At 40.6% G+C, this 69,464-nt stretch overlaps 3 protein-coding genes across 4 annotated transcripts in view; 1 reads left to right on the top strand and 2 right to left on the bottom strand.

Moving 5' to 3' along the window:
• Positions 1–41,851: 41,851 nt before the first annotated feature.
• On the top strand, positions 41,852–46,768 carry tac1 (tachykinin precursor 1). Of its 2 annotated transcripts, XM_076754436.1 has the most exons (5): positions 41,852–42,427; positions 44,020–44,122; positions 44,204–44,227; positions 46,035–46,091; positions 46,199–46,768. In XM_076754436.1, the coding sequence occupies exons 1-5, from the start codon at positions 42,311–42,313 to the stop codon at positions 46,243–46,245; spliced, it is 348 nt and encodes a 115-aa protein (XP_076610551.1). In that variant the 5' UTR covers positions 41,852–42,310; the 3' UTR covers positions 46,246–46,768. The 2 variants fall into 2 exon arrangements, with proteins under 2 accessions (XP_076610551.1, XP_076610552.1); XM_076754437.1 differs by lacking the exon at positions 44,204–44,227 and having other exon boundaries at positions 42,023–42,427.
• A 126-nt stretch (positions 46,769–46,894) lies between these two features.
• On the bottom strand, positions 46,895–58,686 carry asns (asparagine synthetase). The gene is made up of 12 exons (XM_076754435.1): positions 58,600–58,686; positions 56,834–57,098; positions 54,695–54,932; positions 54,400–54,585; positions 54,210–54,311; positions 53,745–53,872; positions 53,523–53,649; positions 52,349–52,455; positions 51,462–51,562; positions 50,528–50,609; positions 50,261–50,416; positions 46,895–49,368 (listed from the first exon to the last, which is right to left on the bottom strand). The coding sequence occupies exons 2-12, from the start codon at positions 57,080–57,082 to the stop codon at positions 49,159–49,161; spliced, it is 1,686 nt and encodes a 561-aa protein (XP_076610550.1). The 5' UTR covers positions 57,083–57,098; positions 58,600–58,686; the 3' UTR covers positions 46,895–49,158.
• A 4,692-nt stretch (positions 58,687–63,378) lies between these two features.
• Positions 63,379–69,464, bottom strand: part of anln (anillin, actin binding protein) — a 17,532-nt gene continuing 11,446 nt past the window's right edge. Inside the window, exons 15-23 of the mRNA XM_076753796.1 lie at positions 69,349–69,397; positions 68,858–68,911; positions 68,445–68,477; positions 68,306–68,324; positions 68,044–68,156; positions 67,326–67,412; positions 67,124–67,231; positions 65,550–65,722; positions 63,379–65,443 (exon numbers count right to left, since the gene is read on the bottom strand). Coding sequence (XP_076609911.1) covers positions 65,329–65,443; positions 65,550–65,722; positions 67,124–67,231; positions 67,326–67,412; positions 68,044–68,156; positions 68,306–68,324; positions 68,445–68,477; positions 68,858–68,911; positions 69,349–69,397 — 751 coding nt within the window. The 3' untranslated portion in view covers positions 63,379–65,328. The remainder of the gene's footprint in view (positions 65,444–65,549; positions 65,723–67,123; positions 67,232–67,325; positions 67,413–68,043; positions 68,157–68,305; positions 68,325–68,444; positions 68,478–68,857; positions 68,912–69,348; positions 69,398–69,464) is intronic.

Consider the following 69,464-nt stretch of genomic DNA (forward strand, 5'->3'; position numbering starts at 1 on the left):
CTGCTCATTGACATGAACACAACACCCTAGTAAGGAGATTAAGATTCAGAGTAATTAATTTTCATATTCAACATGAGGATAACCTTTAGATTATTAGGAAGAAGAATGGCCCCAGTGAGCCCAGGTGGGTTCCACTCCAGCTTCCCAGAGGTGAGCTTCCACTTCCACGCTCCCCTCTGAGGAAATTTTGGAAGAGAAAAGCATGGTTCGACTCTTCGTTCCGTTTACCATGTCACCTGTGTGTTTCAGGTCAATACACGGTGAAAATCACACATAAGACCTCCTCAAGCTAAACTTTACGTGGCGCAAGTGTGATGATTTCTGTCAGTGTGTTTGAACATTCAGTATGGAGTTTGAAATGTGTGATTGCAAAGTTACATATGACGGTACTCTCAGAACATAGCATCCATTTCATCATGGGTTAAAGATAGCATTTACACTCCCACTGGTTTCTATTCCTATTATTAACATGATTGTGTTTTTCAGTATTGTGAATTATTTTGTTCATTGCAGACATGTACTTATACTGCTTTTAATATGTTAATTCCAAATTTTGAATTTGAAGCGAACTGGTTAACATTCCCTCAGTGACGTATCAATGTTTTGGAATGAGAACCACTGAAAGTAGTTATATGTGAAATGTATGTGGATGCATGTTGCTCTGTGAATAACATGAAGTGTAACTTCAAGTAGATTTAATTGCACTATGTGATAGTAGCCATGGAGCCAGTACAGATGCTGGAGAGGTGTAATTGAACAAGTAGTAATGCAAAATGCAATGTGGTAATGGTTCAAAGAGGAGAAACCATACAATTGTACTTTATTGAAACAAAGTGAACCAAAACATTGGACATTGAAACAAAGAGACTCCAGTGCACTGGGGATGGTTTAGACAGTTTATTTCATTTTTCAAATTTTGTAATAAAGTAGAGGAAATTTCAGAAGAGAAAAGTATGGTTCGAGTCTTCATTCCTTCTAACATCTCATCCGTATTGTTCTTCAGATGGGCTGAAAGACACTGAACCTGATCCTGTTTGTCACTGCGGTCCAAACCTTCAGCCCATAACACGTTATAGTTATAGTGTGTCACACCAAACATCAAGTGAATTTGTCACATGGTGCAAAGCAAATAACAACATGTGGTGACTTTAAAATGTTCAACTTGAGCAAAAAAAACCCACACTTATCATGGGGCTTTGCAGAGTGTTGTTTGGGGAGGACCGGGTGCAGCAGAGGGACAGAGCTGCTGCTCACTTAGAGGCTGCCTCCCTTTCCCTTCTCTCCAGTCACACTTCTGTTTTCCCAGGCCCTTCAGGCCCATCCCAGTCTGCTAGCCTTCACCAAGCTAACTACCAGCCAGTTGGGCTCTGGTTAGTGAACCTGCAGCCTTGCTGTCCTAAGCCAACCTTCCCAGACTGCAAACAGCCAACCAGATTCTCCCCAGCTGGCCTGCTAGCCTTCGGTCAGCTCCAGTTACTGAGTTGGCGATTCAAATTGGCTTGCTATCAAAACAGCTCCCACAAGAAACCGAGGCTCTGGAAGACCTTGAGGCTCCATGCCATCTGTTGGTTCTCCATCGGCAGCCCAGCCGAGACCTGCTTCTGGTTCTCCAGTGGTGGCCTGGTCGGGCCACTAACTGCGAACCAGAAGTATGTCTCAGCCTTCTTTTTTCCTGAGCTGTATTTGTGCAGCTCTTTTCCACAGAACTTTCAAATTGTTTTCAAAGAAAAGTGTCCAGGGGCTTCCAGTGGACATTGTGGTGTCTTACATACTTTACTGGGACCGGATTCCACACAGACTCACGTCAGTGCACTGCTTTTTAATACAACTACTCCTACTCCAAAATAAATACATGAATTATTTGTCTCAATTTGACCCTTACATTACTTATTTGGCACAGAGTTGAATAAGGTTCTGTGCTCAGAGTTAAAAGATTCCGAAATCTCTGTCTGTCACTTCTTATTTATTCGAATGAGCAAATGTAGAAAGCCAGTCTCTGATTTGTCACATGCTTGTGGCAAACATTCAGGTTCCCTGTGACAAAGTCCGGCCTGCTAAAACCTTCTGATGACAAATACCAGAGTGATTCACAACTTGTGTCCTTGGGAATCCGCAGCAAGCACACAACCTGAACAGAAAGCCATGGGTCATTCCAACAGATGAACTTTTGTCAATGGTTTATCCAAACACTTTGCAACCGAAAAGTTCCAGACAGAATAGCAATATCAAATTTATTTCTACAGCACATTTCCAACACAGGGGCAATTCAGTGTGCTCCATATCAAAAAAGCAAAAGAACACCCATATATAAAATGCCATTAAAGGAAAGTCCAAAGTACATAAAATGGTAATTAAAAAGAGAATTAAAATAAAATATAAAGAAAAAATACAAATTATGTGGAATAGATAAAACCATAGCGGAGGTAACCTTGATTGTGTTTGTCTTTTCTGGAGCACTGAAAAGAGAACCAAAAAGCAAAATTAGAATACAGTGAGAATGAAGTGTAAGCTTTAGAGCTCAATCATATACAGGCACATAAACATAGACCTGAATATTCAAGGATAATATTCACAACTTGAGGTTTCATCACTCTACATAACAAATGGTTTCTTTCTTTCATATGTTTATAAATGTTCACTATTTTCCCCACATTTATTATTTAGTATTTATTATGATAAAACAATATTACATTTCCTGTTCTGATTAAAACTGTAAGAATTGTACATGTTTGGATAACTGCTAGGGCAGTGCTGTAGGTTGGTATTGTGTGTATTCTATAGTTACACACAAATATGGGTATTGTTTATATTGCCTATTATTTTATATTGCTTTGTCCATATATTCTCATATCTGACTGTTGTTGAGCAAAACAAATGAAGGAATTTAGTTTTTCTCCACCAGAATTATAGTCCTGGCATTGTGACAAAGGTTTTGAACCAGCATTCAAAACCCTCTGGGTCTCTTCATTATTGAATACACTCAACATTTACAGATATTATTTACAGACAAATAGCTTTACTTATATAACGCACTTTACAAGAAAGGCCAGAGCAGACTTTATCTGCTCAGGAGACTGAGGTCGTTTGGAGTGCAGGGGGCACTCCTGAAGACCTTATATGACACTGTGGTGGCATCAGCCATCTTTTATGGAGTGGTCTGCTGGGGGAGCAGCATCTCCACGGCTGACAGGAAGAGACTTGACAAACTGATCAGGAAGGCCAGCTCTGTCCTGGGATGCCCCCCTCGACTCAGTGGAGGTGGTAGGAGAGAGGAGGATGATGGCTAAGCTGTCATCCATGATCGAGAACGACTCCCACCCCCTGCAGGACACTTTAACAGCACTGGAGAGCTGCTTCAGCGACAGACTGCTTCACCCAAAGTGTGTGAAGGAACGCCATCGCAGGTCCTTCCTTCCTGCAGCAGTCAGACTTTACAACCAGCCGTGCTCCCATAGACCACACACTCACCAAGACTTTCAATATGACTGCACTATAATACACATCAACTGTGTTCACTCATACTGTGAAAATATTTAGATCAGGTGAATTTCAACTTAAGGTGCAATATATCAACCTTTCAGGTGTATTATTACTCCTGTGTGCAATATCAATACTCCAGTCAGGAGTACTATCATCCAGTATGCAATATCAGTACCTATTGTTCATATTTCATTATTCCTTGTTTATATTGTTTATATTGCTTGTTTGATATTTAATGTCCTTTTTACTGATGCCCTCTATGTTTGCTATCCACTTTGCTGCTGTAATACCTGAAATTTCTTCACTGTGGGACAAATAAAGGTATATCTTATCTTATCTTATCTTATCTTATCTTATCTTATCTTATCTTATCTTAATCATGTCATGACAAACTGGGAAAACCAGTAGGAAGTGCTGACATGGGGCTTGAACATAGTATCTCATTTATGTATGTCGACTGTAAAGTATTTTTTGAAGCAGTGACTTTCAGTGAATTAAAGGCATACTTCCATGTTAGACTTTCAATGAAAAAGAGACAAAAACAAGTTGGGGTAAAATGACATTAAAGCTAGAGTTTGTGAAGTTGGAGACCCCAAGAGTAAGATGTTCGAAGTATACAATCAAACATCGATTGAATTGAAATTTTGAGTACAGGAGCTTCTTTTGTGTCACAAATGAAATCACCACAGACTCAGTGAATCCACTGATGTCATCTGTGACGTTGATGGTGGTGTCTTGGAACGTGCTCTAGAATGTGTCACCTAGTGTATATTGTAGGGCGGCCTCTGATTGGCCTGATAATTTCTCGTGCCACTGGGGGCAAGCACTGTAGTTTGTTTACATACTTTGACGTCAGAAGGATGGCTGCATGGTCGCTCTTCCTGAACACAGGTAGTGATTCCACTATGTAGCCATTTTTGAATGATGTGTAGCAGTAACCCATTGTGTTTACTCCCCTTGTGGTGCAGTCAATATATTGGTGGAAGTCAAGCATAACCTTTTTAAGACTGAAGTCTGTGATTGAAGTCTCCAGCAACAATGAGCACTTTGTCAGGATAAGGGGTCTGTGAGCAGTTCAAGTCTTTGCAAAAATTTTACACACCAGTGGAAGGATGTAGACTGCTGTGATAATGATCAATGTCATGTGTACACAATATTAATATATTAATTTGAGTATCATCAGCAGTAACAGTGGAAATGAATTTCGTGCCTGTATATGATCAAAGAGGTGAAATATATAGAGAGAACAGCAGAACACCAAGAACTGAGCCATGAGGTACTCCACATTCCACTTAAGAAAATTTCAACTTAGTATTTGAATGCTGGAAACTAGAAAGGGTTGTCTTTCAGTCACTGCTACAGTCTTCTATAGGGCCTGTTGCTGCAGTGAAAGGGGCCAGGACCTCAGGAGATCCCTCAGAGCACAGTTAAACTTGATGAACCTATGAGGTGAGTGGTAAACACATTAGTGCCAACAAGGACAGGCTGGTGATACTTCAAATTTAATAAGAAAGAGATCTGACATTACAGATGTAACACAAGACAGAGAGTCAGAGCAGAGACCCCTATCCTGTATGATGCAGTCAAGTCAAGGGTGTTATCACGGGAGCAGTAGCTCCATGCACAAACTGAATGAAACCAAATTGCCAGAAAGGCTTTACTTAAATGATCAAAGACCTTATTGAGGTGAATTTAATTCAAGCCATCACATAAAGCAATCTATCCAGACTATGCTGGGGAATTTAACAGTAAGGCTAGACAGATTATTCTTTACCTGTCCACTAGATGCCCCAAGATCCTACCACTCCCATTTGCCCTGCAACCACCTCATTCCCCTCACCTGAGCTTCCCCAGTCATCTCCCCAGCTTTGTATGGTTTCTTTTATTTGTTGAAGTTGCTATGTGCCTCATGCCTTTGAATTCCAGACATTGTATTTTTATCTATTTTGACCTGTTGCCTGTTCTTCAACTCCCTGCCTACCTGCATTAGCCTTCCTGGTGTTGACCCATGCCTGCCTCATGATTGTGAAAGCCCATTTATACTGTCTCTGTTATAATAAATCACTGTACTCTCTTTGTCAGCCTACATTGTCTGCATTTGTGTCCTCTCCCAATTAGCCCACACTCATCAGCCTTGGCAGTCACTGAATCAAAACTCTGAGGATTTTTGCATTCATTGTATAACGTAAACCACAGCTTGTTACCATTAATAGGCTAAAGATCAATATAAGTTACTGTATTTTGAACTGGTGAACCATCAGAACAGACTTGTCTGTACCTCCTCCCAGTGAGCATTTAAAGAGAGGTGATGCAGGGCATCTTCTGTAATGCTATTAAGAACCTTTTAGGTGAGGCTGAACTTTCTAAATTGAAGAGACTTCACTTCTTTCAGCAGTACGAGTAAAAAGTTGCTGTCAGCTCTCATTTCATCTGTCTTTGACTGATCTGACCCACCTCCACTTTTCAATCAGCCCCAGATTGTGATCCACCACCAAGTCAAATCTGTTGAGCTCCTCAGGTATCCTGCAGGTCATATCCATTCAGGGCTTCAGACACAATCTTCCTTACTCCACCAGTGATATCTCTATGCAGCTTCCCCCCACTTTCAAGGGCTGATAACCCACACTAACCTCACTTAATTCACAATGGGGTCTAAACTGTAAGCCATTCATTTAACTAGGATCTTTGAACTGAAATAGTAGCAGGGACACTTCTATATTGTTTAATGTTACCCTGTGTTAGCGGTAAATGTTTGCCAGCAGTTTGTTGCTAGTTTGTATTGTAAAATTTGCAAAACTGCTCAGGTTTCATTGACCAAAAAATCACTTGTAAGGAGGAATCATTAAGGGGTGGGGGACAGACAAGTGTCAGATAACCTGATTTTTAGTGACCAGGATGAGTCAAGCTCCCAAAACACTGGATCATACATTTCCCATAATGCAACTAAGAGAGTGATTGTAGATTAACTTGACAAACCCTGGCAAAGAGCCAAAAATCCACATTTCATCAATATTCTTAGTTCACCAGTTCTACACAATTAGATTATTCTTCAGCTCAATGCTCTCTGCTCTGACCCATCATCAAACTGCTCGGCTCCCAGGTTGGCCTTTCCCTGGAGCCGACAGCAGCGCGCTGGTTGCACTACAGGAGGTAACTCAAGAGTTGTCGAAGAACCACTAAGTTTGTCTATTAGATGCAAGAGGCATCATTTTGGTCTACTTTCATTAGCCAACTGTATTAAGTCCCAGAAGAGGAGTTTTTTGTTGAGATAAGGACTCATTCATTTGTAGTTGAACTGTGGGTTTTGTAGCAAGCACTGACTGCCTCTTTGGTGGAGGTCTGAGAGCATTTTCTAGTTAAATATCTAAATAAAATTAATGTTTTTATATGAAAGTCCGGCCCCCACAGTGTTTTTATTTTTAGCTCTACTATTACTAAGGTTCTAGAAAAGGTGAAATGTTCAGCATTTTGTCTTTCTCTCTTATCACCCAACACACCTCCAGTAATATGGTGTGTAATGATCTTTTTGTCTGATTTTTCACAAATACCTACTGCTAATATCCCAGGGAAGGAAACTGATAGAAAACATCATACTGTAAACTAGAAGAGTGCACTCAGTACAGCGCTGATCTGCCAGGTGTGTCTGAGGGCATGTGGATGAAGCAGTTGTTGATAACACGCAGCCCCCAGCAGCCAGTTCAGAGGAGTCAGTGTCAGTATAAAACAGAGCAGTCAAAACCAGTTTTTCAAAAACTGTGAATCACAGGAGCCATCAGACATACTTGAGTAGAATCATGAATGTAGACAAAAAATATCATGCTGGTGGGTCCAGTAGTATGCGATATAAGCTCACAGACAGATACACACACACACACACACACACACGCACATGCACAGCCAAATGCTTACACCTGGAGATGAAAATCCATTACTCCCCTCATCAATGGACAATGACAGACAAAACAGCATGCAAGCGCTTTGAAGACTAATTGTACCACCTAATGTAGACTGAAGTTGAGTCAAAGGTCAGGTCTCAGTAGGACCTCAGCCCATCAAAAAGGTTTCCCCTGGTATCTGAGCAGCCACTGAAAACCCATGGAGACTAATTAACTCATAGACACCAGGCAGCTTTCTGATCCCTCAGTAGTTTGACAAATGTCATGGGAGTACCCAATTCAGCAGGACCTTCCACCTGATCGGTCCTCCAACCACAGGAAAAAGTGAAATAGCAGTCACGTGATGATGGATCCTGAATAAAGTATACTGTCTGATAAATAGTACATAAGCTGTCACAATCGCATAAATACATTCAGTCCATGTCCATCACAGCATTGTCATTCACATGCTCAGAACCAGCTCGAAATTGGTGTCCAGAAATAACCAACATTTCATGTGCACAGTGAGGCTCACTGTGGCATTATTCTGTATCATCAGTGAAGCGACGGCTTGTCTTTCAATCTATCTGACTTATGATGAGCTCAGAGAATGGGGGGGGGGGGGCACAGACTCCAGACACGAGCAGCACCCACTCATCGTTGGCAAGAAATTGATTGGCAAAAGCATTCCTGATGGCTTTCAGTCAAGTTGACAGGCAGCATGTCAAACGACAGCTTGTTACTCGACAACACAAAGCTCCATTGAGAGTGGAGGATTTGATTGAAAAATTAAACCTGAGTGAATGAAAATGTGACGAGAGAATGAAGTGGGACCGTCGGCTGTTTGAGAGCCACAGAGCCTGCTGTCAGCAACGATGAGGCTAGAACTTCTCCACCAAGTCATAACTGTTGGACAATCTTTAATTTCTCATTCGTACATGTTAAAAATAAGAACATTTGTAATATTTCTAGAATGTTTTTAGCCTTTCAACTATCTTAGGACTGGTAAATACATCTATCTTTTGAAAACACATGATCATAAAAGAAACATTTAGTAGAAGAAATAACAGATTCCTCTTATTGCAGATGAAAAGTATATGATTAAGGTCTGATATCTGTCTCTACCAACATGTCAACCATTCATATGTTCCAGCAAGACAAACTTTATTTTAAACACACGAAGAAGTAACATTTGTTATGCTATTAAACTTACTTAACAGACTGCAGTCTGCTGCAGTCCCAGCTGATAAGATACGTTGTGTGTTATTTCTGTGTTATTTTAGGTTTGTCACAATTGTTTCCCTTTAAGGATGAACATAATGTATTTTGGTGAGTTACATTGAACGTAAACATATCTTAAAATCAAAGTTTTTTTTAGTTCTAGTTTGCACATTACCTACCTTACAATTGAAAATAATTTCAAAGTCTGATATCTTTAATTATCCAAGGTGGAATAAGTACAGTCATCAAAATGTTTCCTCACTTTTGTTCTCGATGTTTAATTTGGAACAAAAGCTATTACAGGATTCAAAGCAGAGTCTCCCTGCTGATCCCCTGTGTCCCATATTTCAGCAGAGTTAACACATTCAGACCTGTGACAGGAAGGAGTCCTCCTTGCCATCACAATGATAATTGCTCAACTCCCACAGGCGCCGTGGTTTCACACAATGGATTAGCACAAGAAGCAGGATGAGATCAATGCAAAGGTCAGATTCAATCCTCTATCCCACAAGACACCAACAAAGACCTGAAATCTAGATAAAAGGCCCTGAGTAACTGCTTCAGCTCTCACATGAAGAGCTGTAAATGTGAATCTTTAACGTCAGTGATATGTGTGTGTAGCTGTTTGACGAGAGGTTAGATGGGAAGATGTGGCTGCTTATGCTGATCTACAGCCCCAGCGATACAACACAAACTAAATTGTGTGAGGGAGTGTGTTCATGAAAGCAAAAAGCACACTGAGGACAGCAGTGGACAGGAAAAAAAATCAAACCATGTCACACCTGCTATTTAATGGAAAAGGCTGGTTTACTATATTGTCATCTCATCTCACATAAAAAAGGCAACATTTACATGATCTGTTTTGAAACATATCAGAATAGAAGAAAAACAATAAATATGAAAATCATTGTATTAAAATGCTCTTTCATATCCAGTTAACAACTGATGACAAGTCATAGTTGCCGGTTATCACAGGAACACAACACTGTTTTCCGGCTCGGGAGTTTTTCAGGACGTTAGCCGTCAGAAAAACAGTGACCATCAGAGCAGTGATGGAAGGATCTGACACAGTAAACAGAGCTCAAAGAAATGTCGATGCGTCTTAGCCTCAGCCCTCAGCACGGTCTGATAGTACCAAATCCGTGCCCACCAACCAAACTAAAACCAGTCTAAACACAACTCAGCTGATGGCTTAACGGACAGGTTTTAGCCGCTTGTGGAAGACGGATATCCATCATTGTCCAATAGCCCATTCACTATGGTATTGCGTATTCCCAACATCACAGGCACTGTTTACACCTGACAGCGACATGCAGGTACACCCCGGTTGCACCCAAGATGCATCAAGGACACACTGAGATCCCACCCCCTCCGAACGTGGTCTGACAAGTATATGGCCACATTCTTTTGGCAGTGTGTTTGCGAACGTGTGCTGGGCCACACAGGAGGAGTTTTGCATTCACAGCCTGTGGTCTCAAACGTGGTTGATGAAAACAGACTGAACATTTCCAGATGGGTGGTGGAGATAGACACAGAGATTAGCTGGTGACAGAATATTGGACGTAATCAATTCTCAGTGGATGTTTCCCAGAATTGATTTTCAGTGAGCTAGCTGAGCAGGCAAGATTATTGTCCAGGTTTGCAAGACTACCATTAATGGTCACGCACATGTTAATTATTTTGCCCAAAGTTTATGTATTTTTAGGAGAGGTCATGAAAATTGATTGTATGTCTCATTAATTTGGCAACCACATCACCTTCAACATTAAGCAATTGAAGATTGTTAAGGCTAATGATGCTAGCTCATCAGTTTAGCTATTGCAGGCTTAGGCCTCCAGTGTGCTTGAAACAAACCAGTTTATACTGTATGTTCGTAATAGTTTGTTGTCCAAATACATCCACATGTAAATGTGCTTACACATGTCCTGAATGGCCACACCAAAAGGCATACTGAAAGACTGGTGTAGCCTCCTCCTGGTTGCATCAGACTGCTTTCCTGATCTTTTCTCCCAGAACTGTGTGTTTTGTGGTGTGTTTTTGCTGTCTCAACACAATGAATCACACAAACTGTGATAACAGCACACACTTTCCAAACGTGTCCTTGAAGACATTCATGGCATTGAGCTTGCTGGAACACAAAAGAGTGAAAGAAGTAATTGTGTGAATAATAAAAATGGAGAGCTGGAGAGACATTCAAGTTTTGCTTACTTTCACTCTCCACACACCTGGTCCATCGCTGTGTATGTGCACATGATTGTCAGGTTGTATCTTTTGGAGCATCACAAAAATTGTAAGAGACAACTCTGCCAATGCTGATGTTGGAAAGTTTCCCATGCTCTGACTCTCCTCCTAACAGTAGAGGTCCACTGAAAGCAAGAAGATCACTTCACAAGGCATTGTGGGATTCCAGATGATGTGGGACTGACCAGTGATGAGAGAAAAGGGAGGGGATGAATATTTAAAAATCGGAGGTATGCAGTATTGCAGAAAAACTGACAAGAAAAAAAAAAAAAACACAAGCTGTGGGACATAAAGTTTAGTCCATCGCTGCTGTTGTGATGGCTACAACTCAAAAAGACTCAAATGAAAGGATCACACAAAAACACTGAATTGAGGTCCAAAAAGTTCCAAAGTTTATTTGATGGCTCCGGGTCAGAAACAAACCAGCAGAGTTGAGAACCCCGCAGGACAAACAAAACAGACAAAGAGCTAGCAAATAAGCTGAGTTCAAAGTGTCCTGCATGGGGTGGGACATGTTCTTGTCAGTGAACACGTAGGTACTTGTAAGATTCCACCATCCCAGTGTCCATTTCCTGGATGTGCACTGGTGTAGGAGGAGAGTGTTTGTCCACCACCAGCTCTCTGGTTTTCCCTGCATTGAAATGGAAGTGGTTCCACTGAAACACAGAGTTGTACTAGACAACATTATAGGAGATCTGCAGCCTTGGCAGCTCATTAAAAACAAAAACAAAAAAATAAATGAACATGAACTAGTTCATTTTTTGGGACCGTGAACTTGGTTCAAAACTGAACTTGGAGCTGGCTCCTCTGAAATCTCTAAAACTCCAGTTTTAAAGAACATATGATATGAGACAACTAGACTTAGGGGACCACTCCTCTAATTTTCACTTGCAGTATAAGTGATTTAAGGGCCATTTGCTTGCACAGAGCTCTTTTAGAAAGCTTCGTTGTGGCATAACCTCATTTGCATTAATTTCTAAATCTCTAAATCAGGAGACAGAAATTCTGTCTTCTACAACTGAACGGCTGTGAATCAAGAGACTGGGACACAAAGTGTGCCTGTGGAAGAGCGCAAATCTGCACTTTGCTATTCTGGGCAACCATTGTGTATTCCCACTGTGTTCCCAGTAACTCTGTCTCAGATGATTAAAATCTGCCTGCACATGCATTAAGAGATGTCTTGGAATGGATTTTATTTGTTTTCTGGTTCATTCCAGCCTCTTGACAGACTGAGCGGAGCTATGAGCTCTTGAAGGATGGATGAGGAGTATTTCCAACATCAGAGCAGGGGATCAGGGTACGCCAGTGTGGTGCTCACAGCATCTTTCAGTGGCTCAGTTCCTTTTTAGCATGCTGTGCAGCAGGGGAGCAGGGAGACTAAATGCACGCTTTGACATAGACGACACAGAAAAGAAAAACTTTCTAAGCATTCGCCCACTCAGTGCCATGTAGTTGTAATTAATCTGTCACCTTCTCAGTGTGAAACAGTGTGACTAAACAACAGAGTGAGCATCCTGTGAATCAAGGAGTCTTGAAACTTAAGATGTCCTCAGACCTTATAGTGTCTGAAGTAATGATGCCAAACAAGGATGTTTTTGGATGATGCTGAAAAGAATGCCTGAAATTTAATAGTTTATATTCACTATTTGTTTGCTGGGGTGATGACGCTGTGTTGTACTCATACATGGTTCAGGGTGTACTCTGCTAGTGATGTTGTTGTTGTACATTACTTATGTCCTCTTACATTTTCAAATGCAAATGTTGACATAGGGCATATGCCTGGGTCGGAGATTTGAGAAAGAAAAAATTCACTCACTGCCACATTCCATTCCATCTCGTTTTTTCATCACACTTCTGTTGAGGCACCGAGCACACTGACTCTCCTCTTAAAGGTGGAGTTAAAACACTGCAGTCTGTTGATTGGTCAGAGAGAAGTGAAGCAGCCACAGTCATCCTGTCATCTGTGCTCAGATGCACAATTTTGCACACTCTCCTGTTTTGTTTTGTTTTTTTCAGAAGTCTTTTGTCTTGCTGCCTGCTCTCTTTTTTCAACCAAGCTTGTCTCCTTGGTGTAATAAAGAACCACATAGCGAAGAAGAAGAAACATCTGGTGTCTTCCATTCTGTTCTTGTTGTTAGAGCTCAGTGCTTAATGTGTGTGGTTGAGCAAGCGAGAAAGGAAGCGGCAGAAAAGTGAAGAATGTGAGAGAGCAGAGGAAAAGGTTAACAGCAAGTTGGAAATCTGGCAGTAAATGTACACAACAGGTTAGAGTGTGTCAAGACCAAGAAAGGTCTCATCTGCTGGAAAGGTGAAGAGGGTCAGCCCTGAAGCCCCAGTAACAAGCTGCCGACATGTAAGAGTACTACCTGTGCTGGAAATGCAGAACAATTCCAGGGTTTAGGTACAGAATGGGTGAGGTGTGAGTTTCAAGGGTACTGTTCCGAATGTTTTTGATGGAAATGAAGTTATAATTATCACATTGTCAATATAAAATATGGATTTGAACAGCTTTAACATGCACATGGCTTGAGCAATTAAATCTAATAACACTAAATCTAAGAAAAATCTAATAATAATGCTCAGGTAGGAGCAATGATCTGGGGCCTCATTTATAAAACTTGCTTACGCACAAAACGGGGCTTGAAAGTTGCGTACGCAACTTCCTACGCAAAGGTTGTGATTTATAAAAATAAACTTAGCGTGAGAATGTGCGCACCGGTACGCCAACTTTGATGCTTGCGTACGAACATTTTGGAGACGGGGAAACTGGCGGTGCAGATGGTGAGGTGGTGAATTGAAGCCAGATTGATCTCATACATTTAATGTCATCACATATCAGACTCATAAACACCCAAGTCTGCAGTGTTATAGATGTGTTCCTTTAATGAGCCGTTAGGCCTACTACTGTATGCACAATGTTCATATATCATACTTCCATCTTCAAATGATACAGAGTGGTGGATGGCACTGATGGATTAGTAGTAATTCTGACAAGGTGTGTAACAATCATTCAATTTGCTGAGTAAGTATATAAATAGTGCGGTGACACTCGTGCGTAATGCTGCACAATGGATGCGCTGGCACTGCCAGAAGATCACGCAAATGGTAGGATCAGGATGGAGAGAAGTTTTAGGGACCACGGAGATTCCCTGGCCCATGATGATGACTGGCTAATAAGCCGATTTAGATTCCCTAGAGCGGTGCTCTTGGATCTATGTGCTGAACTGGGCCCAGTGTTAGATAGACCCACCCGCCGGAACCGCGCCATCCCGGTGCATATCCAGGTGCTGACCACTCTGGGGTTTCTGGCGACTGGCTCCTTTCAGTGGGAATTAGCCGACAGGTAAGTGTTTGATATGATTAATATTATATAATGTTACATTGTCTGTCTAAAGCCCCTTTTGGGTATAATTCAGTTAAATTATGTCCTTAGGTCTGGGATATCGCAGCCATCCCTCAGCGCCATAATGCCAGCCGTTTTGGATGGCATTATAAAAATGACCAGTCGATAAATCAGGTTTTTTTGTGGGTGAACAGGCCAACATTAAAAGCCAATTTGCAGTAATGTCCGGTTTCCCAAATATAATCGACGCAATTGACTGCACTCACATTGCTATAAGGGCTCAGAGTGAAAATGAATTTGCTTATGTGAATCGAAAAAATGTGCATTCACTCAATGTACAAATTATTTGTACCTCGGACATGATCTTGACGAATGTAGTGGCACGGTGGCCTGGGTCAACACATGACTCATTCATCCTGACGCACAGTAGTGTAGGGATCTGTAATTTCTGCCACAGATCGCTCTGTGGCACTGGAACTATTCACTGCGGTGACGACGTGCCGCCACTCATTTCTTTTTTTTTTTTTTAATTGTATTCGTGACGCCACTACTGTGACCACCAAACAAAATATCCTTTCTGGCCTCCACCTCACCCACAAGCACCTCGATTTCAGTCTCCGTAAAATTTCTTTTTCTTTTCTCTGCCATGATCGAACGTAAAATGCCATTGATCAGCAGGCATATTTATTTGCAAAGCCATTCATGAGGTACTTTGCATTGACCATTCATGGTAAAATGTGGGTGTGTCGGGGGCGGGATGTGAGGTGAATCCACCTGCGCAATCTTCCAGGTGGAGTGTGAATTATAAAGGGAAAATTGCGTGCAGGTGTGAGTACGCACGATTTTATAAATCCGAATATTTTTTGGCGTACGCCATTTTCAGCTTTTGGGCGTACGCACACTTTTAGTATGGATTCTACGCAATGTTTTATAAATGAGGCCCCTGGTCCATATCAGTGAAACTTTAACTGTATTTGTAAAATACACTCTGTTAATTGAAATGAAGAAAAACAAATGCCTTGTGAGATGAACTATGACAGAAGATATAAAACAACTTAAATAGTATAAAGCGGAAGCTCTTCTGCACAGCAAAGTTCACTCAATCTTTAGTGACAAACATTTTGCACATTTTTTATGTGCAGCACCTTCTCAGGGGATGTATCACCGATGGACGGTGTTTGAACCTTCTGCCATCTAGCTGTTGTAAAAAGCTTTCCTCCAAGCAGTCAAGATTTCACTTGACCTGGAATGGTATCAAATCTTAATAGAACTGTGCTCTGCTTGCAACCAGCAGTTTTCTGAGTATTGGATGCTGTGTTGGATCACTGCTTAACAGACTTACACACACCTCGATCCTCTGGTGAAAAACCCTAAAACGTTCATATGCTTTCAACCAGTGGACCTTGTGACACCGGTTTGTTTACATTTGCTCGATTAATGCAGCTAGTTGCCCTTCATGATCCAGCTTTTTGTGGTGTTCTTCTGTGAAGTGTTTGCATTATTTTGCCTACTTCCTATATATCAAGTATGTTTCAACCCATACTCACAGTCTTATCAGCCCAGCCATAAAGAAGTATCACAGGGATCTTTCACCTTTATAAACATCAATGAGCAAGCAACCAAGCGAAACATCATCAACCGGTTTGGATAGGGACATAAATGGTGTCACTTTTCTGTTTTTGAGAGGAACAGAAAAGTGACAGTCTCTGACCATGTATTTCATTTGATATTCTCTCATCGCAACTTTTATGGGTCTTCTTGGACCGCTGGAAGCACTTAGTTAAGGTGTGAGGAAAATCATGGTCTTTATTGGTCTAACATTGAAAAGGTGCTTACTGACCCGTGTGAGATCTGACTTCTTCAAAATTTCTCAAAAGCCATGATCTTTTCCTGCCCTTGAGCAAAGTGTTTCACTTGCCCAAATCTAATAGCACACTGGAGGAAAGGAGCGCCGTCACCTCTGATGTCAAATTCTTGAACTTTCATGCAGCAACCTTCCTCCTTCTGCTTTTAGACGTTATGCCTGGTTTGGGTTAAAAGCATTTCCAGTCAACAAAATCTATGCAGCAATTACATTTCCTCTAAAACATATTGGAAAAGCTTATCGGCCATATGAGAATGTATTTTGAGAGAGTAGGAGAGGCTTATCTATCTGCAGTTCAACCCATCTGCACAGACGAACAAGAATTTTACTGCAGCTATTCATTGTCCCCAGAGGATGACTCCTAATGATTTTGGTGACCCCCTGACCTCTTTTAATGGTTACATTGGTATGAAATTGAACACATTCCTGCTCTGCTATGATAATCTCTTTTAAATGTGGACACAGCAGAAGCTTCAGATCTAAAATGCACTGGGATTTAAGTAGGAGGGAAAGGGGCAGAATAGAGTCAGGATTTTCTTTTTTTAATGTGACTGTCATAGGTAATAAGGTAATGTCATATCTAAGCATCTACTAAAGGCTTGAACAACATGGAGGATAGAAGTTATTGAAAAATGATAATCAAACAAAGCCTAGACTCCCATCAGTGTTACTATAAGTGGTGACTATGTAACTTTTACCAAACAATGGCCATTATGGCAATTACACGATGATGACACATTGAATTTTGTTTCATTTCCCAGGATTCACTTGAACCAGTTGCTTTAAAGAAAGAAACGGCTGAGAAGAAGCCAGGAAGTTTTCTGGTGAGGCACGCTGTGTTGACTTCTTGTTTTAATTTTGCGATCAGAGATCAGAGGTGTTTTTAAACAATGTTTTTGGGTATTACAAGAGGAGAGACTTCAAGGTTGAGGGGACTAGCTGGTTGGATTTTAAAATGCAAGTCAGGTTGACTTCCATATGGCACACAATTACCTCAGCCAATTTTTAATATGCAGCAATTGACAAACCAGCGCTTCATCATTTGTTGGCCAGACCTTATGTCAAGTGTGATAGGTGGTATGACTTATGTGAACTCTAAGCCCACTTACTCTCATCGCCTTTACAGCTTAATTCTTACTGCTGAAAAGGTTTAAGCTTTTTAGGACAATTAGACACACATTAGCTGTGATAATGTCTGATGAGCTGTTCAGTTTTGGCCTTTTTTTTCTCTCTGAATATTCTCAGTGGATTACTGTCATACACCTACAGATCTTAATGATGCTTTGCTTTTGTTAAGTTTGAGATTTTACAACTGATAATTACTTGAAAAAGCACTTGTAAAATCTATCAGGAATAGTTTTTAAAAGTTGCTTTTTCATATTTAGAAGTAATCGAGTCAGCTGTCAAGAAGAAGTGAATGTAAAAGGACAAACTTACATTTTTAATCAGATCAGGTGTCTTCAGGTTTAAAGTCTTCATAGAATTGTCCACCAGAGACAGTTCAAACTTGACAAGCACTCTTATCCTTTGCTTTTTGATAAGTGCACTGTGAATTAGAAGTGAAGTGTGATGTAATGGGTACACTCTGTCCTCACAAGCTGCTTAATCCATCACTATGTTTTAATGTGGAGTTCTTTTTGGACATGCAACTTCTGTCCTATGAAAGTGTTGTTCAGGGGTGCAAACTTGTCACCTGTAGGCAAAAATCCAAAGGATGTTATTGGTGTGGTTCAAGTAGATCTGATGGGCTTTTGAAATCGGTGGCCAGGGTGTTTCTGGATCTGCGAGGACAGAGTGACAAGGAATAAAATGAGAACAATGCATTTGTGTTCATTTTATGTTAGTTAAACAGGTAGTTGGGACTACTTAGAGCAATTTCAGTGTGTGTGTCTCTCTCAATTCAGTTCAAAAGGGCTTGATTGGCATGGGAAACATATATTTACATTGCTAATGCAAGTGCAAAATAAAACCAAAAAATGAACACGAACAGAAGGATTGTGTGTGTGTGAGGGTGATTGGTGTGTGGAGTTTTGAGAGTCCCCCGATGTGGATTGATTCACAAATCCATTTTTCTAGATTATCTGTAGCCAGTCCACTGGCTCCTTCAATTCAATGTTATTCCCTGTTCTATAACAGTGTTTGGTTTTGACATTTCCTTCATTAGAACATCCAACAGCAGCACAAAAGTCTGACATTTTCCAGTCTGAACAAGTCAGAACACTAAATTTAACCAAAATTTGAAAAATAGTGTCTGATTATTCATTTGTTAGACAAAGGATAGCTCAAATACTTCATATTACTGTGGTCTAAACAAATTTCATGATTGATAAAAGAAAGTAGTTCATCATTTCAAGTATCAACTGCATAAAATGTGCTTGTATTCCAAAGTGTTTTGGGTTTCTAAGCATCAGGCAGAGCACGGAGTAATGGGCAGAGTCCTGACATCACATCTGAATTACTCCATAAATGCTTCCAGTACATCAGCAGATACAATGGCAATGACTCCCACCATTCTGATCCTCGCACTAGTGGGCGATTGCTGACACAGTGGCATAGAAAATGGAGTAGAATGGAAGATGTCTCTACTTCATTAAGAACTAGAAGCTTTTCTTCTGGCAAGTGGGCCTCTCACACCCTCTCATTTAAACAGCCCAGTATTGTGAGTGCGTGGCCATGGCTGCGTTCCTTCCATCAGCGCGACCTTGAAGCACGCTCCACGTCCACAATTTCAGTGTCAATCCTACACACTTGCTGAATAGAACCCCTCCACACTGGCTCTCTGAAAAGGCCACGCAGCCTTGATCTTTGTGTTTGCAAATTGAAAAAACTTGTTAAATCAGGAACAAAAAAACATTCATCCATTTCTCAGGGTTGGTGACATGTTTTCAAACAGAAATGAAATTCTGCTTAGCAAAAATGCTGAAATAAGGTTTGAGAATGTAACGAAAGGAACAAAAAAGTACCATGAACCTGAAAATATCCTAGCTCATGGTCAAACACAAACCTTATGTTATGGATTTTTTTTTTCAGTGGTAGCTGTACAAATCATAAAAAATACTCAGTGCCTGAAGATCATCAACCAGAGCTGTGGCTCATGGGACTGATCAGTCCGCCGAGAGTGTCAGCTCAGTCAAAATCAGCATGATTGATGGCTCTTGCTCCAAGACGGCCAAGACTGGACATTTATATTTGTGCAAAACATGATAAGACAGCCACATGAAAGTCTGTCAGTTTTTCAATTTGGACACGTGAACTCCTAATAAGTGCTTGAATTTTTTGGCCATCATCGCTAAAAAGGCACAGGCTTTGATGGATCAAATGGATTAAATGTTGTAAAGTAAAAATGCCTGAAGAGTAAATGAACCTTCCATCAGGGGGCCCAGTAGATTTATGATGCACAGCCTGATATCCACTGCAGGGCCTAATGATAGTTCACAACAACATTAACATGAATACTTTGCCTTCATAGGAATAATAAACCAACCGAAAGACCTGTAGAAAGTCTGGGATCTTGTGTTGCTTGTACTTCACACGTTAATGAATTACATTATCACGACATGTAAAAACAGAAATCACTTCTTCCTGGTGTGGAGAGTTATGAGTATCTTGTTGTATTTTTTCACCGCCCAGTATGTCTAGAAATTCCATCCACTCTGGATGATTCCCCACCTCACGATTTATGTCCTGTGGCAATGTTTGGTGCCAGCGCAGGAAGCCACAGACCTACATTTAATGTCCTTCTTCTCTGTAACCACAGTGTTTCTCCAAGTGCTGCAGTTGCCTAACCTTAAACAATATCTCCTAACATTAAACATCCTGTAGTCGACATGAACAGATGTAGAAAAGGAGGATTTGAGAACTTTAACACATGGGCATTATCGAATGTAATCCAGAATTTTGCAGAAACATAGAATGTCAATTTTTTTGTCCGACGTTGGGGTTGCGAGGGGACTGTGTTCAAGCTAAAATGGGTTGTTAAGTTGCTCTTTGAGAGAGAAGCATGTTACCAGGCTGAAAAAGTGTTTATCTACTCTCCCAGAAATCCAGATCTTCATTTTCTCTATGGATTCAAATTTCTCCATGATGCAGTGTTGTGACTCAAAAATCTTATTCATTGCAGAAAGCAGCATTGGAGGGTTAAAAAAGCCCCCAAAATATTCTACTATCAAACCTCAAAACATTGTTTAAAAAAAAAAAAAAAACTACCCAGATGCCAATTATGGCTTGAGTAAAAGTTTTGAATGAAAACGTTTGTTACCACAGAAAAGGCCTCTTAAAGCGACGCCATCTTGCCTCCTCCTCTCACATTTTCCAGATTGTTCATAGACCTTTTTCATTTCATTTTGACTTGTCATAGCAGGAAAAGATGGGTGAAACTAATGTCGTTAAAGATGGCTCATTTCCATTGACTGCCCCACTGAGCCATGATCGTGAGCCAGCATACACAATAGGAGAATCCTGGAAGGAGCTCACCTAAATGGACTGCAGTTATTATAAATTACAGCTGTGCTGTGCTATGATCACAATTTGTTTCTGCTCCTGCTTGCCTGCTGCCCCTTTCACCGACTGCGTACACGTTGCTGACTTTGTTTCTGAAAAATAGCTTCGTCTGTCCTGTTATGGGTCCACACAGCACTGAGCAGATCCATGGTCATCTTTTAATTACTCAGCCAAACTAGTAGATGGACATTTGATCCTAGACTACTTTGTTACACATGCTGTTCCTACAGGTTAAGAAGAAACCTCCATCATATAGTCAGTGGTGCAAGTAGTACTCAGATATTTTACCTTAGTAAAAGTAATAATACCACAGTGTGAACACCTGCAAAAGTTTCAACATCAAAATATATGTAATGCACAAACAGTGCTCAGAATGCAGAATGGCCCATTTCAGAGTAATGTGGATTATTTTATACACTTCTAATTGTTGATGAATTAATATGCACCTCATTTTAATGTTGCAGTTGGTAAATGTGGGCCTTATTTTTTAGCATATACTGATGGGTACCTTGTGGATTTCAAGTTTTACCTTTATCCATAATAATACCTCATAACTGATTTTTTTTAATCACTATATTTTGTATTGTTAATCTGAATCTGCAAGGTAACTAGTAAAATATTTCCCTCTGAATTGGGGTAGCACCATAAATTAGCGTACGACAGAAAAAACACTTTTTTTGTTTAATTGGCCCAGGTTATACATATCAAAGTTCCACAAATAAAATCTATTTTCCTCCATTGTACTCGGTTGGTGGCACAGTCTCAGAGGAGCATATTTTAAGCCTCAGCACTCGATAGCACTCCCAGTAAAGGCGGAATGTGTTTGATCGTGGTATGGGTGAGCCAACCCTTTAGGTAAAACATTTTCATTCAGACTTACACTTTGAAAAATGGATTTCAGTAGATTAAATTACATCAGTCCATAATGATCTTTGACAGGAGAGTGGGTCATTGCAGCAGCAAAAGATTAAGTGGATTAAAAAAGAAAAAAAAAAAAAAGCATTTTTTGTAATGAATGGAAAGATGTCACTCTGCTTTGATAAGCATTCACCAAAAGAGGAGTTCGTTTATGCAGACGAAGAGACTCCATTTAAGTTCAACATGTCAGTCACAAATACTGACTGTTTTGAATATCAGTGAAAGTTTAATACTCACTTTCTCAATTCCCATATTTTTTAGGCTTTTTTAGAGCTTTACTGCTGGATCATGTTCCAGTTTGATGCATGCTGATGTCTGAGACTTCGTAATATTCCTTTAAATGTTTACAAAAGGGCCAAATATAGCAGGGGACTCCTGTGTGATTTCTTTTCATAGCAATTATCCTGTTGCGGAAAGAGTGCAGCTCTTAACAGCTGCTTTACTGTCAGTACACAATGCATCCTCTCTATAAGGGCTTTAATTGTGACAAATTTAGTGGAGCTCAGCAGCAGAAATTACAGCATCTACACTGAATATAAATCTCCAAGACAAGAACACAATGGGTCAAATGATCTGTTTTTCTTTATAATAGCTGTGAAAACGTGTTCAATTACCAAATCGGTCTCATACGTGTTCTCATGACATACAAAAAACTAAATGCATGTAAGCAGCTTCACAGTATGTGATTTGAAAGTAAAGCTTGATGGACTGGATAAAAGCAGCTCCTTTGTCCAAAATTACAGCAGATACTGAGGTGCACTTCAGAGACCAGTGAGTCACTGGGCTTGTGTGCAGAGGGATGAGGAAGCACAGCGTGCATTAAGTAATGAATGCTCGCGCTCGCTCACCCAAACGGCTGGGATTATGGGATCCCACATCGCTGTCATGATTAACATGGTTAGCATTCATTTACGATATAGCGTGAAGGGTTTAAATGTAAAAGGTATTCAAAGATAAGAGGGATCTAGGTTAATGGAAGATGGACCACAGCCTGGGTTAGAGGTGGTGAGGCTTATCGTCTATGTGACTGACACACTCAAATAGCATTTAAGTAACATTTATAATATACTGTTTACAACGTTCAGTGAAGATATCTGTCGAAAACATCTTTGGTACACTTGGAACCAGGCTATAGGCCAGCGGTTCCCAACTGGTGTGAGGATTCCTATTTTTCCTTCATCTTTGAGTCACGGCCCACATAGAGACTTAACGCCCCTTCAATTTAATTTCCATATTCTGCCCTCTAAAACTGTGTTTAAAACAGTTGCTTTCCTGACAATGATAAAGAAAAAAATGTCATTTTCAAGTGTGAAGTGCAAGACAATACAATCAAGTGCAATATATCCTGTGACATGCATGAGTTTAGTGTTGTGGAGCACGTCAGCAGCACCTTCTCTGTTACTGGCAGGGGTGACTTTATTACCCGCCCAACTGTCTCAGGACCCCTGAGCCTCAGGGCCTCCAGGTTCAGTGTCATTCTGTTGGAATTTGATTACCAGTAGGAGCCCACAAGTAGTTTTTGCCGTGGTATTGGGTTAATCCAGCCCTGCTGGTAGTAACAAAATCTAAAATAAATTCAATGTGTTTGCCACTGACATTAACCTTTGTGGCAGTGTTCTCCGCCCGCATGCAGTATCTACTCTTCATCACATTTATGCTCTTTTTTTAAAAAAAGAATGCCAAATTGAGAGTAGATCATGCAGAGAAACAGCTGTAACACTTTCTCTGCATGACTTGTAGGAGGATGATATTTAAGGAGCTCCTCATATCCCAGTCTCTCCAGAACATGCTGAAAAATGATTAAGAACAGCAATGATTCGGGGAGACACTAAAGCCTTTCATTAGTGAAGCAGAAGCGGCAGCATCCAGATCAGCATTTGTTTGGCATGATACTAACCTGCTGGTGTCATGAATATTCATGTGATGTGACTGATTTAGACCTCCCAAAGGTCACAAGATCAATGATATTTCCAGAGGTACCATCACACTGGATGTTAACTACTTTTTTCTATCCCACTCTTTCTTTGATTTTCCTCTCTCAACAGAGGAAATATTTCACATGCTGAATCTAAGCTTACTGGTTTTCTAAATAGAAGCATGAGCACTTACAATGACACAGTAAATTATTTTCCTGACACCCCGTACATGAGTGGTGGTTGGTTAATGTATTAAATGGATGAAAAGATGAAGGCAACACAAGCAGCTTTTAGTGTCAGTTCTTGATTCAATCATGATTAATGTGGTGCAGGCGACTGGTCTTGCATGTTTAAAAGATGCAGGAGCTGATTCTAATTAATAGACACTGTTATTATTCAGTTTGGTTTTGAAACTGTGGCTGATATCTGAAAAGAGAGTGAAGCTGTCTCTAAACCGTAAAGAGCCTGAGTGGATGTCAGCTAAACCTACGTCTCATCTAAACAGGTATTTTTGTTTGTCCTCTTTCTGGTGTTTGCTGCTGAGATACAGCAAATGGAACTTAAAGTTTAATCTAATGGCCATCATAATGAGCCGCCAAATGATAAATACATAATTGAACAAGGACAGTAATTTCCGTTGTTAAGTGATAAACTTTTATTCCTCATTCTAGTCATAAGTCTGCATTGCCTCTCACCCCCTGCCCCCCTTCATCTCTCATAGATATCATTTTGCAGGGTCCACACTAAACTATAAACTCAGGCAGCTGTATTTGGTTAGTAGACCTGTGCTGCTACCTTCTGCTCCCAGTCCTCATCCAACCAGGAAATGAACTTCTTACAATATGTCAACATACAGGAGGAAATGCCCCAGGAGCCAACAGCAGATCAGACTGTATGTCTGGGCATAAACAGCGACACTTGTTTACACCCTTGACAGTCAATTTACCTACTGAAAAACCATTTCCTACTGATACTGTTACACTGGTAACTCAGGCCTGAGGTCATGTTTTTAAACACATGATTATTCTAAATTACATGAGCGCTCTCCAGAAACTCTGCAGCTGTCCAGAGAACTGACTGGACGTGCACACCCTGAATAGTTGTCCAAAAACACATACAACTAGTCCATTTAATCCTGTAAATAAAATAATAATTCCTACAAATGAAACTGATGAAAATATTCAAACTGATTGGCATCAGCTGCTTCATTCATGCTGATAAATTCATGAGCTGTGACATTTGCTCATGCTGCTCCCTGAACTACCCCAGCCTCCTTCTCGCCTGCTTAACTTTCGTCTTTACTAACACCTGATGGGTGATCCTATAAGCATTTGCTACAAAAGGGACAATTTCTTGATTTAAGTGTCTCCAGTCGCTAATTATCTGACTACAACAGTGTGAAGTGTGAAAAATAAATGTGAAAAAAAATATTGAGAAAAGTGCAGAGATAAGCCTCAGACTACAGCCTGTTGAATGGCACCTCTGGAAATTACAGTAGTGCTGTGACCTTTAGCAAGATGGTATTTTTCTTCGAATGCGAACATGAGGCCTTGACAGGAAAAAAATTGCAAATGGAATTATTCTAGAGCCAGAGACTGGCAGCGCCTTTAATCAGGTATTGACAGAAATCTTTTCACTATTTAACTCAAATACTCCAGTGGGGAAACATGTCCTGTGCACTTAAAGAAAAGGGTAAGCTAAAAGATACTACATAAAAAAAGAAAAGGCTAGCATAGTACTTGTAATGTTGGGTGGGTGGGTGTCCTTGAAGAGCAAGGGCAGCATGGCTTAATCTCATTTCTGATGCATACTATGCGCGTAATTCTAATTAAGTGCAGCCTAGTCATTTGTAATTTGTTCATGATTAATTGAGAAATCTGAAAAGAGCTTTCACATCAGGAGTGTAACATCATTTTTACTCTTGTGTTCCTCGACTTAAAGCTGAAAGCCTCATTGATATTCATATATTAACAATGGGTCAAACAACCATGTGAAAGGGTCACTTGCAGTAACAAACCCACCAAAAATCATTACACTCTCCGACTAGCGTCTGTCAGTTCATTGCTGTTGTTTTCCACCCACAACTTCACTGTTGGTTCAGTCTCACGGCTCTCATCCACCTGGTTTCCAGCTGCAACAGACAGCTGCTTTGTGTAACAAAGCTCTGATAATCCCACTGTACACTACCAGCCAGCGCCAAACAAGACAGTTAGCAGCTAGCTGGTGAACACAGTGGAGCACTTAGCAACATAAGAAACTGACATTTTGTTCAGGAATTGATGGAGACCAAAAGCAAGCTAAAGGATTTAATTGGACTTACTGTACACACTTAGATCACTGACTTCAAAACAATGTAAATCTCACTTTGTATCTGCTGTATTTATACACAAGATATGTTTTGCACATTCGCTCTTAACAAATTTAAAGGTGATAATATGTTAGTGTTATGTTTACAGCTTGTTTCCACAGATGTAGGTCCACATGTATGGAGGTCCAGTGTTCACATGTGGGCTACTTCTGTGCACCACTCTGCAGCTCACCCACACAGTCCTGATGAAGCAGATAAGCTGAGTGTTTTTGCCTCCAAACCGGTGACAGCCGTGGCCGGGGGCAGTATGTTTTCCAGCTGTCCATCTGTCCATCTCATTCTCATGAACTCGACATTTCAAGAACACCCTGAGGGAATTTCTTCAAATTTGGCAGAAACATTCACTTGGACTCAAGAATGATCTGATTAGGATTTGGTGGTCAAAGTTCAAAAGTCACTGTGGCCTCACAAAACAAGCTTTTGGCCATAGCTCGAGAATTCATATGCTAATAATGACAAAATGTCAAATGTGAGACTGTGACCATGTTTCACATTTGGTCAGATGCTGAATTGGTGGCTCTAATCTTGGGTGTTCACCTTCAAACTGTGCTGATTGTTTAGATCTTCTTTGCTGCTGAGTTGAAGATGTGTGTGAAGCATCCACATTTTAGAATTTGTAGCTTCCTTGCAGCAGCATCTATATTTGAAGCATTGTAGTCAAACACAAGCTCATTGGTTCTGCTGATATTGAGCTTCGGGTGATTGTTGTTGCTCCATGTGATGAAGCTCTCTATCAGTCCTCTGGACTCCTCTGGAAAAACAGTCTCTAAATGAAGACAGCATGTTGCTCACTGGAAAGCCCTATTTTTAAAACCTTTTAAATGAATGCCTATTTAATCATTTATGTTTGATGTTTATGACAAAAAATTATTGGAAACTTCATAGAGAAAATACATATTATAAAGTTTTGCAGAGAGGATGAGTCATTGAGTGTGTACATTGTGTCTGCCATGCCTCTTATCAGCCACTAGGGAGCAGCTGTACTAACAATGATGACTTACAGAATGAATAAATGGATGTCTGAATGAAATGAAAGAAAGTGGTGCTCTGTATCTAAAAGCTCGTTCAAATCCTTTATGAGAATTTTAAGGAATGCCTTGGCATCGTTGAGGAGACCCATTCATCCTGAACAGGTCTGTAGCCAACAGCAGCAGTATTATTGAATTCATTACCCAGATGGAACACAGTCATCTTAGTATGCAACCTGTATTTCATCCCGACTTGACAGGGTTCAATACTGCGAAAGCATCAGACGCTAAAACAACATTCTCTCTCTTCTCTTACACATAAAGAACTTAAGTAGAAAAGTGGTTGTCAAGTAGTGCTACAGGAGCACTCAGACATTCTGACACAGGAGGTTTCTTGACAATTGAGTTAAAGACTGCGGCAGTGGGATGGTGAATGAGGGCCACGCCCTCCCTCTTACTCTCTCTGTCACTGTAGTGGTAGTATTGCCAGGGGAGCTCCTGCGTATTTCCCTGTCTGAGTGTGATTGATAATGTCTGGGCTTCGTCCTCTTCGTCATTGCTCGTAGAAGCATCAGAGTGACTTCACTCAATGGTGTCGGCTGGGAATCAAGAAGGGAGGCTTTGAGTCACGCATGCATAAATTAATCTGATCGGTACTTGTGTAATTATGATTTGTACAACAGTTAGTCTGGCAAATGGAGTGAATTTGGGAGTTTTATCCCTTGATTTTCCTCCAGTTTGATGGATATAAACCAGTTTGATATGTTTATTGTATTCTACAATTGGTCTGAATCAAAGCAAACCATAAAACTCACCTTTGAACACACCATATAAACAGTCCCATTTTTTAAAAGAAAAGAAAGAAAAAGATGCTCGCCCTGACTTTTAAAATTAGCTTTGCAATATGTGGAAATGTGTAAAATGAGCACTGAACAACAATAAAACAGAACATGTATTATCTGAAAATGTGTTTGGTACAGTTCTGTCTTAATAGAAAGGTCAATTATGAAAACAGTACAACAGCACATTGCTGTCAATGTGGCAAAAAAAATAATAATAAGATCCTTATCATATTATAACAATATATAACATAATTTTACAATTCATGTTGCGTATTAACTTACTGCATAATAAATAATTCTATGTCTATGTGTAATCCTATTTTAATAATTATTGGTTTATGTATTATGTTAAAGCTATGTCATGGTCTTTCAGCTCATTCAAACAAAAGCAACGAATCACAAACTGACTCTGTCCTGTTTGTTTGCATGACAAATTTTGTTGTGGAAAAAATATAGAGTTGTGAAATAAAAGGAGAATACTGGAAAAAAGAACATTTTGAAATAAAGACTGTTGGAGTTGTGTAGAACTGATCTTAGATATACCGTACTTCTTAATGTGAAAAGAAGCAGGGTGAAATGAAGTTCTGTAATACTAAGATGAGGAAATGAGTGGATTATTTCACAACTGCATGGTTATGTTAAGCATTGTATCTACATTCATTCATTCATGTGATTTCTTTCTTTATTATTATTATTATTTCATAATGTCTTATTTATTCATTCAATATGGAACACTTTGGGTGTCCATAAATGAATGAAGAAAACGCTAGACACATGGACACATACTGGGAATGTGACTTGTTTGTCAGAAGCTAATAAACAGGGAGATAACAGACATCAGCAAACAAGATAATAGTAGTTAACTGTACTGACTATTGCAATAAATCCAATAATCCAATAAAGTAGTATGTATACAGAGATAGCATTCGATATATCTAAGGTGATTAAAGAATATGTCTGGTGCACACAGCCTGAATACTTGGCTGAATCTTATATTCAGTTTTATTTAAAAGAGGCAGGACCCTCCTAAGCCTAATTAATAATTACTTTGGACCCTCCCCTTGACTTCTGACATCTGCTACACCCTACACTCAATATCTCAATATGTTGTAACGGACTGGGTGGCACCTTGGTGCTAACTGTTATAGTGTTATGGTGTCTCTGTTATGTCCAGCCACAGTGAAAAGGACTGTCAGTGAAAGTGTTAGACCAGGAGTGAGGAATGTCTGGCACCTTTTGATCCAGCCCACGAGGGAATTCATGAATAGAAAAACAGCAACTCAAATAAAAGCAAATGACACAAAATAGTTGATCCTTCCGGGTGGTGCCTGAACATAACATTCACGTAGTGGTTGCGCCCATGTCATGTCAACATGTATTTCGGCAACTGTCGAGGAAAGTAGATGCAGAGTGTCATGCTTTCAAAGACAAATGAACAAACTTTTTTTTTTTTTTTTTTTTGAAGTAAAAGGCAAGCCAGCATGTTAGTTAGTTTGTGGGGATATGCTAGGAGGCTGCTCAGCCTGCCAGTCACGTCAGCTGCCTATGACAGTGACCTGTCAGGGACACAGATCACTGTGATTGGCAGAGAGTTAGAGAGGATGGTTGTTGATGTTGTTTCTTCATGTTTTGAAGACATGTGTTGATCTATGTGAGAGAGAGACAAAGCTAAATGTGAATGGTAGCCTGTGTTCAGTTAACAAATAAAGATCTAGATAGTGGATAATCCAGCCACTTGGTACGACATCACCCTCATATCTCTCCAAATCAGGGAAATGGGATGATGCAGACCCCTGACACTGTGCCTTGACGGTGCTGGGTCAAACCTGAGCAGGTGAGACACCAGCATGGCTGTCCACACCCACAACCAGTCCCCGCCATATTTTCCCGCCAGCCATGCTACACTGATGGCTGCCAGTAATGTGAGAAAAAGCCACAGGAGGGAGAGGGGCTGTAACCTGATGTGAAATGTGTAGCGGTGGGCCCAGAGAGGCCATCAAACAGCCATGGACAAGCAGCTGTGGATGTGGAGTCAAAGACAAGGGGAGGAAGTTTACATCAGACTGGTGCTCACATTGGTAGTGATACAGCTCTGATCCCCATTTGAGGAGGTTGGCATTATTCTCCAGCCACAAAGGGACTGGTCAATGTTTGAAACCCAGAGAGGGGATGAAAAGAACCAGCTACAGGAGAGACACAGTGGCAGGTGATGGTGCCAAGGGCCCTGCGAGATACGGTTCTCTTGGAAGTGCACAGATCTGCAGGATCAGGTCACTTTGGTGTCAGCAAGACACTCTGTGCATCCAACAGGGGATTTAGTGTGGCAAAGTCAAAGATGAGGATGATATTTTGAAGTCAGAGAGTTGGTCTGATTGCATAACACCCAGAGGGCAGGTGTCCAAAGCTGGACAGCAAATGGGTCTGACCTTGCAGGATCCTGGAGAAACTGGGTGAGGTCTTGTACTGGATCCAGTCAAAGTCATCCTACATGGAGACAGGCATTCCACATGGACAAGGTAGAGGGACTCTGGACACTGCCCCGGCTGTGAAGCCTGTCAGTCATTTCAGCTACCTATGACAGTGATCTGAGTGAGATGAATGTGGAGGTCACACTGTAAAACAGGCAGCTTTGTTTTTTGGCATTGGCTACAGCCCACAGTGTTCAGTTAACAAATAAAACCAAATATTGTCGAGCACTGGTCCCTACAGCTACTGCTGTAGGGGCCAGTGCGCGTGGCTTGCCCCGTGGCCCTAATAATAAAAAGTGACCAGTGCACAGAGACAACCACTCTGTATTTTTAGATAAAAACCTTCTAATTGAAGCCAGTGAACCAGACAGAGGCTTCAGCTCTGAGGGGCTGTGGGGCTTGAGCAGCTCAATAGTTTTGACTGCACCCTGAGTTACAAATAGCCTAAAAATAACTAGAAATTAGATCAGATGATGTTGTAGCCTGATATGCATGAAATCAGATATCTGACTGTCCATCATAAATTAAAACCAATTACATGATGCCGAGTTGCATGTACAGTCCTGTGGGAGACGTTTCCTCCATACAGCAGTTCCAAAAGAGCATACAGTTAAATATCACAACACGTTAATACTGTCATACTAAAATATAACTAAAGTGCAATGCACACTGATGTGAAGAGAAGAGGGAAAGCTATGCGCAGCGTTCTTATTCTATTGATTGGTAAACAATAATGCACAGCTGAGTTGGCCTTATGCACGATGTCATGAACAGTTGTTAACACTGTGGCTGAATGAATGAAACAGACACAGATACTCCTCATGTTTTTGTTGCCTCGCTTTGGATTTAAAATAATAAGCATAGATATGAATTGGATCGGATGATATTTTAGCCTCATACATTGTGGCCATTATAAATTACTTGTCTCCAACAAGCCAGCCTGGACTTGATAGAGCAGTAACTGAGCATATATTAAGAGGTAATATTCATGTGTCAGTGTCTCTTTGTCCACTTGACAATCAGCCTCAAATTTAAACCACATTCTGACATCAGCACAAGGATGACCAAGGTAAAAAAAAAAAATAATAACACACTAGAGTACTGTCAGTGCTGCATCCCCTCCAAGAACTAATCAGGGCTTTGACTGCTGATCTGCTGATGGTCCTTAACCTTTATTGCAACTGCACATTATTTAACAACAGCATTCCAAGTTTCCAGCCCATCATTGGCTTATGATCCAGACAGCCACAGGAAGAAGAAGTCACATTAACCTGAGTTGTAAAATAAAAATCTCATTGGAGATAAGTGGGTTGACATCGTCCTGTAAACAGCACACAGCATTTCAGCAGTTTGTTACAGGCTCCTTTTTCCATTTCTACACTTAAGTCTTAAAGATTTTTAATTTCACTCTTAGTAAACGGTACATTATCATTTGTTTAATATTGCTGTGGTGGGAAAGTGTCAGGTGTGTGATTTGTGTAGGTCTGAGTGACAACTACATCATTTAAAGTCACAGTCCAGTCTGCTCCCTGTGAGAGCTGCTGATGATGATGAAAAGATGTTTGCTGGAGTAGACACAGATACTTTTTAAGGGAATTGTTTCCTCCAGATAGCTGAACCAGAGAACATTGGAAAATATCAAAACACAAGTTAATCACTGTAAATACTCAAAGTCAGAGCACACAGCTGGGCCAAAGAGACTAAAACAGCTGTATACTATACATCATACTGTCACGCTGCACCAAGCTCTGCTTTTACATACAAGGTGATTTGGTTTTATATGCAGACTGATGCATGTGGACCGAGCTGTCAGTGTCTTGGTTGCAGTTTGCCTGTGGAAGAACAGATGATAAAGTTTGTGGGTTGGGATCAGGTATGGACTGTAGAAACTGCACATGCAAACTTATATTAGTGTATTATAATACACAGAGTCTAGACTTTTACCAACAGTAAAATAAATGTCCTGACAGATTTGATAGAGCTCAGGGTTCAACCTGACGGCGGCTACTTCATTCAAAAGGATCTGATTGGATAAACTTGGGGTCTGTGTGTTATAGGTTATTTGTTTAATGTGCAGAAAAGTAGAGAATGTCATTTACTATTAAACATAGTGCCTATATTTTCAGCCTGACTGGAAAACTAATGATCAGAAATAATTAATGTTACCACTGTTGCGCCAACGTCCATAAACACGCCCATACCTAATTTGGAAACCTTCATATCAATCGTATGAGCTTCAGGTGATTGTCATTGCACCATGTGATGAAGCTCTCTATGAGTCCAGAAAAATAGTCTCTAAGTGAAGACACCATGTTTCTCACTGAGAATTATTCACTGGAATCATACATGTCAGAACTTCCATTTCACAAAAAAAATACACTAAATACCTTTTATTAAATTCCTTCAAAGTCTTCATTACATATATTACATTAGCCTGGACAGACATGGATGTAAACTGCATCTAGACTGGTTGGTGTTGGCAAACAACCATGAGGCAGTAATTTTAGTGTTTAATAGAGTCCAGTATCTTCTTTCCCTATCACAGATCCTAAAAGACTGTTGAAACCTGAAGGATTCAGCGGTGTTGGTAATTATGGTGGTGAGGAAGGGGTCTCCCAGAAGGTCAGCTGTTCAACATCCTGACTGTCATCATGTCAGAGGATATTGACTGAGGGGTGCCCCCATGTTCAGTCATTGGTGTATGTGCAGAATAGCAGTGGTGAGATCACGCATCCCTTGAGTGTGTCATTGCTATTCAGGTGTTGAGTGTAAGTTTGTCCAGCCTCACCTGTTGCTTCCTGTCTGTCAGAAACTTGGTGACTCACAGATGGTTAAATTTTGCTTGAATTTCAAGAAGAGGAGTTCTGAGATGATGGTGCTAAATACTGCACTGCACATCACATTTGTGATTTGGGGGGCCTCTTGGAGACTGTGAGCCCCTAATCAGTAATACCACTATCTGGTTGAATGTGTTTGTGGTATCACACTATCACACAAATCTTAACTTTCATTTTTCTTGTTTTCAGACTTTAAAGGCCAGGTCAGTCCTTTTCTGCATCTTTCAACCACATCAAATTGTCTTCATCAATGCATGGTGAAGCAAGCTCCACTAACTGGTGAAGAATCTAAGTGCTTGACAGCTTTGCACATAATAAAGCAAACTCCATGAAGACTATGAGATGCCAGATGAGAGTTTCAGCCTGTGTATGAAATGACCAGTTTTCTGTACCACCAATTTAGTCATGTCAGCGGGCATGAAGCCAGCAAGGGTTCTTATACTTGTTGCTGCACTGGTGACTTCTACCAGTTGGTCGGGGTCCCTGCACAGAGGGGGATGGTGCTGATTATCATGAACCTCCTACGCCTTGTGCCCTCCTGGTGAAGCTCATTGCTGAAAGGTGAATAGAAATGATGGTGATAGCATGTGTCATGGACGTAGCGTGTGTATGTCTGCAGAGTTAAAAGTAGCTGCAAGATACAGAAAATTAAGAGCAAAAACTTGGAAATTTGGTTCAATTAGAAACTGACTGAGCACTGAAATCAATCAAAACTTCTCAGATGTGACTTAATGTGGTTTGTACTGTGGTTGTATTATAATTCTAACAGTTTCAATCCAGAATATTGGTATTATCCTTCAAAAACACACAATCAGTGAATTGGTACTTCCATACTTTGTGGAATAGATGCCGTTTATTACAGGTTAACACTCACGTTGAATTGAAGTATGCAGTTCATATAGTATAATTGAATTGCAGTAGGCAGTTCCCAACATTGACACAATAAAGCAGTAAAATGTGCCAACCAGTAAAACGCAGATCAATGTATTGCTCAGCTTCATACTTACCAGGAATTCTTTTGATAAATCTCATTTAATCCTAGGAAGCAGCAGGGCAGACACATAATGAAGGCGCAAGCTCTAAGACATTGCCTGTAGCTGCACTGGTCAAAGGGACAAAACCCAGGAGCATCTCTCTGGCTGGCATCAGCACACTTGAAGAGAAATACAGGGGCAGGAGCAGTGAGGTGAGAACTGGTCCATGTAAAGAAGTGAGTGGCAATGAAAGAGCACCCTGCAGAGCCACAAATTAGAGTTGACATGTCCCATCTGGACCAGCTTGATTAAAATCCCTCTAAACTGAGCCTTCAGTGCCACTGAAAGGCAGCCGCCCCAAGCAACTTTCAAAAGGTGATTCATTCTTTTCTTCCCATTGGGGTTTTACTGTGTGTGTGTGTGTGTGTGTGTGTGTGTGTGTGTGTGTGTGTGTGTGTCATGTGAAGGGCACTATGAGTGTGATGTGTGGAAGGGCAGATGAGGGATGTAACCATGGCAAACTGGATTCCTACAGATGTAACATTGTATGACTCATTCTTATGGCATCTTAACAACATTTAAAAAGTCCTCACAACCTGTGCGGACATTTTAACATGTATATGTGTCTGTGTCCGCTTGTCAGAGATGTACACAAAGTGATCTTGTGTCTCACTACAGCGAGACCCACATGGTTTATTCCCTCACTGCTGCATTCATCCTACTGTTCTACAGATGTACTTGACATTTGCCGGCTAACAATAGCTGCCTGAAGTTGACAGTGTGAAGTACAGATGACAATTGTACATGAATGTGTTCAAACGCCTCTCACGCTGAAAGCGACCAGCAGTGCTGCTGGTGCTCCTGAGTACTTGATGGCCAAACACAACCACTTCACTTTTCATCGCTTCACTTTAACAAAAGCCATGGCTTGTGGGTGGTTTTTGGGGTATTTGGGGGACGCTATTAAATTGTAGCTAAATCATTTGCAAAAAGTGTGGAGAGTTAACTCGGGCAGCTTGACTTCATCAAGCTCTGTGGATGATGAAGCAAACTCAAGCTGTTGCTGAAGACAGTGAGTTGCAGTTACAAGCTAATGGGGTACACTTTAGTACAGTCTTTAATTCACCCAATTTTAGTAAATGTAGCAGCAACATAACACACAGGTGGTTTTCTACTCATGAGTATTGGGCGAAGTAAAGGGATTGTTTTGAGCGGGAGTAAGTTTTACCTTTGTTTTCTGCCACTGGGTTATTTACTTAAATTAAAATATGGTATGGTTGCCAAAGTATATGTCATAATATAATGATTTGTATGTCACATGCACATCATTACAACCAACATTACATAAATATAACTAAAACAGAATGTGGTCATTTGCTTATCGTTTTTGACAAATACTCAATTGAAGAGTACAATTGAAAGAGACAATATAATATATTGTCTCTTTCAAACATTAAATATTATTTTATATTTGACCTCATCAGCTTCATTAAGTTTTGTAAATATCTGCTCATTCTGAATTTGATGCAGCAACATGTTTCAAATAAGCCAGGAAAGGAGCAACTAAAGACTGGGAAAGTTGTGGAATGCTCCAAAAACACCTGTTTGGAACATTCCACAGGTAAACAGGTTCATTGGCAACAGGTGATAGTATCATAATTGGGTATTGTAGAAAGGATATTACTATATGGGCTCAGGAACACTTCATATTGTTGTGGGAAAACAGTTTGTTTTCAAATGATTGCATTTTGTGTTTACTGACATTTTTGGAATCAGTTGTATATTGAAGGGGTTTTAGATGCTTTTGAGCGATCTGACAAGCAATTAATTTGAAGCATACTGAGGCCCTTAGCCTGGCCCCTCACCTGGGACCAATTTGCCTTGAGACGTAGCTCCTACTGTAAAGCCACAGGGACACACAACCCCCTCCATCACAATTAAGTGGTAAATAAAGACAAGATAATTGGTGCAGCAGTGTTGGTGTTGTACTGGATTGTCGTGTTGAGGAGGTTCTCAATTTACCTGATGGTTTACGTTCCAACCCCCACTTATGGTCTTGAGCTTTAGATACTGACTGAAAGAATGAGAATGCAGATTCATGTAGCAGAGCTTCTTTCACCTACAAATAGGGTAAGGAGTTCAGTCATTCAGGTGGAGCTCAAAGCAGAACTGCTCCTCCTTTGCATGACCTGATTAGGATGCTCCTAGGTGCCCCATCTCTGAAGGGTTTCCACAAACATCCAACTGGGATGAGATATACCTAGAGCACACTGAAGCAATTATATATCCCATCTAGACTGGCTATGCCTCAGGATCCAAAGGAAGAGCTGAAGATGTGGCTGGTTACAGGGATGCCTGGGATACCTTACTCAGTCTGATTCCACCCACACCCACATGAGTGATGAAAAATGGATGGAGGGATGAATGAATTTAAATGTGCAATGAGATTTAGAAATGTAATTTGACTTCCATTGTTCTCTGTACTGACTTTTACACTCTCACTATCTACAACCTGTGCAATGGGTGTTGGAGTTTTATCCTAAACTACACATAAGCATTTCCTACAAGGCTGCATTCCACACTTTCTACCAATTCTTTACCCTATGTTTGTGGGCCCTGGTTAGGGTGAGGGTGTGCCACTCCTAATGAGGTCCTCTGCCTGGAAAGCTCAACTCAAAAAAAGGCAAGTGAGGACAAACCTGATTCCTCTGTCTTGTCCATTCACAGTCCTTTTTTTCCCTATAATCTGAAGTTAGGACTATAGGCTGAAGTTTCCACAGCAGGGCCATGGTCACTGGGCTCATCTTTGTGCAACCTCCCATCTTATACAATAGAAACATGTTTATTTGTTTCTAACAGACAGTTAATAAAGTGAAAGTTGAGTCTTCCACACTGAGAAAAAGAAGTTACTTGACACCTGTGCTGTGCCACAAATTTAACATTAGTGTCTCGAGTGAAGCCTGTTTCCTCCTTATCCGAGACAGATATCAATATTCCTCTCACACCAGCCACCCACCCACAAGTGAGCATCCATTATCTAGATGGAACCCAGGGGACCAACTCCATCAGAAGGTCACAGCATTGTTCATGCGACCAAACTCTCAGCATATAAAGTGATTTAGCCACAAGGAAAAGAGAGTTTGGGTCAGAAACCAAACTTGATCCTAGGCGATTTTCCAGAAGTACAACCAGAAACTTTCTGAAATTCACCAACATTTCTGAACTAGTAAACGCAGGACTTTGTCAGAGTTTCCTTTGGTCTGGACCAAATGAACCAATAGGTTATTTTCATCAGGTAGGGTCCTGTTGTATTCCCCTGAGTTCTGGATCTGTGTGTCTACATGTGTAATACCCAAGCGGATTCAGACTCAGTTCTACTGTGGCGCATCATAATGACAGAGCAGAGTGTGAGCTGTGAAGTAAAAATTACATCTATTGCTGCTCTGTTTGACTGCGGCTGCTCTTTAATTGGTGGAGCATCATGCTGCTGCCAGTGTTGGTGTTTTCTCCCCGGTTGGTTTTGTTGTGGTTAACTGCATTTTGGATTGGGTCTAATCCAATCTGACCTGTTCAGGTCTGAATGTTTTGAGTGTCTGACAACATTATGGGAAGGATCCCTACAGAGACAGACCTTCACATTTAAGAGAAAGGTCATTTTTATCACTCTCACCAAAGCCACCAGACTCCATTTACAGAAACAGTGATTTTATCATTGTAAAACACATTTCATTCAAAGTCAAAAGAAGCTGAATGTAACTCACCAAAACGTTGTAAGTTTGTCTTTCACTGTTCCAACAATCATCAACTCTAATTTGGTTGAAACAAACTCTTCATTACATGTGAAAATATCAGTAGAGGAGTGAGAGAGAGAGCCGAGAAGAAAAGTGTGTAGAGCCAGAATATTTTCACATCTAACTCAGTGAATGAAGAGTTTATTTCTACAAAAGTCACTTAGAACAAAAACACAACAAAAACCAGGGAAAATAGGGTCCAGGTTGAAACATATTCCAGTTACCCTTTGAAGAACACATTTTGGCAATAATTGCATTAACAATAACAACATGGGAACAATGTGGTGACTTTTCCATTAACACATTTGTTGGCACAGACTTTGTGGGGACCGTGATTGTAAATTTGGGGCAATCTGCCCACTTAATTCAGATATTTCTGAACAAGAGGGATTTAAAATCAGAGGTCACGGGAAAAATAATGAATCAGCCTTTGCAGATCATTAAATTTCATGCCAATCTGGCCAGTATTTCTCAAGCCCTCTGCACCAAAGACGGACTGACAGATCAAACATTTCCATCCTCAGGGTCCATCAGCAGAGGTACAAATTTGATCAGCACAGCACTGTAAACCATATATAGTCTCACCTTGTGGTCCTAAATCAGGTCACATCTGGAATGTATTTGATATTTGTTTTCCTTGGGATGTAATTCAATCAATCATCTCGGGAATTAAATGACGCTGAGATTGAGCCTTTTTGTTGGGGCTGTATCAGTGGCCCCTCGTGCCCGCTGGACCCCTGAGTTTGAACCACAGGAGTAAATCACATCACTAGTTGTTTTAATCAGTCCTGCCACCAGCAGGATACTGATTATACATCATGTTGGAACAGAGAATGTGTGCTCAGCAAGCCTTTAAAATATATGACAAAGATGTTCTGGGCTTTGTGTTTTCAGCGAGCAATAAATCCAACTAAATTCAATAACTCTTCCTTGTAAAGATAAACCGCAGCCTTACGCATACATATATTTAAGAAAGGTTATTGGTCTCCCTGTGAGGTGTTTTGTGCTGAAATTTAAATGGATCAGCCGCAACAGCACAATGTATTACCCTTATGGTCGGTACAAGCGTCAGCGCACTGACCTGCATGAATACACATGAGATTCAGTGAGGCTCCTCTATACACATAAATATTATTCCAGGTCCTTTAATTTGAGGGCTCATCCAAGTCCTCTTGACAGCATAAATGGTAAAAAATGATTGTTTTTGGCTTCTTGTCAGCCAAAAATAACAAGGCTCTTTTGACTACTACTGCTTGACTACAAGTAACTATTAATCTGAATATTTGGTATGACTGGGGCTGCCATGATGCTCCAAATTAACAACAAATGAGAGATGGTAAGAGTTACACTGCTGGCATGGGATGTCTCAATGATTTTACAGGCATCAGCACTGTTTTGTCAAAAATTAAATATTATGCAGAAACAAACAGATCAGTAAACATTAAATGGGCTTAGCCTGTGACAGCAGTTATAATGTCTCCTGCAGCTCTGAGGAGGGCTTCGTGACAAAATAACCCTGGTGATGTCATCACTTGGGATGACAATATTTGTAACGCTAAGAGTTACGAATAGGTGGTGTGGAGTTTGAAAGAAGAGGGCACTTACCAGGATGGTCTAACTAAAGCTGCTATTGAACGGTTTTATGGGACCAACAGGGTCCAGTGTTTCAGGAGCTTGACAGTTAGTTTTGTATACACTGGACAGAGAGAATACCACATACTCTGGATCACACTTTCACATGAATTGCTCCGTTTAATGTTCATGTAATTTCCTACAGAAGATGTACATTAGTCATACTTGGGTATGTTATCTAAGATAAAAACCACATTCAGTGTAGCTGCTGCTACAAGCACCGCCAACCATTCACCACAAGCACCTCTTGTGTTCACACGAATAACAGCCGCCCCCTCTCACAAGTAAAGGCATTGACAAACAATGCTGTCCTGCCACCAGATTTGAAAGTGCTCATTTGGATCATTTTTGGGAGGTGATGACGAACAACCTGTTTTGTCGTTTGGGTTGCAGGACTTGTTGCAAGTCTTTTTATACAGCAGGTCCTGCGTATCTACAGAGGAAGGAGCTCTTGCGTCAGCTCTAATCTGTCGCTGCCATCAGGTTCTCATGGAATAAATAACTGCACCAGCTCCCGTTGTGAAATATCTGGTGAACATTTATACCCACAGAGAAAGTGAACATGAAGTTGCTCCATTTAACTTATCACCACATCTTTCATTTGGACAGAATGAAAACACGATGGTCTACTCTGTGAGTTTGTTTCTATCAAGTCTCATAGAAGTGGTAAGAGTACCTTCATTATAGTACATCAGTAAATTATTACCACATTAATTGTCAGACAGTGTAATTACAGTAAAATGAATTTCCTCCCTCATTTGGCAGTGTCTCATATAAAGTTATACACAAAGCAAGTATTGCAGTCACACCAAAATCCAGAAATGAGTTTGTCTCCTTTCCGTGGAAGATCAAAAGATCCTTGTGCTAATTTTCTGTTTGCGATAGTTAATATTTTAACAGCTCTTCTTTTTCAGCATCGTCTAGGCTATTTTAATTGAAAAATAAATTGAATGTTTGGCAGGATCCCTGTTTATCCGAAGAGATTTTCCGATTCACATCAATCATGTATTGGGAGTGTGTGGCTTTGACTCAGCCATCTCTTACAACAAATGATCTGTTTTGGATTCATTCCATGCACAAAATCAAATTATGCTCTAATATATTCATGCATCTCAGAGTCCCATTTGCTGTTGGATGCCTTATCAAAGTTAGAGGAGTGTCCACAGTGACCAACTACGCAATCCAGCTGATCATATTACCTACGCAGTGGTATAGACTGCAAAAGCCTCTTGGTCTCTCTGGACTGATGTCCTATTTGTCCACGTCTCCCCACATAATCTGCATATCTGCTTATCACTGTGCCCCAAATTCAATGGCGCCCTGCTCTTTTCACCTCCCACATCTTTCTCAATCCTCCTCCTCTGTGGTAACTCCCTCCCATGGCTCCAACAGCTCGATCACCTCTCTCCCTCTCTGTCCAGCTCTCTCTCCTCACCTCCTCCTTCCGTCTGTTAATTGGATGAGCTGTCACAGTTGTGAGGATGATTAAATTCCAGTTGGGAGTGGCTCTGTGACCATGGAGCCCCCCCTGGCAGAGATCAGTACTGACTATTACTGTAAACCTCACCTGCACAGGAAGTTCAATGGACTTCTTCACTTTATATTCCACAACCAGGCATGAAGAGAATTTATAAAAAAAAAAAAAAAAAAAAAAAAAAGAAAGAAAAAGAAAAAAAAAAAGAAAAAATCTAATCATGGTGGTTTGAACTCGATGCTCAGAAATAATAATAATAACCAAATACAGAATATCAAGGTCAAATAGAGCCAGTTAATGCAGAGCATCCTTCAGACATACTCCTGGTATTGTACCTTGGATAACATTTGCATTTGGCAATAGCACATGAGTAAATAAAATGAACTTATTGTTAATGGATTAAAGGCACTTGAGCTCATCAAGCACTGGAGGTGTGTGAACAGTGAACTTGGTCCTCCTGTATTCATCCTGAACATTCTACTCTTTAAAACGGAGCTTTTCTGATGGAAATCAGTGGCACCCTGGGGTCACGCGCCCTTGTCCTCCTCATTCAGGCTTTGATATGAGAGCTCTGTAGGCAGTATTATCTCGGAGCTGTGGGATATATTACTCTGTAACTAAGCATATGAGGGTGTGAGGTGTCATCAAAGTCAATATGAAAGCGATACAATGTATATGATTGGAAAAAATATATATATGCAGATTGACAGATTTAAAGCTACGTAAAAGCAAGTGCGTCATCACAGACTTACGCGACCGCTACGTTATTTTGTGCCAACAGGCTTTCCGCTTCACATACAGATCATAAGTGCTTTTAAGATGACAGTAGAACTAAACAAGACACTTGATGAATCACTGATTTTCAGCAAAATAGGCCCATTATATAGAGGACAAAATGCTCATAAAATACGACTTTTACTTTGCTGTAAAATATGAGCTTAAATTAAGTGTTAAGCAAGAAAAAAAAAACGTCCATATAACATGGAGCTCCGTCTTGTTTTTCATTCGTACAGAAACTGTTACAGGTAAAGAAGAAAAGCTTACGGCCTGTTCACCATGAGGTTAACTATGGGATGCGCCATTATCTTATTACTGTATGGTGTCACCATGCATTTCTGAATATTTATCAAATCACATTTAGACGTAGATCCGTGACGCACATCACTGGCAGGTGACTGGTAGGCTAACTCTAACTAAATTGTTACACCACTGTGCTCGTGACTGAGCGCGAGTAATCACACTACAGTAATGGCGTTACTAAGCATCACTGGCCAGGCTGCTATATAGGAGCGCGTGCAAGGCTCGCCGGTCAGGAGGAGGACGCACGAGACTGAAGCATTTGCTGCAGAGACGAGGCGCGCGGAGAGTTTTGGACACAGTGGCAGGAGCCCGTCTCAGCGCTTTGACGCACGCGCGCACTATGGACTACTGTTGAGCTCGAGGGAAGAAGCAGATTGCGTACAGTAGGGAACGACTGCTGTTCGTACCTCAAACCTTTCTAATTTTGTTTTTTGTTTTTAAGTTGATTAGCGACGGTCATTTTAATACCACAGTAAGTCTAACTGAAACTAACTGCGTCGAGAAACAGGTTTGGCATCATGAAGTTACTTCTTTTACCTGTTTTAATGGCTTTTTTCGCCGTCACCCAAGTTTTTTGCGAGGAAAACGACCCAAAAGAAGAGGCTGACTACTGGACGAGCACTAATCAAATCCAGGTAGTCTACAGCAGGGGTTTACTTATAATCTCAACGTAGTCATCCATAAATGATATTTATTACTTGATACTGTGTTCTAGTCGAAAGCAAAACGGTAGGAATTAATACGTATTTCTTCTGAAAGTTGTATAAACCTGTAGCTACTACTGCAAGCGCAGGTTTATGAGACGTTTAACTCAAATATGAAAGCGCAAATGTAAGTTAGTGAGTTAAAAGTGGAAACATGTTTACTGTGAGTTTGCTCAGATGAGGTTATACCGAGCATCAAATGATACAGTTGGCCATTTTCTATCAAAAGCTGCCTACATCTAAAAACTGCTGCACCTTTCTTTAAATAAAGTTGAGCAATGATGATGATGATGATGATGATGATGATATGCATATATATGCATGTATGTAAGTGTTAGACAGAGAGATTTATATCAGCTGGTAGGAAATCATTCATTATTTAATTGCTCTCTGCATTTACCACAATTTGAACTGAATATGATTAATGAGTAGACTATGAAGTCATTAGACTGAAGACAAGAGCATTAAAATGCACAGTGTCAGATTTTGTCTCTAGGATGAACTGACCACAGAAGTCCACCCTGCAGGTGAATTGGTGTCAGTTCAGACCTTCTAGGCTGCTTTCCCTAAATCTTGAGCAAACCCAGCAGTGTGACATAACGTCATCTGCTCTCAGTGTGGTTTCATTCATTTCCCCAAAGGAAAACGGACAAATGATTCAGAGAACACAGGACAGCATTCATCAAATGCAAATTCAATAATCAGCTATGTTATTATTAATTAATTACAATCAACAAAATATTTGTTCATTTATATTAGAAGCAGATGAAACAATCCTCGTAAAGAAAATAAGCTTTTGGGACTCAGTAACATGAGGATGGAGAGAGGCTGTTGCAGAGCTCAGAGCCGTCAGCCAATAGCAAATTAAATAAACCCTTAAGTGCTCGGCATAGTAGGAGATGAAGCCCAAACCATCTGCATTGACATGAAACGCACGTCCTGTGTTTGACATTGCGAGCTGGAGATGTTCCAGTAGCCTGAACGGTAGGCCGGGGCCATTCTGCAGATGGATGAGTCTACAGTAAATCATTACAGCTTAGTGTGCAAGACATTAGTGGCCCCCAGGTCCACATCTCGGTCAGATTAATGCATACAGTAGAAATATGTCTGAGATGGAAATAGAAACACTTAATGAAAGTTCAAAATCCAAGCCTTCCATGGATTATTACTCAGTGTATCTTATGTGTGGGTGGGAGCATGGTGGGTGTATGGGGGGGGGGTTGGGGTGGGGAGGGTGTCATACAATACACATATACTGCAAATAATAGACAAAAAATGTCACAGTTTGTTACAGTTTGGTGACTTAAATTGAATCATATCTAACTCTGACCGGATCAAATACCTTTTCACTTTGCAGATTTTGTTTCTTTTTCCCCAAAATGTTGAACCCTATTTATAAAGACACAACATTTTGGCACATGACATTAGGTACAGGGACTATACAATGGTATTTATTGCCAGCCAGGGTCTACACACTCCCTTTTGGCGTGTCTGTGAACATTCATTGACATTTCCCCCCACAGGATGGCTGGCTTTCCAACAACCCGTTCAGAGAAATCCTCCTGAGGATGACAAGAAAGCCGCGGCCGCATCAGTTCATCGGCCTGATGGGGAAACGCTCCATGGGTGAGAGCTCATTCTCAAAACAATGCAGGTTTCGTTTCCCTCTCTGGACCTGTTTTTAAACATTGTCCTCTCTTCACACAGCAAATGCACAGATCACCCACAAAAGTAAGTATTGTATCTCATCCACCAGTTATTTAATTCTCCTCAAAAGTGAGGAGATCCCCCCTAAATCCTGATCCTAAATAACCATTTATTATACGTGAGTCTCATCACTCCAGTCACACCTCCTCTTTCAACACTGGCCAGTAAAAAACACGTCTCTTCATATTTAATGATTTAAGAAAATTCTCCTGTGCAAGACCTCTGCCAGCATTTTAGAAATACTGTGTCTATACTTGAGTCCCCTCAAGTCCCCCCACCCCCCACCCACGCACACACACACACTTTTTTTGTTGTTGGCCTTAAAGTCATTATTCCTGAGGTTTAAAAATTCCAAATCAGCCTAAAAATACCCTCCAGCCTCCATCCAGCTAACTATTATATACTGAAACTGTACCATCATATTTGGATTTTTATTGCCTCATTCATGTGAAGAGCTGTACTGATCAAAATCAGATGAGCTTGTGGGTTTTCTGTATAATTTGCATATCACAATATTATTAAACTGGCATTAATGGCACTGAAAAAAAAAGGCATGGAGCCAGCATGGTGAGCCATTTGATTTCAGATGCTCAGTTCCAAAAAGACAGAATAGTGTGAGCACAATGGGAACAAGCAAATCCTTTCATTTTGTGGCCGCAATATTACTAATTGAGTTCAATGTGTTATTTACATCAGCGGTTAAGAGAGAGTGGCAAATTGGTGGGAGCACACTATTTCACAGGCTTTAATTAATTGACAGCCACAGATGATTTTGTCACTGTTTTTGCTTTTCTTTTGAACACTGGACCACATTAATTTGTAAGTGAGGAAGGTGGTCCAGAGAGGAGAGGGAAAGCGATAAGAAGTGCAGAGCAAAAAGGAATGAGGAGGAGGGGATTTTCCTTTTTCTCTGTCAGGGGTTTTTTGTCTAAATTAGTCACCCACTCAGTGATGCAACACAGTGCAGCATAAGTAAGTATACATCTAATTTATTCCTCTTATGCAGGCATGACTACAAGTCACTCATCATTATGGGGAGGGAGCATGCTGGGATCAATGTCCCAAGGACATCTGAGAGTTAAATTGGATTGTTTACGCTTGTGATGGATAAAGGGAGTTATGCATTTCACCCTTCACTTATAACGAGGATGCCTTCAGCCCGCACGCTCCAACACAATTTTCTTACACAGAGGTTCAATCAGTCAAGGGACAAAAACAGCGAGACAAGGCAAGACAATATTTAGTCATTCCTCCAGAAGGTTCAACATTCAGTTCTGAGTGATGAGGTCATATTTTATTTATTTACCATTAATTCTCATCAGTCTAATGCAAATATTGATGTTTGTAATGTAAGATATTCCCTGAGGGCTCTCTATAGTGTTATGACACTCAATCCAATACCACCACCACCCCCCCATGATCATATTACGGTCCATTACTGTGATTGACAGGGACCCCAGACAGTCTGTGATGCAACTGTCTGTCGCATTTACACGACTGCAAACCTGACAGGAGTTCAGTTTGGGTGTGAACAGACGTGGTCTGGATTCATAAAACTGAAGTTAAAGCAAACAGAACCGCAGCTACCACCGAAGACACCAAGGTCACCACATAATTCCAAAAAAGTACCAAGAAAAAGAAAAATCAATCAATAAAACCAAACAGAAATGATCAGAAATCTTTTCTCTGAGGGGAACGAGGATCATTTGAACTTTTGACCTCAGTATTTCTAGAATTCTGAGCACGGCACTGGTCGCTAAACGGTACTGATGCTCAGTGGATAGATGAGCTGGTCTAAGAGGAGATTCAAACCCACATCTTTTCTTTGAAGGGCATAAAGTCAACTCATTCGTTGGACTTATGGGGAAAAGGAGCCAAGAGGAGCCAGGTGAGTTCAATTCAAGAAAAGCCACACCTTGTAATTCTTACTTTATCCATAAAAGTAACAAAAGGACTAAATGTGTGCTAAAGCTAACAGACCCTCTCCCTCTGCAGACTCCTATGAGTGGAACACAATACAGACGTACAACAAGCGCCGCTAATCAGCCATCTCTTCTCCAGCCTGCCTCTCATCTAGCCATTCCTCATCCGCGGGAGGGGGTTCTTGATGTTGGTTTTGTTTTCTCCAAACTGTGTGTAGCTGTTAGTCGAATAAAATGATTCTGTTTCCACATTGTAGTGATGTAGCAGTGCTGTGCCTGTGCCAGTTTCATTTGTCCCGGCAGAAGGTAGATCAGGGGAGGGGAAATGGTGTCATCATCAATGTTAGCGTTTTCTGTGAGCGTTTCCAACCATCTGCCATGCTACAAAGACTAAATGTTGTTGTGGACCATCAAAGCAAGGCTATACCCGAGGGTATGCTGAAAATTGCACTGCCAAAGTCACTGTATAGTGCCTCATAACTGTTTAATTGCAACTGATTGTTCTATAAATAACATACTGGGACAGGTTCTCATTTTAGATTTCAAGTGAATTTAGATGAGCTGTCATGTCCTCCACCTGACAGGATACATGTGTGTTATAGTGGTTTATCAAATATTAAAATTATTTTCTTTACTGGTTCAACTTCACCTTGCAAGTTGTGAATTCCTTGTGATGTGTCAGTGAAAAGAATTCCCAGTGTTCAGAGTGTCTTAAAAGGTGAGGTAAGGGTGAACTCTGGTGGACAACAACGGTACTACACAAAGACGCTTCAGTGCCAAGAGGCGATTTTATTTTAGCAGCACTTAGTATGAGTCAATGACAGTAAGGAGAAAGCAAGTCAGACAGATGATGTAAATGTGAGGAGATGGACAAAAGTGCCAAATGAGAAATCAAATGCAATCCAATGAAATGGCCTTACAGTAATTTATTTTTATTGTGTCGGGGGTTGCTGCTGTAGTCGAGGGCTACTGAACTGCAGTATATTGCCAGGCATTATTTTGTCCATTTCCTTTCGTACACTCTCACATCTCAGCATCAAACTAGGGATGGGCCATATAGAAAAAAATCTTCTGATTTGTGATAATTAACTTTTTATCAAGACGTAGGGTGTGTGTATATGTGTGTATATATATAAAACCACACTTGTAACAAATGTGTTTACATAGCCAGTCCTACCCAAACACCAGCGCAGAACAGCAGAGGTGGCATTAATCAGTGTGAAAAGCCATGTCAGCTGTCAGCTTCACTGACAATGTTCACACATGAGTCACCTCAACCCATGACAAACTGTAAAGATGTTCTTCACACAAATTGCATAATCTACAAGTCAACAAGCTGGAGCATCAGCCTTTTTGGTGTTTGCACTTTGAAATCCAGTCATCTGTTAGAGGCCAGCTTCAAGCCAGCTTAGATCCTTTTCCAAGAAATGAAGAGAGGCTGAATGATCAGGATGAAGTCAAGACAGTCTGAAGCTATTAAAATACATTTATCATCATGTCTGTGGTCATTCATGAGGCCACAGTATCAGCAGGAAAATGCTACAGAACCTGACTGTTGAGTTGCAGTATAAAGACTGCAGAGGAACACACCACACTTGGAAGTCACAGGACTCGGACAGGACTAATGTGGTGTTGTCTTTAGATCCAGGATGTTTATATGGTACCTTAGAGTTATTTTTGTGCCCCTGAAAATAAAAATTAGAAAAATAAATAAATTATTGACGCAACGAAAAAGCCGCTGTAACGTCATGTTACCCCATGAGGCTGCAACTCAGACTCATGCTACTCAGAAGGCTTCTCTTTGGTGAGCAGCTCCTCAACACAGCTGCTCCCTTAAATTTGGTACCATAATACATCTCATGGCACCCAAAAGATGAGGAGGTGTTCGCTGTGATAGATGAACTATCACCAGCTAGTTTCAAATCTCTGCCACTTCATATTCATCTCTATAGCAATGACATGAACGGAAACCAATGGCTGCCTGGAAGGTTTGAAGTAGAACTCATGATACACTGTGTGCTTTGGTAAATGGTTGACTAGAAAATATATTTGAGGTAAATGGGCTAAAACAACAACAACAACAAAAAAGGATTGTCTTTTAAATACTCTGCAAACAGTCGAACCCTCACTTTCAGTGAGTGTTAACTGGTCTTTGTCACACTTTGATGGAGTTTGTCAGATTTAGCTGAAGGCCAAACGTTTTCAAGTTACACGGATCCACACTCTCACATCAGTGGCACATGCTGCACCGTCTGTTCGTCCCGTTTAAACCTGGTATTTCAGCACAGTTGCAGGTTGCAGATAAAGATGAGGCTGTACTAATGTTATCAGTATTGTACTACTTGTAGAATTAAACTGCAGTGGTGGCTGTGTAGGACTGTTTCTGACTCATGTGATCCAATTCAAAACTGAATGCCTACATGTTTAAATGTTGACGAAACTGACAAGTTATATTAATAAAAGTTGACTGAATAAAAAAAGACTAACCCATTTTATATGATGATTCACTTATTCAACTTAAGCATTTTGTTTGAGGATTTTCTTTTTTTTTATTAGGGTGATGACATCATAAATATGATGACAGACATTAATAGGAGCTTCAAATGTATAAAAAAAATGGCATTCAGTACAGGCCTGCAGCCAACTGCACAAAACGAGCATCATGTCCAATCATACTCGCTTGTACGTTTGTAAGCATCAGCCATACCTGGCAGCGTTTGGCATGAGCGCGACCGGAGGTGCAGCTCCTCTCATTCTGACATACAGAACGATGTGAAGCAGCAGTACCATAAGATGACCCTCAGCTGCTTTGTCAAAGCTAAACTCCCTGAACAGCTCTGACACGTCCTGTCAGCAGGTCTGACTAACTCCTTCACAGTGTGACTTCATGGAGGGTATGAAAAGCTGAGATGATTAATTCCAAATGAGTTCATTCTGAGTTGACCGCAGGAAGGCTAATTAAGATTCATGTAGAGTGTTCTAAAAATCCCAACCTATATCTGACTGGCAGAGACACAGCTGTTCAGGAGCTGCTCACTGATCTTTCTCAGGTTTGTAGATGGACAGGGTGCGGGCCGATGGGTCGGTGGCGTTGATCCAGCGTGGCATCCAGTAATGGGAGAGCCACTTAGCTCGGCCCGGGTAGTGCTTCTCAAACACCTGTCTGTAGTAGTAGGCCTCTTTGGAACATGGAGGGTTGTAAGGGAACGTCTTGTGAGCCTTCTCCATCTGGTCATCATTGACCTAAGAGAAGATACAGGGCAGGTCAGTGGGCTGATGGGCAGTGCAGAGGTGTACTTCAGTGTGTACATGGAAAATATCAACCAAGTTAAAAAAAAAGAATTTCCCCAAGAGGATGAATAAAGTAATTCTTCTTGATCCTACTCTATCTATTATTGCTTTAAGTGGAAATTATATAAAATCAGTAACGCCTGAGTGAAGAGATGACCTTAATCAAATGTGTCCTGCTGAGTCCTGATAAACGTCCACACCCTCACACTGTAACGGGCACTTGGGCACTGTGGCAGTTACTGAAGCACAGCAGTAGTAGCAGTAGCAGTAATAGTAGTAGTACTAGTAGTAGTAGCACACAAGTAGCACCCAACTACTCACAAACAGTACAAGTGAGAGTACTGGGACAGATCTGAAATGTGGAAACCTTGAGGCAGGCTCAGATGTCATGTGTGTAGGGCTGTTCAAAGCCATGATTCATTAAGTCCAAGGGGACTTGATAGAGCCTCGTGTGCACTGTCTGTGGACTTCATCTGTTTTCATGACAATCTTAGTCAGGATTCATGACACTCAGACTGTCAATGTGAAAAAAAAACACTACTAACACTGTATGTATAATGAACATGACAGTAGGCTTTTGTAATGAACAAAGACCAGTTTGAAAAGAGTATTTAAGATGATCATTTTGGTTTCTTAGAACATTACTCAGATCTGTTAAGACAACACTGTATTCACCAAGAAAGAGAGCCAGACAGCAAGACAGGTTGAAACCAAGACAACGGTATGTATCGTTAAAATGGCTTTTGTGTTTGAATGTTCTTTGAATTGAGTCAATTTAACTGAACACTCGTTAAAAACAGATCAGTCACGGGTCTTTTCAGGTCTTGGCCGTACAGTGACATACCATAGACTCGAGGTGCTCCTGCAGGCAGGTGTACCAGGACTTCTTCACAGACATCACACCATCACTGAAGGCCTCTTTACGTCTCCACAGGATCTCATCAGGGATCAGGTTGAGACCTTTGAAGGAGTCCCTCAAAAGATGCTTCTCCACTCCATTCTGTTCACACAGGACATACAGAACAAACCATCAACACAAAGACCACTGCCTCCAAAGAGCCCTCCATGTTTTGGACAGTGAAGTGAACACTGGCTGTACAGATCAAGAGACCTTGGGGACCCTCATCTCCTCGGGCAGAGAAAGGTAATATGCTGTAAGTCTGTGGTCCAGGAAAGGCACTCTGAGCTCCAGGCTGAAAGATAAGAAGGAACATCAGATCAGCTGAGACACTTATACAACATGACAGTCCTCAATTCATCATGTGGTCACTGCAGAGGAAGAGGCGGGTTGAGTGTAGGACTTCCTGGAACAGACTAAAGCAAACGTTTGTTTCCCTCAGCACTTCACTACATATGATTCATCCACGGGCTCTGTCGATAATGGTTAATAACTCCACTACCATCAATTATCAGTGTTCATCACTGGGGTAGTACTAGTACTACTAATACTTGCTCTAATTATAATGCATTATTCATTTTACCTCTGATGCTTGTCCATTATGTTGCTGTTGACCTCTTTATCTCTTTCCCTTTGTTACCTTAATGGTTAAAGACGAGATCTGAAAAGCCTTCAGGCCTTTCATCAAGCCGACTGATAATTAACATTCCTAAAAGCTGTTGCGCAATATCAATTAGTCTAATTTCAAATGTCAATTCATTATGTCAGTGTTTTTCTTCCAATTCATAAACTGACTGGGTAAATAAAATCAAAACAAAAAACACAAAGTGCACTGAAAACTGGCGTGATGGAGATATTCTACAGCTGCTGCTCGCATTCAAAGACAGAAAGCATCAGAGCTGAAACAACTTGGAAATCAATTATTCAACAGAACCTCCTCAACAGAAAAATAAAAAATTACTGAATTTTTAATTAATTGTTGAAGTCGTTTAATGAGGAAAACATGTTAAATAATTGCCGTTTACAGCTTTTGAAATTTGCACAGAAGGGAGGAGAGTAATGTTGTTGATGTTTATGTTTATGTTTATGTTTCCAGTGTGACTCCTTTAGTGAGGGCGGTGGTGGATAATGAGGTGAGAAGTGTTACCCGTGTGCAGCAGTGGTGCGATCAGCACGCAGGACATCGAACAGGTAGAGTTCCTTCATCAGTCGAACACTGTCCTCTGCAGCGGCTTTGGGAGTTGGAGCCTGGAGGAAGAACGTATGGAGGACACTCTCATTAAAGCCTTTCACACGTGCACCCCTTTACATTGATCTGATGGCATTTAACACGCTCATGTCACTCCTCAGATCACTGTCAGGCATCACCACAGCGGATCATCAGATCAGATGCATCGCCAGCGGCGGCTTGCTCAAGAACACGTCTACATGTGGACAGGAGGAGGTGGGGATCCAACCACCAACCCTGTAATCAGTGGACGAGCTGCTCTACGCCCTTCACAGAAGCTATCAAAACTATTTAAAGACCAACTGTCTCTCCCAGTATTTTTCATTGTTACTCATACTAACTGAGTCCAACTCAACAACCTGTCATTCAGCCATTCTCTCTCTCTCTCTCTCTCTCTCTCTCTCTCTCTCTCTCTCTCTCTCTCTCTCTCTCTCTCTCTCTGATGTCTGATTAAAGCAGTGAGGACTATTAATGTAAAAGCCAGCAATGTTTCATACTCTAGGTCTGAAAAGAACTAAACATTCAGTTATTCTCACTGCAAGTTAAACGCAGTGATTTGGTCAGGCCAACATGATAGAGTCCGTTATTAAAAATAAACTCCAGCTGTGTCGTAGTGCCCCGGCAGTCTAAAGGACAGACATGTAATGTCACCTCCTCAAGACAACAGTGAAGTAAAAAAGCCTTCAGCCACTGGAGGTCAGCAAACTCAAACTGAATAAGCCTCTATATGTTGCTACCTACTAAATATCAACATGATACACACACATTACTCAAACATTAGTGAGACTGCTCTCTGGAAGACTTGCCTTGTGGAAGTAAATATATCCCTGAGTCAGCTCATCAGAACCCTCTCCAGAGAAGATCACCACGCTGTCTGACTTCTCCCTGATGTACTTTGAAACCAGGTACATCCCTACAGGTGAAGAACAAGTGTTTAATTACACAGCAACAATACAAAAAAGTCACATACAAACACACCACAGTGCAGGTCTGAGGCTGATCTGAGCAGCTCAGACAGGGCTGACAGCTATTTGCTGTTGGGCTAATATGTTAATGATTTGATATTATCGCTGCTTATCCTCATACATTATTAGATTGTGGGCTTTTAGCACTCATATGATGGGATGAGTTCTGCAGTGCTGGGCTGCGGCACAGTAAATGTCCCATATGTTGCCCCACCTGACCTCTTTGACCATTTGTCTAATCTCACTGGCTTCCACTGTGATTCAAACAAGCCAGTCAGGTGGAAAAGGAATGCAGTTATGCAGCATATTCAGACACAGCTCTGTCACATCAGTGAGTCCATCAATCAGCAGAAATGTGGGGCCTTTCAGAGAGAGACAGCAGATGGACGTATTATTTCATGCCATTCTGCGAGTTCACTGGATTTTGGATCAGTGGTGTGCACAGATCCTGATGACTGAAAACGCTGGTTTGGTGAGCTGAATTAGCTGTCACGTCGAGGCTACAACTACTCTAATTTCTGCATGTTCAGCTAACTACTGTGCACCAAGAAAAAGGCTCTCTAGGCTTACGCCAGCAAATAAAACGAATGAATTAACTCCAAGAAAATGAATGAAACATGAAACAAATAACATGCTGTCAGTCAAATTCAAATTACACACCTAGAAAATAGTGATATGTTTAATTAACCTGAAATAAATCATTGAAATGAAGCATTCTGTATGTATTCAACACGTTTCTAAGACAAATGAACTTTGGTTATTCTGTGAAACAGGTGGAATTTTCACTTGTTACATAAAACGTAAATCTGGTTCCATATTTTCCATTTTTATCCGTCAAGAAAGATGAAATCAGGAACTTAGCGGTGTTTATTTGTATTACTTTAAAAACATACAGCAAATGTATTTGTTTGCAAACTGTCATTAATAGAGAGATCATTTCATGACTTTCATCTGGCCTCAGTGAGGTCAAGCCACAACCTCCATCCCTGAACTTCTTGCTCCGGCCCACACTCACCCACAGAGGCACGAATGGTGGTGATGTCATAGGTCTCCAGGTGAAAGATGACTTCCTCTACAGCTTGGATGCCTTCTTCTGCCGTGAAGTTCACCTCGTGGTGTTCACAGCCAATGTGAGTTGCAACCTGACAAACACAAACCAGGTTCCTGAAAACTGACCAAACTGCGTGTTTTCTTCCTTTCAGCACTGCTGACAGGGGAAATGTTATGAAGAACCTACCTTGCGAGCAGCTATGATGTCTGGACTGTCGTCTGACCCGATTGAAAATGTCTGAATGGGATACTGCAGCTTCTCCTCCTTGGCCAGCTTCACCAGTGTAGCAGCAACCAAACTGGAGTCCAGACCACCTGAGGTTCACCAACACAAACCACATTCACCCCAACCGCTTCCAGTAAGGACGCGTTCCAGAAAATACCTTCAGCGCAGGCTCAGCTGATGAAAACATACATACTGATGACATGTTTTCTGCACGTGTTTAACATTAGCATGAGTCTGTCATATTGTTGGACCATCACAGTTAGCCGTAGGGTTGGTCACACCAGCCTTTTCAGAGTGAAACTTTTGACTGAAAACAAACCGGCCAATGGAAATGCGGGAATGAGTGGATGTGTATTTTCACCTCTTTCTTTGCCATCACTGTCTTGTCATCACAGGAGATGCATAGACGGCAGAACGTTAGCTTACCTGACAGAAGACAGCCAATTCTCCTGTGAGCCATGAGACGTTTCCTGACCGCATTCTCAAACAGGGCTCTGATGTTGGCTTTCACTGTTTCCTCCTCAAAACCTGTGGGGATGTCAGTGTTAGAGAACGCCGAACTAAATGCTTACCAAAAGGTGAAATGAACAGGAGTTCAAAGTAAACAGCTTCTTACTTGTCGGCAGCCTCTCCACAGTGTCGTAGACGGCATGAGCAGGCTCTTTTGTGCAGCAGTGAAACTGATCCATTTGAATGGACCGAACTTTGCCGTTCTCCTTCAAGTCGAACACCTCGAAGTACCCAGGGGGGAACGGGACAATGTTGGGAGGGCTGTCCATTGTATGAGTAAGGTCTGTAAGGCCTTTGATCAGAAGAACAACAAATCAAGCAATGCTAAAAAGCTGTGAAACATTTCTCACAAGCATATAAAAGAGGCAGATTCAGGGAGGGGTAGTAAACTATCCCACTACCTTTGGCTTCTGAGCAGATTGCAAGGAATCCATCCTCTGTGAGGAATTTGAACAAAGGCCGAACGCCATATGTATCTCTTCCCAGAAAGACCTTCCTGTTGGCAGTGTCCAGCAGAATAAAAGCAAAGACACCATCCAGCAGAGACGCCATCTTCTGGATGCCAAAGCGGTCATACAGATGGAGCAAAATCTCTCCGTCCACTTTAGTCTGATAGTCAAACTCAAACTGCGTCCTCAGCTGGAAAAAAATGGAGAAATAGCACAGACAGGGTTACACTTAATTAAACTAAATAACTAATTACTAATTAAAGCTGAATGGAGAAAGGGAGGACTTTAGTATAAAGTCTGCAGCCATGCTAACGGCGCTGAAAAGATGTACATTGGCACAGTGGTGCTAATGCAACTGACGCCCCTCACAATGACAGCATTAACATGCTGATGTTTGGAAGGTATCATAATGCTTACCATCTTCACAATGTAAATTGGTAGCATGGCAACATTGGTGCAGCCGAGGCTGATGGGAATGTCTTAATTTTGCAGTTATTTTGTCATAACCAAATTTTAGTCACGTATTCCCTTCAGGATGAACTCTAATCCCTTTGCTCACCTCTTTGCTGCCATCTTCTGGTCACATTTTCAATTTGTCCAATGCTTTGGTTCATGACCAAAGACCAGCAAAACCAATCAGTCTCAGCTGCAGTTTGTGTTCAGAGCTAGTTAAGAAATGTTAGAATGCTAACACGCTAAACTAATATGCCGTAGTTCAGCCACTCCGCAGGAAGCCAGGTCTTGATTCAGCCATCCCAAATAACTTAAGGCCAATTTCTAAGCTTTCTTTTTTTTCTAACATTTTAGAGAAATGCACACAGACAGCTCCTGAAGCTGCCCATTCACTGCGCAATTTTAGTCCATTTCAGACCCAATTTTTGAGCCTCACGGCTTATTCAGGACTGAATTTCAGCATTGCTGCTCATTGTTTGTCGTGTAATGTATGGAGGGGAGCGAGGACGATCATAGGCCAACCAACTGCTTCAGACTGGCCCTTCGACGTTCTGATGATTCCAAAAGGCTAATTAAAACTCAGGGCTTTTTCTGTGGCACCTCCTACACCCTGAAATAACCTGCTGGATGCCACTAGACAGGCTCAGTGGGTTCGACCTGTTTTTGTTTTTATCTGATTCCTTTGGTTTTACATTAAGTTTAAACTTATTTCTATTTTAATCTTGCTTTATTTCTACAGCTTCTGTTATGCACACACAGAATATGTCTTGTATACATTATACACATACGTCTGCCCTTGTGAAGCACTTTGGTTAGCTTTTACAAGTGCTATAAAAACTTGAATTTGCTGAGAGGTCAGTGTGAGAAATGTGTCGAACTTCTGTGAGACCCACAGCAGATGTTGGCAGCATGGATTTTATCTTCAAGGTTATTCAATGTGGAGGTGATAACACAATATGTAGTTCAAATGCAGGCTGTAGAGTCTGTTTACAATGTGAGTCCATCCAAAACAGAACTAACCCGATGATCATTAATGATGCTGGACAAAATCATTCCAAAATCTATTCATTCGACCCATGACAGGAATTATGGGTGACAACGCTCTCCTTGTGCCTGCACTGGTGACTCTAATTTGCCAGTAGGTCAAGTGAAGTCAAGTTTACAACCAGAGCTGACCAAAGTTCTGTACAAAGTAAAGTGAACTGCACGACATAGCAAATAAATTTCAATCAGTAAGTAGCAAAAAAGGCATAAGGTGATTCTTTATGTTTCAGCCCTGTGATACTGATGACCTGCTGCTCCCTGCTGTTTGCCCAGTCTGTGATGGTTTAGGTTCCGTCCCCCTACCGGAGTTATTATTTGTAGGCGCGCACAAAAAAACTGAATTACAGAATAGTGTTCTGTCTAACTTGATGCTCGGTGTCGTTGACTCCAATTTGTTCCCAGAAATCTAGTTTATACCAGAGGCTTTTTACTTTAATGTCTTTAATATCTTTAATGCTGATGTGTCCTGTGGAGAACTAACCTTTGGTCAAGCTATAGTTTTCAGTGGTATGACAACTGTTAAGATGTTTGAGAATTAGAAAACAGACCAAAGGGATTGCGCATGTCCTCTTGAGACACTCACTCTCTCCTTACCGTGTGATGGTTGTAAATCTCTCCATTGTAGCAGAGCCACAAGAAAGGAAACTTCTTGATGCGCAAGGGCTGCATGCCATACAGCTGGTCCACAATAGCCAAGCGGTGGAAGCCGAAGCAGCAGTTGGTGAAGCCATTGACGTTCTCAAATCGAAAGGCATCAGGGCCCCTGTGAGCAATCTTCATGGCACTGGTGCACTGAACGGACAGGCACTCATCGCTGCCAAACAAAGCCCAGATCCCACACATTTTACAACTGTGGAAGCTGGATGGAAAAAACAGAGACATGTACAAAGTTGAGTACTATGCAGTTTATAACTGTGCATTGAAATAAATATTAGAGATTTGAAATGTAAAATCACTCTGGCATAAAAACTAAATGGAGTCAAACTGTTTGTTTTTATCATTTGTTTCCTAATCTGTCTGAAAATTTTGGATTTCTGTGAAACGCTTGTAAAGTGAAACACAAAGTGTTCCACAGTGTGGCTGTTTAACCTGTTTACAATTGGTGACTTACAGAGGATCAATTACACATTCTGCACAGACAGAGCCTGAGGCATCCTGTCCCCTCTGGCCACAGTGTGGTGGAGGATTTATGTGTCTAAGGAAGAGAAAAGACTGGTATTGTTGACATACATGGCTACATTACTATTGTACAGGACGCCCTGTGAAAAACTAAAAGCAGTAACTGGCACTATAGATTTGTAAGAAATTCCTGCTGTCGGTGAAGGCAGCACTGCTAATAGGCTCCATTTGACGTCAAACTTGACTTCCTGACAATTGCACACAGGCAAACTTTTGAATTGAGGCCAGGCCACGTGCCAAACCAAAATTAACCTAACCTATAAGGCAAATCTTAACATACCATATAAATACTGTCAATGAAGTTTTGTTTTACTTTTTTTCCGTTCATATTCTAGACCAAGTTTTATTTAATTAATAATGTCCTAAAGTTAATTCTTGATAAATGATGAAACAAACTCGTGGGGTTGACTCATAATGTGTAACGCTAACGTTACCCCACTGTCCATTGAAAGAATGAATGACCAAGTTTAACTTAGCTATTAATATTCATTCATTGTACACAATGCATGAAAGCGCAGTAACAACTTTGAACACCTGAATATGAGCTTTACCGTTAAAAAGGTAGAGCTGCCCATATGTAAGAACAGCTTTTCAGGTGCAGACTTTTCATTTAGCTAACGTTATGTTAGCCTACAACATATTCCATTCTCTCGTGTCAAGAGTACCCAATACCAAACTTCAGTTAAAATCTTACCAATTAAAAATGTGCTTAGCTATGATCAAAATCTCGAACAGCCAACAACATGGTCAGCATGGCTCTCATAAATTATTACGTGGTATTGTTAAACTCGATAACGTTAAAGACCAAGCAGGACTTATTTTTCTATAATGTCATACTAGCTTCATTCCCATGATCTTTTTCTATTCCACGCCGGGTCAGGCGCAGGCAATGTGTAGTGAAAATATCCCGCGAGAATTTCTGAGCTAAGATGCTAATTTAGTGGCTCACATATACGCCGAATTTTCAGAAACACCCTACTAATTCATAACTGGTCAGTAGTAATGTTCTATGTGGATGCATACGTTACTTTTCTATGATAATCTATTAAATGGGTTTCAAAATTAAGGAGTTTCCGGATTCGTTTAAAAACTCTTCATTCAAGTGAGAGCCAATATTTCTGTCCACCCCACGAAAATCTAAACCTATGAACGACACGTTTAGTCGTAGCCAAGCCGCTTACCTTGTTCCTCAAATGATTCCTGTGAAGATGATGACTGAGAGGGCACTGTCACTTCACTGTACTGATGATACTGCAATGACAGACGCTAGGAAATACGAATGTGCAACCGGAATTAGTTTAGTCTTCAAAATAAGAGCCTGCTGTTGCCTAGCACTCAAGGAAAAAAAGCAACAATGTTGTAGCTAAAAACTTTTCATGGCATATATAGTTATGTTTAAATCAAATTTTATATATGGATGTTTTTATTTTTGTCAACACACATTTTATGTGTGAATATTTTAAAAAAAGCTTGAAATTATTCGATAAATTTGTTTTATTTTGAAGGCTACATTCACCCATTGTTATTTTAATTTTACGTACTTGACGGTTCACATTCAACTGCAACATTAAGAACTGTTGCATCACCTATAAAGGTTTCATTACAAAATGTAGGTTTTGGTTTAAACATAGATGCGAAGGCAATAGCCTAACCATGTTCCATTGAGTCATGTGTCTGGAGATGCCCAGTGGCATCTCTGATAAACTGAACAGCAATTTTATTTTAGATTTTTCTATAAACTCCACACCAAACTATTTATTTTTACATATTTACTCCATCAAATCTGGTAGAAAGTGTTTTATTGTTAAGTTTATGTCCATATGCCCATGATTTTATCCCTGCCAACCTGACACTGAAGACCACCACATGCAATGTTGCATCATCAGAGGACATTGCATCATGGTGAAGCAAAACGTCAGTACAGAATCACTCACCAGGGATCTCTACACAGCACATGGTTAAAACTGTCCAACTTGTTCCTTAATCATTAACCAATTCATTCAACGAAAAGGTGATAAGACCATGGACATATCCTGGTTTATGTTCCAAGATGGTGTCCCTTCATTCTAATAAAAGTTGGCCACCCAGCACATACATACAGACTGTTTTCTCTTCCTGGTTGGCTCCAGCATTGTCCATGACATGATGCATGTATTAATGCTTTATTGTCTCTTTTCCAGGTCCTGGCCCTGTCAACTCATAGACTTACATTGAGATATTGTCTGATAAATAGTTTTCCTATGCTCTGACGGTGTTTTAAATATATAAAATTTTCATGGTTTAGACATTCACAATACCAAGAAAAATAATATTTGACAGTGTGAGCCATTTAAGATGTCCTGTCAACAGCTGCATAGGTATTTCTTTATAGTAATGGTCTATGACAAAAAATGTATTTCGGGTTGTGAGGATTTTTTGGTTGCAGAACCACAACTGACAGCTGGAACAAGTGTCAGCAAGAGTGAGTCTGCTGCACCGCAATTTTTATTAGTAGAATCATGGCCAAGACTCTCACTTTCATTGTCTTAATTCATATGATAAAGTTTAGGTAACACAACCATTCAGGTTATTTATATTAACAGTATAAATGTGTGGTTAATGAGAACTCTTATCACACTGAACCATAAGCTCAATAGAGGTTATGCATGAGATAGTCCTAAAATCCCTTAATGGACCTCTCTTCTAAACCTAAAATGGATCCTAAACAAGGCATCGAAATGCTGTTTATTACAAATATGCTGCTGCTGTGCTGTGATGGTCTAAAGCTTGACTGCTGAGGTTGTAAGACCTTATTTTGATTTGAGTGCATACACATTTTACAAGGGACTCTTAATTTCTAGTTCAACAGAACACTTTTGGGCAGCACTTACTTGAAGCAGCACTTAGCTATAACACACACATTACCACGTTATAAAGTTGTAATGGCAAACATGTTAGTGACAATTGCCCATTTACACTACCTGCTAAGGAGCGATATCAGCATTCATTTGATGCCATATTTCTGACCACCTGACAAATGTATGTCAATCTTAACTCTTCTTTTAGTTTTTCATAACTCCTGAAATAAAAAACAAATATTGAAGTCTTCAGCTGCTAAATGCTCCGCTTTGTTTTACAGCTCGTTGCTGACCTGTCTGTCTGCCCTGGTGCGGGGTGGGTTTTGTAGTGTCCATTTGGAAGAGTTTTTTGTTTAAAACAGCCGCCTGATGCTGCAGGAAAAACGTTGATGAGTGGTGGGACTGAACAAAACAGTAATGTTGCAGTCAGTAAAATCAAAACAATGAGAGGAACTGCAGAGTCAGTGGATTATTCTGTGAGAGTCACTGAGCAAACTCTTTCACATTACACACTGTCATTTGATCCGTATGAAAATATTGATTAGTGCAGCTTTAAGTAACCCTAGCAGCAAGGACTTCTGAAAAGTCTGAAAGCTCTGCATGTATAAACTAAAGCCTAATAAAGAACTCAGGACAAAGAACAAAGAAACAGCACCAATATCCTGACAGCCCTTGCAAAACTCACCTGAGAGTAAGATTCAGTTTGAAACCAAATCCTGGTTTCCCACTGGATGAGGCTCATTGGCTTCCCTTTGAGAGCCTCTCTCTCTCTTTCTTTTACTAACCCACAAACACACCCACACACCTTTGCAGGCATTGTCACACACACCTTAAAGGTGCAGATAGCGATAGTATAACAGCTCGCCACCATCTTGTTGTCAGAGATGTGTAAATGTCCTCCATTGTGCTTCTCAAATGTCGTTGTCAACAATGCGGTCTTGAACCTCAGGTGACGGAGCCACTGATGCAGTTACGTCTCACATCCGACGTTACATACACAATGGAACATAAGAGTACATTATGTAACTTAAAATAGGTCAAAGCTGATTTTCGGTTTAACATGGATCATGAACAGTGGTCTCCTGTGTGAAAGTCCTGTGTTTGTGTGACCCATCCATCCACTCCACCTTCCTCTGTATGCAGACTGTCTTGGTCTTTATGCTACCTGACTTCCTCCCTCCATCATAATTAGTACTTAGATTAGATTAGATTAGATTAGATTCAACTTTATTGTCATTGTCAGAGTGCAACACAGAGACAATGAAATACAGTTTAGCATCTAACCAGAAGTGCAAATAGTCATAATTTCCAAAATATACAGGTAGTGCAATTGGCATGAGGTATAAACAGTATGAGGTGGTGCAAGTAATTTCTATGAAACTATAAAACATGAGCAACACGGTATGTAAGCAAGTGACATGTGCAACAGGTAGCAAGTGGCAATGCAGTAAAAAGTAAAAAAGTGAACAGTATGTACTGCAGTAATACATGCATTGTACTGGACTATTGTCAGCCGGAAGGTATCTCCCAGGAGATGAAAAAATTTCATCCCAGCCTGAGATTCCGAGCACTCTTTACTCTGCATACTGTTCAACATCCACCTTTCTCTCCATCCTGACATCTTTAAATAATCAGACAAAATCATTAATCATGAGAGTATTGTGTATTGGTTCGACACATTGGCTGCTTCTGGCTGCTGTCAGTTTTCTTTTGTCTACTTTACTGAAGAATTCCTGTTTAAGACGACTTTGCACTTTATAATAAAAGGTTGACACAGACCTGTTCTTCAGGCTCTTCTATTTAAATCGATTGTGCTGGCAAAACCTGGAATTATATATAAACCAAAAGTGTGGCAGATAGCTTAGTTTATATAAAACATACATCTCATTAGAAGAAGAAGAATACATTCTACTTATATACGACCTTTCAGGACACTCAAAGACGCTTCACAAAGAGACCAGAAAGGACAAAAATAGACAGAACCCCACATACCATCTCCTATGCTGATCTGGATCAACAGCCTATATACGGCCTATTCCACAGTGTACCATGTGCCATGTACTGTATTAGCAAATGAACATTCATTTTGATTAAAGCCCTGCTCCATCATCCCCCTCATCGATGGAGGAACGGAGGGCTTCAAAGGAAACGCTCGGGTCATTCTGCCCGGCATGACTGCGTGCATCGACTGCACGTTGGAGCTGTACCTGCCACAGATTAACTTCCCCATGTGCACCATTGTATCAATGCCGAGGCTACCAGAGCATTGCATCGAATATGCCAGAATCCTTCAGTGGCCCAAAGAAAAGCCATTTGGAGACACCAGCTTAGATGGAGGGGGGTTGATATACGCCGAGGCTGAAATTGAGAGGCAAACCCAGGGAAAGAGGAGTAATTTGTTCACGGGACTCTCCCCCTCTTAGTTCCCCAAAAGGAGGGGGAAAAGTCGCAATATTGGAAACGAAAAGGAATGAGCTTCTAAGGGCGTGAAAATGTCTGCAATTGTGGATACTTTATATATTTTTATTTCGAAAAAATTTTCGAAAAAAAAAAAAATAAATAAAAAAGGCAAACTATTTCTTTAAGCTTTCTTGGTCTGATAGAAAAAAAAAAATAAAGCGCTCAACTTTCACAAGCACTTAACAAAAAACAATTAGGGAAAACTATATTGCACAGTGTATGAAAAAAAAGGCAATAGTCACTCTCCTTTTAGTTGTGGTCGGGTCTCCACCAACTCCTGAGGGAAACGGCAGCAACCTCTGCAATGTGTTTGTGACACTAGAGGTTTTGATAAAGCTCCATTCCTACACTCCTAATATTACAAATAAACAGTGAGTATATGTATATGAAATGACATTCAAATATCTCATAGCTTTCATTGTAAATCATTGTACATTCAATTTAATATGCCATTTCAATAACATGACAAAGACTACTAAGCATTAGTAACCTGGTCCATTTTGGTCAAAGCAGGCATTTATTGAAGCCTCATTGATCTGCAAAAACCTGACAAGCTGAAGAATTAAGTATCTGTTGAAACCACCAACATATTTCCTGTTCACTCATAGTCTTCATGACGAAATTCTATGGAGAAACAATACGCCTTAAGTTTTGTAAGTTTGTACTCATTATCACCATGATGGAAAAAAGTCATCTTTAACTTGAAAGAGGAACTCTGTCAACTGAAACTACATTTCCCAACACCCACCGGGTCACAGTAAAGTCTGTTACATGCTCTCAATAAGCAACACAAGGGGATGACATATCTGACTAAATATGTACAGCACCAGCCACTGTCTGGACACACCTCCTCATCCAATGGTTCTTCTTTACCATTTTCTACATTGTAGATCAAAACTATGAAAGAACACGTGTGGAATTATGACGCAAACAGAAAGTGTTAAACTAAGATAGGTTTTATAAGAGAAACAACCCGTCATTACCGTAAGACACGACGGACAGTCGAGCTGCAAAGTACCGCTGCAAAAACCATCAAACATCTGATGTATGATGAAACTGGCTCTCATGAGGACTGCCCAGGAGAGGATGGACCAACAGTTACCTCTGCTGCACTGGGTATGCCTCAGACATGACCAGTTAACAGCACCTGAGATTAGAGCCTACAGAAATGTTTCACACAGTTCAAAGAGCGGATACAGTTCATCATCTGTTCCAACAAGTGCTCAGCATATGTAGAAACTCTCTCAAGACATTGGAAAAGCATTCCAGGTGAGAACTTCATGAAGATGGTTGAGAGAATACCAACAGTGTGCAAAGCTGTCCTTAAGGCAAACTATTTTGGCTATTGGCCATTTTGAAGAAGCTAAAATACAGAGCATACTTTGCTTTGTTTACATATTTTGTATGTTATATAAATCCAAATGTGTTCTTTCATAGTTTTCATGCTGCTAGTATTGATATACAATATAGAAAATAAGAGAAATTGGTACTGTTGTAATACCACATATTATGATATTAACACTTCACAATGAGCTACAAAAAACAAAACACACACGCAGAATACAGCTTTTGGTGGTCATTGCTAAATACACCAACAAAGCAAATGCAATGCTCGATCCAAATAGCTTCCTTTGTGTAGATGAGGCATGTTTGTTTTAATTTTTTTTTCCATCACACGTAAATGCTGCCTGATAAACATCATGTATGCCAATGAGGAATAAACAGTGGCACACAAAGCCAAAAGGTGTGTTCAAGGTGATTTACAGTGTTAATGTTACATAGTTTGTCAACCACAGAGCACTGACAACTTTATTTTCCACTGTAAAATTTTCTGACGTGTACACAAAAAATGGGACTCTTATCAAAAATGTTTGTTCGCATTTACATAAAGTAATATTGGCCAATATGTTGTTGGATTTTTTTAACTCTCAAATATCAATGTCTGTATAGCGTAGAATATGTAACAGACCTTACCCTGCACTGCTTCAACTTCCACACTCAAACAATTACAACAAACATTACAAACAGAATAAAAACTGGGGTATAACTGGATAGAAATCTGTGCATGGCAATGAAGAAAAACCAGGTGAAAGTCACGCCACAAGTTAGAAAAGCTAATATATATAAAGTAAAAACTTACCAAAGGCATCAATCAGTATAGTTCTGTGCTGTCATGCAGGATAAGTGTGATAAAACTTTGGTGCTTCAAAATCAATAATTTTAACACCATTTATATAGTGATTTCAGCACTGAAACCAAATAATTTAAAGCCATGCATTGTATGTGAAGGACACTAAATATTTGCATTGGCATAATAAAACAACAGCTCAACAATACCCCAAAACAACAGAGTATCAGACCAGTCTGGAAATGTATAAAATGTAGTGCCACACCCCAACTCCTACACAAAATACTGTACTGAAATGTTTCAAATGTATGGCTTTACTTACTTTCCTCTGATCTACAACTTGTGTTTGCTTACTTATCTCCTGTAAAACATCCACAAGTGGAAATATTTAACAATTCTTATATTGTATTGCACTTAGTGATTGCATGTGTCACTGATAATGACAGTCCAAAGATAGAAGGGCTGGTTGTGACGTAGTGCAGTAATTACAGCGGCCTGTAACAGGCGTCTGGCTGCCACATACGCAGATCCACCAGAATCTGGTTCAGTTTCTTCATCCACAGATTCCTCTCATCCTTAGTGTCTGCACTCAGCCAGTTTCTGCACAGAAAAAACACTCTGTGTTCAGCAGTGTGGCAATATTTCTAGACAAACTTTTCAAATAGACATACGAGGTTATATGGACACATAAATGAAAGGGACTCACTTGGTGACACACATAGTGTTCTGACACTGACTGACGAGCGTCTCTTTGTCGTCCTCTCTTTGGGGTCTGACTGTGATGAGCTCAAATGTGTTGGGTCTGGCACAGAACTCTCTGTTGACGGGCTCCACCTTTTTACTGGTGCAGTTAGACAGGTTGATGCGACCAATGGGATTCTGATAGAAGAGCCAAAGAAGAAGAGAAGCAAAGAGGAAGATGAAGAAGAAGATGATGATTATCAACACAGTGTACTATGGCATCCCCCTTTGACCCCATGCACTCTAACAGCACTCATTCTCTAACAGACAGTGTACTGTCTGTCAGTGTTCTGTCACATTGAGTGATATAAATATAACTCTATGCGTTACATTAACGCTCAACTGGGACTTCTTTCTGAAAAACAGTACTGTGTTTCTAACAATAACAGACTTCTGTATATATATTTAAATTGTTATTTTTTATGCTCTTATTTTAGTAGATGTGTCATTTTTAGTAGATGTGTCATGCACCAATTTCACCAGAAAAAATTCCTCGTATGTGTAAAAGCATTCTTGGCAATAAAGCTTTTTCTGATTCTGATTCTGATTCTGATTCTGATTCTGATTCTGCTGCAGTATGTGGCTTGGATGTCACAGCACAGCGGTTGGTCCAACATTACAGATGTGTTCTGCATGTGAAACAAATAAACTGATGGAACCACCATGAGCGATTTCAGCACAAATCTCCAGAACAAGAGCTTGACCAATACATCAGCAGGGCCCGTATTATAACCCTGATTCCAAAAGCTGGAACGCTTTGTAAAATGTAGATAGAAATAAAATGCAATAATTTGTTTGTTCTTTGAATTGTTCCTGAACCCATGTATTGATATCCTTCATACAATCATGTGTTCACAAAGTGGTGAACCTCCCTCCATCCGAGCTTGTGAATGACTGAGCCTTTCATGGATGCTCCTTTCATACCCGATCATGATACTATCATCTGTTACCAATCAACCTGTTTACCTGTGGAATGATCCAAACAGGTATTTTTGGAGCATTCCACAACTTTCCCAGTCTTTAGTTACTCCTGTCCCAACATGTTTGAAAGATGTTGCATCAAATTCACAATAAGCATACATTTACAAAAAAATGAATGAAGCTGATGAGTAAAACATTAAAAATATTGTCTTTGTATTGTTTTGTGTTTTCAAATGAGTATATGTGGAGAAGGATTAGCAAATTATCTCATTCTGTTTTATTTATGTTTTACACAGCGCCACCTTTTTGGGAATCTGGGTTGTACCAGCTTATCACAGACACATTGGTGACTGTGTATATGTATGTTGACTAATAAGTAGCAACGAGTACAGAAATGCTAAAGATATGTTAGAAAAAATGTCTGCTTTACCTAGTCCACCGGAGATATTTTGGTTACAATTGCTTAAGAAGCAAATTTAAGGAATTGTCATCAAAAATGTTTCTATTAGGAATTGCAGAGCAAACAGCCACAGCTAGAGTCTCTCTTTACTGCCCTGCAGTACTCTATGAAAACTGATGAAAAAAATAACACGGTTTTCTGTAGAAGAGCTCAGTTACCTTGCGTTTCTCATCGTCTGGGTATGTCCAGTAGGAGATGCAGTACCCTGACAACACACACCACCTCCTGTGCCAGGCTCCAAATCCACTAACATCTTCAAACATGGTCTGAGGAGGAGATTAAAATGACAACATACTTGTATCAGCAAACTGGCTGCCTCAGTGTTAATCTGTGGTGATGACGTGATCTGCTGCCACTCACCAGGAAGCCTTTCTCTTCCACCTTTGAGCCAACTTCACACTGCATCTTGAGGTAGATGTGGCCCTCCAGAGGGCACAAGAACGGCACCTTGAATTCAAAGTACAGACACTTTATGAAATAGTCACACGTCATAAAGATACCAGATACGGTTAAACAACAAATAAACACAATAAATACAAATAAAGGCTCCAATGCAAGCTTCCTTAACAGTTGGTTAAAAGCAGCTGACAATCCTAGACAGATGAAAAGCAACTCACACTCCCTATTGAGAACAGCTTTGTGATCAGATGAAGCTGATGATGTTAGTGTAACAATGCAGTGCAGAGTATTACTTGTCACAGTGTGTTCACCATCCTTCCCACACAAACAGCGCACAAGAAACATGCAATAGGACAAGTAGTAACCTTGGTATGAAACATGCCACTGAGTAGTTCTCCTTCATATTTGATCTAAAAGAAAGCAAGGCAGGTGAGTGAGTGCACAGGCAGAACATACTGTTCCACGAGAACAAACAGGGTAACTGTGAGTCTCTGTAAAGCCTGCACACAAACATATCACTACGATCCAAGTGAGGTATTTGTCAGTGTCTCACATACAGCAGACAAAGGCCAGGCACATATGAAACGCAGAATAAAGAAGGAAACTAAAGTGCTCTAAAAGCGTGAATGTGGAAGAAAGAAGAGGAAGATGAAAAGGTGACATCTGCAGCTTTCTTTACCTTCTCCAAAGGAAATTTGGTTTTCCCAATAGAGGACAGCGTGAGCTTGTGTGATCCAACCAGGATGAAATTACTGGTGCGAACAGCATTGGGGCCACCTGGACTGGCCACAACTACACACAGAAAGAAGGACATCATCAATATCTCATATGGGGAAAACAACACCGCATGGTTTAAATTTACCACCTCCCTGAAGCTCTCTGTGAGATGCAAAAGGTTTCCATGACATTTGACTTGATGATGATTTCATATCTTGACATACCTGGTGTCTGAACACTCTTCTGCAAAACAAAAGATGAAAGGAACAAATTAAAAAACAAATTTAAGGAAGATGAGAAGTTACCTTTTGATAAATGAAGAAGTGATTGTTCGGCAGCATAAAGTACATTTGAAGTACTTACAGTGATGGCGAGGAATCTCTTTGGTGTGATAGCCTACAAAGACAAATGTACAGCAAATCATGTATTTTTGCTCCAAAAGGAAGGATGTGACAGTACAATGTGTCTGAGGGATGTGTTTGTTGCTGGCTGGTTAGCATTCTTCTCCTCTAAATGAAATGAGCACCCAAAGCTGTGTACAGGAGCAGTTTCATAGTAGTGATATTCTTTAAAAATCCATGTGCCCACACAGTGCACACCCACCGACATGTGAGGGATCTGATACAGAAACTGTTCATACCGACATACACAGATCATGGGCGTCATGAACCTGTCTCCATACTATCTGGACACACACAGATGCACACTTTTTTGAGTATTAAAACATGCTCCGTCATTGTTTGGCGATGTGTTCTGCATTTGGTGTGGAGCTTTACCTTTGACTTGCTGGGCTTCTTCTTCTTGTCACTGCAGTCCTCACGTTTCTGCACCTGAGGATGTCAGCAGTTAAGCACATGTTAGGAATGAACCAGTAGTCAGTAATTCGAGATTACAACTCAAAACATTAAGGATCATATTTTCATTGTCATCTTAAGAAATGTGCATACGAAGAAATCAATATTCAAGTGGGAAAAATGAGTATCTGAATGGTATCAGTATTTGTACATACTCATCAGTATCCCAACTGAAACAGTGAGTACAGAGCAATTTCTACTGGATGATAGTCCAGAATTTATTGCAAGGCACTTTTTCCTTTTATCTTAAGGGCTACATATGAATCCATGAATCCATCCAGACATAAAATATTCTTAGACTTTCATTCATACCGCAAGACAAAGACAAATCAGAAAATACTGTACAGTGCATACAGGATGTGTACAGAGGATCATTATTTTGGTATCTGTGAACCATGATGTCAGACACTCACCAGGCCATACACCTCAATGTCAACTTCAAAGTTACTGGAGACATCAGAGCTGAGAGTGAAGAGGTGAGACGGGTAATTTTTGTCAATATTTCATAATGATCAACAGAAATCAGAGA

This window comes from Chaetodon auriga, chromosome 17 (genome assembly GCF_051107435.1).
Source record: "Chaetodon auriga isolate fChaAug3 chromosome 17, fChaAug3.hap1, whole genome shotgun sequence".
Taxonomy (NCBI): domain Eukaryota; kingdom Metazoa; phylum Chordata; class Actinopteri; order Chaetodontiformes; family Chaetodontidae; genus Chaetodon; species Chaetodon auriga.

What these genes read in the sequence shown, in the direction of transcription:
- asns (XM_076754435.1), bottom strand. Translation starts at nt 57,082, where the DNA reads ATGTGTGGGATCTGGGCTTTGTTTGGCAGCGATGAGTGCCTGTCCGTT. An exon ending in AGATTTACAACCATCACACG is followed by an intron (nt 54,933 to 56,833) that starts GTAAGGAGAGAG and finishes ATTTTTTTCCAG; the next exon opens with CTGAGGACGCAGTTTGAGTT. An exon ending in AGGAGATGAGGGTCCCCAAG is followed by an intron (nt 50,417 to 50,527) that starts GTCTCTTGATCT and finishes CTGTGTGAACAG; the next exon opens with AATGGAGTGGAGAAGCATCT.
- tac1 (XM_076754436.1), top strand. Translation starts at nt 42,311, where the DNA reads ATGAAGTTACTTCTTTTACCTGTTTTAATGGCTTTTTTCGCCGTCACC. An exon ending in GATGGGGAAACGCTCCATGG is followed by an intron (nt 44,123 to 44,203) that starts GTGAGAGCTCAT and finishes CTCTTCACACAG; the next exon opens with CAAATGCACAGATCACCCAC. An exon ending in AAGGAGCCAAGAGGAGCCAG is followed by an intron (nt 46,092 to 46,198) that starts GTGAGTTCAATT and finishes CTCCCTCTGCAG; the next exon opens with ACTCCTATGAGTGGAACACA.